The sequence below is a fragment of the Oryctolagus cuniculus genome, chromosome 19, assembly GCF_051225735.1.
Source record: "Oryctolagus cuniculus isolate XC-2025 breed Fujian yellow rabbit chromosome 19, ASM5122573v1, whole genome shotgun sequence".
NCBI lineage: Eukaryota > Metazoa > Chordata > Mammalia > Lagomorpha > Leporidae > Oryctolagus > Oryctolagus cuniculus.
The window spans coordinates 7522040-7591222 of NC_142885.1; the positions used below are offsets into that span (position 1 = coordinate 7522040).

At 53.4% G+C, this 69183-nt stretch overlaps 1 protein-coding gene and 4 long non-coding RNA genes across 6 annotated transcripts in view; 1 reads left to right on the forward strand and 4 right to left on the reverse strand.

Moving 5' to 3' along the window:
- Positions 1-8557: 8557 nt before the first annotated feature.
- On the reverse strand, positions 8558-12868 carry OCM (oncomodulin). Its single transcript, XM_002723077.6, has 5 exons — positions 12727-12868; positions 12060-12154; positions 11337-11469; positions 10788-10897; positions 8558-8876 (listed from the first exon to the last, which is right to left on the reverse strand). Exons 2-5 carry the CDS (start codon positions 12118-12120, stop codon positions 8851-8853), a joined length of 330 nt encoding a protein of 109 aa, XP_002723123.1. The 5' UTR covers positions 12121-12154; positions 12727-12868; the 3' UTR covers positions 8558-8850.
- A 5030-nt stretch (positions 12869-17898) lies between these two features.
- Positions 17899-36639, reverse strand: LOC149120325 (uncharacterized). The gene is made up of 3 exons (XR_016225793.1): positions 36388-36639; positions 18913-18965; positions 17899-18134 (listed from the first exon to the last, which is right to left on the reverse strand). It is a non-coding gene; the product is annotated as an uncharacterized LOC149120325 (long non-coding RNA).
- An 8136-nt stretch (positions 36640-44775) lies between these two features.
- On the reverse strand, positions 44776-46276 carry LOC149120326 (uncharacterized). 2 transcript variants are annotated; one of them, XR_016225791.1, is made up of 3 exons: positions 46174-46276; positions 45161-45392; positions 44776-44910 (listed from the first exon to the last, which is right to left on the reverse strand). It is a non-coding gene; the product is annotated as an uncharacterized LOC149120326 (long non-coding RNA). The 2 variants fall into 2 exon arrangements; XR_016225790.1 differs by having other exon boundaries at positions 46103-46222.
- On the forward strand, positions 45246-47861 carry LOC149120327 (uncharacterized). The gene is made up of 3 exons (XR_016225792.1): positions 45246-45385; positions 46199-46378; positions 47421-47861. It is a non-coding gene; the product is annotated as an uncharacterized LOC149120327 (long non-coding RNA).
- A 21270-nt stretch (positions 47862-69131) lies between these two features.
- The window catches only part of LOC127488709 (uncharacterized), a 2897-nt gene continuing 2845 nt past the window's right edge, over positions 69132-69183 (reverse strand). Inside the window, exon 3 of the long non-coding RNA XR_007916491.3 lies at positions 69132-69183. This exon is cut by the window's right edge and continues 87 nt beyond it. This is a non-coding gene — a long non-coding RNA (uncharacterized LOC127488709).

Sequence of the window (69183 nt, forward strand, 5' to 3'; positions counted from 1 at the left end):
CCGAACAAGAGAAACGGGCAGCTTGATGCTAGGCCTCTGGGAGTCCCTTTGTCTAACACAGTGCTTGGGCCAAAGGACATGGTCAGTGTGTGTCTTGAATGAATGAATCATGTGGGCAGGGAGCAGTGGATGTCAGAGGTGGATTTTCTTTCCGCATGTCGTGCACACTGAGCTCGGGTCAAGCACAGGCTAATCTGGCATTCTGGTGCATTCTCAGCTGTAAGCTCCAAGAGGAAGCTGCTTGGGTGTGCCACACACCTCTAAGGCCATTGCTCACTCAGAGTTCAATTGAAGAAGAACCCCGAGAAACAAAGATACGCTTGTTATGTATAATAATAAAACTTATAGATGTTAGTTCCAAGTATATGAGAAAATTACAGATGTCGTGCACCTGTGAGAGCTGACTAAGCAGCCTCTTGTTGCCTTTGCATCTGACGCCGAGGCTTGACATCAGAAGAAGTCAGGAAGGGGAGATGGATGGAAAGTCGGGGAGAGTGAGGGCCAAGTGGGACTGGAACCCAGCTTGGTCTCTCATTGCATCCAGCTCCAACAGTGAAGGGTGAGCTACGGGAACAGCCAACGCCCTGTGACACAAAGAAAAACACACGGACCTGAAGTTGGGGTGTGGACAGAGGACCCCACACTGAGCAGGTGACCCAGTAGCTGAGAACCCACCCAGACCAACCTCCAAGTGTAAAATGCTGTGGCTACTGCTTCACACCAACTCCAAATCCCAGGCAAAATGTCTTGGGGCCCACCCTGGTTGGAGACTACAGCCTAAGCAGCTACACCGCACCAGCAGTGCCAAGATTTGATGGGGGCCGGCGCCGCGGCTCACTAGGCTAATCCTCCGCCTGCAGCGCCGGCACACCGGGTTCTAGTCCCGGTCGGGGCGCCGGATTCTGTCCTGGTTGCCCCTCTTCCAGGCCAGCTCTCTGCTGTGGCCAGGGAGTGCAGTGGAGGATGGCCCAGGTGCTTGGGCCCTGCACCCCATGGGAGACCAGGAGAAGCACCTGGCTCCTGCCTTCAGATCAGCGCGGTGCACCGGCCGCAGGGGGCCGGCCGCGGCGGCCATTGGAGGGTGAACCAACAGCAAAGGGAAGACCTTTTTCTCTGTTTCTCACTGTCCACTCTGCCTGTCAAAAAAAAGAAAAAAGAATAGTCACTTTTAAAGTTAGTGATGTGTGGCCGGCGCCGCAGCTCAATAGGCCAATCCTCCACTTAGCAGCGCCGGCACACCGGGTTCTAGTTCCGGTCGGGGCACGGGATTCTGTCCTGGTTGCCCCACTTCCAGGCCAGCTCTCTGCTATGGCCCAGGAGTGCAGTGGAGGATGGCCCAAGTGCTTGGGCCCTGCACCCCATGGGAGACCAGGATAAGTACCTGGCTCCTGCCTTTGGATCAGCGCGGTGCGCCAGCCGCAGCGCACCTGCCACGGCGGCCATTGGAGGGTGAACCAATGGCAAAAGAAGACCTTTCTCTCTGTCTCTCTCTCTCACTGTCCACTCTGCCTGTAAAAAACAACAACAAAGTGAATGGGTTCCAGCTGCTCAAGGGTGAGACCCCAATCTAATGCCTGACTCCAGGCTTTGGCCTGGCCCAGTCCCAGCTGTTGTAGGCATTTGGGGAGTGAACCAGCACATGAGCGATCGCTCTCCATCTGTCTATTTGTCACTCTCTCAAACATATTTCATATATATGTATATTTTACTCTCCTACCAAAATGTTGACTTTTGGAACCAGTGAAAACATTATGTAAATGTATAGTTTTCCCGTGAATAAATTAACAGGCCAGGTGGACACCACCCTGGTGATTCCAATTTCATCTGTCTCCGTAAGTGTTAGCAGTGTAACACCACACCTTAGCGTTAGCAGACGAGACAACAGGATCGGTTTTTGCTTGAAATGGGATTCCTGTGTGCTCATTACACAAAATTAAACCGGAGTCGTCACACAGAATTAACTACTCGAACAAACAGACAAGGAGTTCCCATCCTCGCTGTTTTGCTACACTGCTGTTTTTGAGCCGACAAGAACTTTTAGGATAACATATGCCTTTAAAATCTTGTAAATATTTCATAATGTGCAGACGGTGGAGCGAAACTGCTGGGTGATGTTTGACATGTTTAAAAAACTCTCATTAGGCACATTCACAACCCACTAACAGGGATCATGCCACCAAACTGTAGACCAAAATTATAATCAAGTAGAATTAGTCAACATCAAAGCCACTGTCGCGGCCCTAATTTATAAGCAACTAGGAAAATTAACCGGACACCTGACGTTCAAGCTCCTTAACCTAAGTTGGAATCTTTGTGGGGCCAAGGATTTTAACAGGAAACTGTGGTTTTTAGTGTTTATTATTTATTTTCAACTTATTTCAGAAGCAATGAGAGAGAGAGAGAGAGAGAGAGAGACTGCTGGTTCGCTTCACTCCCCAGAGAACAGCAGTCAGAGCTGGGCCAGGCCAAAGCTGGAGGCTGGCCACTCCATCTGGATCTCCCACCTAAGTGGCAGGGGCTGAAGCACCGCGCCATCGTCATCGTTCCTGTGGGTGCAGTAGCAGGAAGCTGAATCAGAAGTGGAGAATCGCAGCCTTCATTTCACAGTCACAATGTATTCTTCTCAGGACTCTGGTTGTGGGGCAGCAGGCTAACTCCTGCTTGCAATACCGGCATCCCATAATAAAGGCCGATTCGAGTCCCAGCTGCTCTGCTTCCGATCCAGCTCCGTGCTAATGTGCCTGGGGAAGCAGCAGAAGGTGGCCCAATACTTGGACCCCTGCCTCCTATGTGGGAGACCCAGATGGAGTGCCTGGCTCCAGGCTTTGGCAGTCATGTGGGGAGTGAACCAGCAGATGGCAGATCTCTCTCTCTTTTAAAATTAAAAACAAAAAACAAAACACACACCCACACATACATTAATCCAGTACAGAGAAAATGCTCTTTTGAGAGGGGTCAGTGGTTATCTGCAAATCAGGTAAAAACACAGAAGGCAAACATAAAAGTATAGTCATTAATATGTCAGTTAGGGGCCAGCACCGTGGCTCACTTGGTTAATCCTCTGCCTGCGGTGCTGGCATCCCATATGGGAGCCAGTTCTAGTCCCGGTTGCTCCTCTTCCACTCCAGCTCTCTGCTGTGGCCTGGGAAGGTAGTGGAGGATGGCCTAAGTGCTTGGGCCCCTGCACCCGCATGGGAGACCAGGAGGAAGCACCTGGCTCCTGGCTTCGGATCGGCATAGCTCCAGCCGTTGCGGCCATTTCGGGGGTGAACCAACAGGAAGGAAGATCTTTCTCTCTGTCTCTGGCATGACCCCTAGTCCTGATTGACTTCACAAGGGCTCTAATATTCTAGAAGGTTCTCTCAGGTGACCTCACTCCAAATGTCATTATATACTATTTTTTTTTTTTTTTGACAGGCAGAGTGGACAGTGAGAGAGAGAGAGACAGAGAGAAAGGTCTTCCTTTGCCGTTGGTTTACCCTCCAATGGCCAATGCGACAGGCGTGCTGCGGCCGGCGCACCGCGCTGATCCGATGGCAAGAGCCAGGTACTTCTCCTGGTCTCCCATGGGGTGCAGGGCCTAAGCACTTGGGCCATCCTCCACTGCACTCCCTGGCCACAGCAGAGAGCTGGCCTGGAAGAGGGGCAACCGGGACAGAATCCGGCGGCCCGACCGGGACTAGAACCCGGTGTGCCGGCACCGCAAGGCGGAGGATTAGCCTAGTGAGCCACGGCGCCGGCACATTATATACTATCTTAAAAATCATATATGTCCCGTGACACTAGGGGAACTGCTCCTCTCCTCTCCTCTCCTCTCCTCTCCTCTCCTCTCCTCTCCTCTCCTCTCCTCTCCTCTCCTCTCCTCTCCTCTCCTGGCCAGCACTGTGGCATAGCAGATAAAGCTGCCGCCTGCAGTGCCAGCATCCCGTATGGGTGCCAGTTCGAGACCTGGCTTTCCCACTTCTGATCCAGCTCTCTGCTGTGGCCTGGGAAAGCAGTAGAAGTTGACCCAAATTGTTGGGCCCCTGTACCCACATGGGAGACCTGGAAGAAGCTCCTGGCTCCTGGCTTCAGATCTGTGCAGCTCTGGCTGTTGCAGCCAATTCGGGAGTGCACCAGCATATGAAAGACCTCTCTCTCTCTCTCTCTCTCTCTCTCTCTCTCTCTGCCTCTCCTCCTCTCTCTGTGTAACTCTTTCAAATAAATAAATAAATCGTTTTCAAATATTTATTTATTTATTTGATAGGCAGAGCTACAGACAGACAGAGGGAGAGACAGAGAGAGGTCTTCTGTCCACTGGTTCACTCCCCAAATGGCTGCAACTCTGAAGCCAGGAGCCAGGAGCTTCTTCCAGGTCTCCCACATGGGTGCAGGGGCCCAAGCACTTGGACCACCTTCTGCTGAGGGACTTAGAAAAGCAGCTGGAGGTTGGCTTGGCACAGCAGGAACCCAAGTGTGGAGAGGGACGGCCCGGTGCCTCCTGGGAAGGTGGTGCAGTGCAGGGGGTGAGAGGTCAGAGGATCACAGTGCAGGTGTGTGCAGGGCCAGCGGGGTACCCAAGGCTGCCAAGAAACTAGACTGTTCTGGGGGCCTGCATTGTGGCGTAGTGGGTCAAGTCACTGCTAGTGACGCTGGCAGTCCGTACTGGAGCACCGGCAGAGTCCTGGCTGCTCTGCTTCTGATCCAGCTCCCTGCTAATGCTCCTGGGAAAGCAGTGGAAGAGGGCCCGAGTGCTTGGGCCCCTGCACCCACATGGGAGACCTTGGTGGAGCTCCCGGCTTCAGCCTGTCCTAGCCCCAGCCACTGTGGCTTCTTAGGGAGTGAATCAGTGGGTGCAAGATCTCTCTGTTTCTCCCTCTCTCTGACTCTGCTTTTCAAATATAAAATAAAAAGTAAAAAAAAAAATTAGTTTCATTCTTTTCCCTATCTCAAAGAGTTCATGTTAAGGCTAAATTTCCCAATTTTGGCTCCTTTGAAAATTGTTTTTTTTTTATTTCAGATTCCATCTCCATTATTACTTGATATGCTTCAAAATGCTACTTTCTTTTTAAAAATGTTTTATTAATATAAATAGTCAGATTTCATGTATTTCATAGTTACAGTTCTAAAATAATCATATATCCCTCCTCTAAAACCCTCTCATTCCCTCATTTTTTTTTTTTTTTTTTTTTTTTTTGACAGGCAGAGTGGACAGTGAGAGAGAGACAGAGAGAGAAAGGTCTTCCTTTGCCGCTGGTTCACCCTCCAATGGCCGCCGCTGCAGCCGGCGCACCGCGCTGATCCTGGCAGGAGCCAGGATCCAGGTGCTTTTCCTGGTCTCCCATGGGGTGCAGGGCCCAAGCACCTGGGCCATCCTCCACTGCACTCCCTGGCCATAGCAGAGAGCTGGCCTGGAAGAGGGGCAACCGGGACAGAATCCGGCGCCCCAACCGGGACTAGAACCCGGTGTGCCGGCGCCGCAAGGTGGAGGATTAGCCTATTGAGCCACGGCGCCGGCTTTTTTTTTTTTTCTTAAGATTTGAGGGGACGGCGATGTGACACAGTGGGTTAACACCCTGGCCTGAACTACCAGCATCCCATATGGGCGCCAGTTCTAGTCCCGGCTGCTCTTCTTCCGATCCAGCTCTCTGCTGTGGCCTGGGAAAGCAGTAGAGGATGGCCCAGACCCTTGGGCCCCTGCACCCACGTGAAAGACTGGGAGGAAGCTCCTGGCTCCTGGCTTTAGATTGGCACAGCTCTGGCCATTGCGGCCAATTGGGGAGTGAACCTTCGGATGGAAGACCTCTCTCTCTCTCTCTCTCTCTCTCTCTCCCCCTCTCCCTCTCCCTCCCTCCCTCCCTCCTCTCTCTCTCTGTAACTCTGACTTGCAAATAAATAAATAAATCTTTCAAAAAAATTTTAAAGTTAAAAAAAAGATTTGAGAGGCAGAGAGAGAGAGAGAGAGAGAAAGAGAGACAGGTCTTCCATCCCTGGTTCTCTCCCCAAATGGCCACAACAGCCAGGGCTGGGCCAGACTGAAGCCAGGAGCCAGGAGCTTCTTCCGGGTCTCCTATGGGGGGTACAGGGGCCCAAGGACTTGGGCCATCTTCTACTGCTTTCCCAGGCCACAGCAGAGAGCTGGATCGGAAGTGGAGCAGCTGGGACTTGAACCAGCACCCATATAGGATGCCAGCACTGCAGGCAGCAGCTTTATCCGCTACGCCACAGCGCCGGCCCCTTGATACTTTAAAAAACCTAACATTCCCTTTAGCTTTGTTCTAACGACTGATACTGAAACCACATGTTTGTGCTAGCTTTATTTTTTCAAATATGCATTAAAATAAATGCACAGCTATTAAAAATGGAAATGCTGATCTCTGTCCCCTCCTAAAGCACCTCAAAATTTCTTATCATATGTGCCTCGTCCTTGAAAATCTATTTTTTAACCTCAATCTCCGAACGACAGAGGGTCAAAGGTCACTAGGCTGTATGGGGTACATGGGGTACATGAAACAACCGGGGAGAGCCCCAGGGCACCGCAGGCCTGGGTTTTGGGTGAAAAGCGTGAGCTTTGAATCCAGCTCCTAGGAAAATGCCTCAGTTTCTCCCAGGAGTCCTCAGCTCACAGGGTCAGCCAGAGGCACGCTTTACGTGTCCTGTGGAAACCAGCCCAGTAAGAATTTCCTGGCTTGAGGCTGCCCAGGAGGTAACAGGACCCCTGGCCTCAAATGTGATGGCCGTTCCAGGTGTAAGTGGCTCAGGTGGTGTCGTGTGCCAGCCATGAAAACAGTAGCCGAGAAAGGGCAGGGGGAGGCAGCCGAGGGTGGGTGAGGGCGGGCCGGCCTCTCTCGCTGCTTGTCCTGCAAGGCTAGGGAACTTTATCTGCCAAGGGCCCTTTGGATCTTCATAGCATCATTTGTGGGCCACACAAAATTATCTACTTAAAAATCAGCCTGCTGCGGGACCGGTGCCGTGGCCCACTGGGTTAATCCTGCGTCTGCGGCACCAGCATCCCATGTGGACACTGGTTCGAGTCCCGGCTGCTCCTTTTCCAATCCAGCTCCCGGCTATGGCCTGGCATAGCAGTAGAAGATGGCCTAAGTGCTTAGGCCCCTGCACCCGCATAGGAGACCAGGAGGAAGCACCTGGTTCCTGGCTTTGGATCAGCACAGCTCTGGCCATTGCGGCCATTTTGGAGGGTGAACCAACGGAAGGAAGACCTTTCTCTCTGTCTGTCTCTCTCACTATCTGTAACTCTACCTCTCAAATAAATAAATAAAATATTTTAAAAAAAATTAGCCTGCTGCAAATCTATTCAATTTCGAGTCCCGCCTGCTGTTGTCTTGACACGGCCAGACCACATGATTCGCTGGAACTTATACGGCCCAAGGGCTGGACATCTGCATCCCCTGACCCGGTCCAGCCCACAGGCTGTTTAAAAGCAACTTTAAGGGGCCGGTGCTGTGGCTATGCCACCATCTGCAGCACCGGCATCACATATGGATGCTGGTTTGAGCCCCAGCTGCTCCACTTCTGACCCCGCTCCCTGCCTGGGAAAGCAGCAGCAGATGTCCCAAGTGCTTGGGCCCCTGCACCCACGTGGGAGACCCAGAAGAAGCTCCTGGCTCTTGGCTTTGGCCTGGCCCGGACTTGGCTGTTGCGGTCATCTGGGGAGTGAACCAGCAGATGAAAGATCTCTCTCTCTCTTTATCTTTCTCTCTCTCTCTTTCTCTTTCTCTCTCTCCCTCTCTCCCTCCCTCTGTAACTCTGAGTTTCAAATAAATAAATAAATCTTTAAAAAGCAACTTTAAAATAAATCTGCTAAATCAGCATAGCAGCTCCCCTTAGCTCCTGGCTTGCTCTAGCTCCCTCCTGTGTTCTGTCTTGTCTTCTTGGATTTTTACCAAAATCTCTCTTAGGACAATTAAGAATCCCAGAGCAGAAAAACCCATCAAGGCCGGCGCCGCGGCTCACTAGGCTAATCCTCCGCCTAGCGGCGCCGGCACACCAGGTTCTAGTCCCAGTCGGGGCGCCGGATTCTGTCCCGGTTGCCCCTCTTCCAGGCCAGCTCTCTGCTGTGGCCAGGGAGTGCAGTGGAGGATGACCCAAGTGCTTGGGCCCTGCACCCCATGGGAGACCAGGAGAAGCACCTGGCTCCTGCCATCGGATCAGCGCGGTGCACCGGGTGCGGCGGCCATTAGAGGGTGAACCAACGAACCAATGGCAAAGGAAGACCTTTCTCTCTGTCTCTCCCTCTCTCACTGTCCACTCTGCCTGTCCAAAAAAAAAAAAAAATCAAGAAGAGTGATGTTGTGCTGCTATGACTTCTTCCTATCAATGTCAGGGTCAGATGAACTTGATGAGACAAAATGTTAGTATAACAATGCTGTTTATTTGTGATTTAAAAAAAAAAAAAAACAAAACAAAAAAAAAACCAGCCACTTTCCTTGTTCCCTTATGCACAGCTCCTGTGTGGCTCGCTCAGCCCTTGGTGGGACCAGAAGTGTTCTCGCAAGCCCTCGGTCCCCAGCTCGCCTTTGTCCCTCTACCTTGCTAAGAAAAAAAACACACCCAGACATCAGCCAGTGATGAGAAACGCGTCTTTATTGGGTGATTCTCATAGCCAGTGCTGCAGAGGGCCTCACAGAAGTCACGAGGGCGCTCCCCGCCACCGAGAGAGGCGTGGACGGCCGTCTTCTTACCTCGCTAGAACGGGGGGCACGCTGTAGAAGCTTGTCAGGGGGAGTCAATCACTCAGCGAGTTCGGGGCAGGATGTGGGGGTTCCCGTTGCCCGGGGCTGTGGAGGCCTTGCAGCTGCACATCCCCTCTCCTTTTTTTCTCCATAGAGCAGGCCAAAGCCTGCCTGGCTTCTAAGAGTGCACCATTTCCTGGAATTCTAGAACGCAAGGGTGAGAGCGGGGTTAGCGGAGACAAGGAGAGAGAAGGCAGTAAATTTCCAGGTGACCGGCGTGGCCTCCTTGCAGGGACACAAGGAGGAAGCAGGTGGAGGGGGGTGTGCCACATTCATTCCTGCATCATTTTCTGTGATTGACATCCACTTGGCAACACCGCCCATCAGCCAGCACTGATCAGCCCCGGCATTTCTCCCTGGCAATGGGTGCATCCGGCGTAACCGAGGGCACAGTCAGCAGGCACTGAACTGACTTAAGACAGCAACGGGAGATTTTCTTCCTCATTCTGTAGCAGTGTGTGCATTCTTGGGAACATTTTTGGAGGGGTGGGGGTGGGGTTTTGAACTAACTTTCCTTTATTGAATCCTATCCCTGTCCCCAAAACCTTATAAAAGAGGGATAATAAAAACAAGAGGAAGAATCAAGTGCTACAGATTGAAACTGAAAATGGGGGATTTGCTATATATTGATAAGCTTTTTTTTATAAGCTTTACCTACTTGGAAGTCTTTTGTCGTTATGTTTAAATAAACCAATCCTCCTTGCCTAAACTATTTTCCCAAGCTATCCCTAGAAGCTGCATTAACTCATGTGTAGTAAAGCAGCCTAGTTTTGAATAGTTTTTTTTTTTTGTTTTTGTTTTTTGTTTTTTTTTTTTTGTTTGACAGGCAGAGTGGACAGTGAGAGAGAGAGACAGAGAGAAAGGTCTTCCTTTTGCCGTTGGTTCACCCTCCAATGGCTGCTGCGGCCGGCGCACTGCGCTGATCCAATGGCAGGAGCCAGGTGCTTCTCCTGGTCTCCCATGGGGTGCAGGGCCCAAGCACTTGGGTCATCCTCCACTGCACTCCCTGGCCACAGCAGAGAGCTGGCCTGGAAGAGGGGCAACCAGGACAGAATCCGGTGCCCCGACCGGGACTAGAACCCGGTGTGCCGGCGCTGCAAGGCAGAGGATTAGCCTAGTGAGCCGCGGCGCCGGCCTTGAATAGGTTTTTAAAAGAATCTATGCTAGTTTTTTTTTTTTTTTTTAAGATTTATATATTTATTTGAGACAGAGGCAGGGAGAGACAGAGGCCAGGAGCTTCTTCCTGGTCCCACGTGGGTCCAAGGGCCCAAGCACTTGGGCCACCTTCCACTGCATTCCCAGGCCATTAGCAGACAGCTGGATCATAAGTGGAGCTGCTGGGACTTGAACCAATGCCCATATGGGATGCTGGCACCACAGAGGAGGCGTAAGCTCCTACGCCACAGCACTGGCCCCTATGCTAGCATTTTTAAAGTTCAGATTAGCACAATCATGCATTCTCCTGAGCTGGCAGGCAAAAATCAGCTAAATATCGTGTGAGCAAGGTGCCAAGATCGAGTGCAAACAAGCCTGTAGCCGCGCGATCCCGGTGAAGTTTGGGTGTCGGCTCTGTACACAGAACATTCTGGAAATGCCGGTTGACTCATCTGCTCTCTGGTTGGTATTGGCCACGTGGTGGGCCTAAGGTCAGCAGAACGTTTCCGTTTAAACCCTGGAAAGCTAAGAGACCCTGCGACGCGAGCCAATAGACTCCTGGGATAAGACACACTTGAGAATGCCAATCCCCGCCTTATTTTCAAGATTCATTAGGACATTTTGCGCATAACTGGCCAGGTATTGAGCCAGCCCCTTCGTCAGGCGAGGGATGTGTTCTAGGTCACAGCCAACGATCAGCGCGACCATGTGCTGTGGTACACCTCCAGGCACCACGCAACATTCACATCCTCACTTCAGCCCCATTTTACAGATGAGAAGACTGATGCTCGGCCATTTAAGGAAAGGGCGATGTTAATCCTTGTCTGATCCCACAGCCCAAGCCCTCCCGGGTGCTCCTTGGGCTACACTGTTTCGTGTGATGAACAAGCGTGAACGTACCGTCAGCCCCAATTTTTCCATCTCCATCATTGTCTGCAGCGGCCATCAGGGACTTGGTCTCTGACTCGGTCAGTTCTCTAGCACCACTCTCGAACTTCTGGAGGAAAAACCTACGGGATAATAAAGATGGAGGGGAATTTTCCAAAAGGCTCTCTATCCCCCCCCCCCTTCCTGTCTTATTTCCTTTAAGCCAATCCTCTGTCTCCTGCAGGTGCAGTAATCAGACAAGCTCTCAGCCAGCAAACGATTCCTTGGCTGTAGAAAGCAAAGGGAGTGTTTCACTTCTCAAGGTTTCTAAAGGGCTGTGTTTAGTCCATTTGCCAAGGGAAACCCCTTCAACGCGTGAGTCTTTGCACTGACCCTCTTCAGTGCCCATGTGTAGTGCTTTGCACGGGTAGATGTGAGGCCAAATGCCTCGTGTTCTGTGCCTAACGAGGCCCAGCCCAACGACCAATGCGGAGGGTGTCCACTGAAGAAATAACCCAGAAAACTGCTCAGCCCCCTGCCATGGGCAATGCTGGGGAGGGGGGTGTCCAGGGCAAAGCTTACTTAAGCTCGTCTTCATCCAGGTATCCGCTCTGGTCGTTGTCTAAGAACCGGAAGACGTCCTTCACCTGACTGGCCGACATCTTGGAGAGGCCTGATGTCTGGAAGAATTTTTGGGGTTCAAAAGTATCTGGGTCTGTGGAATAGAGAACGGGTTGTCTGAGGCTCACCGGGTCACAGTCGGAAGGACTGGGGCCATGGTGCTGAAAACACAGGGCACTCATAGCGCTTTGGGGATACCCCCGGGCTACAGGGATGCTCCACGGGCCCAGGACACGTCAGCCAAGCGAGGTGGGCTCTGCAACGTCCCCTCTTGTCCCCTCGTGTACACCTGCCCCTCTCTGTTGGACGTTGTCCATCTCCCCGTCTCTCTCCTCCTCAGTGCCTCCCCAGCCACACACACTCTGCCCCACTCCCTCTGTGCCCAGTTTCCAATCCCCAGTCCCCTGGTCTCATTGGTGGTGGTCAGTGCAGGGGAGGGGGTTTAGGGTGTCGCAATCACTGTCCACCGATTTCCTGTTTTCCTGCTTACGAAGTCTCCGTCTTGCAGAAATGCAAGCGCCCGTGGCATCCTGTATACCTATCCTTTTAGAGTTAGCCAACTCTCATCCTCTGATTCCACATGTTTCTCAGTAAAGGTCCCGTTCTGCTGCTGCTGGCTTGGCTGGAGGAGGTGCTGGGAGTGGGGGTGGGGGGAACCCACGCCTGCCCCGCTCGTCTCCCTACCTTGGCATTCCTGCAGGGCGGCTGCGATGTCGTCAGCGCTGAGCACGTCTGTGATGCTCATTGTACCCCCTGGCCGCACGGAAGAGAGGAGAGGCCTCAAAGACAAGAGGAACACGCATGTCGGAGGTGGGGGGAGGGGCACGCAGGCACCTGGGCCCACTGCAACTGCAGAGTTGTCCCCAACTTTCAAAACCTGACCATCAGGATGTGGGATTTAAGCGATGCAACCAAGAATCCCCCCCAAAAAAACAGATGCTAAGGAGACCCCTGTGTCTCAGTGTCCTCTCCCTAATGGACTCCAGAAATTAAATAAAACGATGACCTAAAGTATGATTTGATTCAGTTTTTTTTAGGATAAGAATGTTTCCATCCTTGATCCATCACTTACACTGGCTACCCTGAGCTACATCACAAAGATAACATTTTCCCGGAGCAGCCAATGAAATACAATGTTGCAAATTCCACCTGGGATAGAGCAGCTTGTCCGGAAGACAGGCTACCTGTGCTGAGCAGTGCCAGTCGGAAGTATGAAAAGCCCAGCGATCCCACAGCAAAATCCCTGCAGGTGTCACAGCCGTGGGAAAAGAAAAATCTGAGCATGGCACACACAAGCCAAATGCTAGTGCCCGCAGGGAAGAAGAGCCCGGGACGTCCACCAGCTACTTACGGTTGCAGATTTGCCTCCGAGATGAACCAGGAAAAGGGCACAGAGGAACGACACCCAGGTATGCTTCCGCTGCCTCAGGGACCTGGCTTATAAAGGGTTGAAAAGGGGATGGTTTCCACCTCTTGGATTCCCTCGTCAAGGATCAAGTACAGGTAGCTCAAATGTCCTGCCTTCCTAATGAAGCCTTTTTTTTTTTTTCTATTTATATCTAGAGAGAATGTGGGTGGGAACAGCCAATTGTAAGAAAAAAAAAAAAGGCAAACAAACCTCAACAAACCTTAACTAAGGTTTCAATTCTGCAAATGAACCCCTTGGTGAAATGTGGAGAAGGTTCTAGAAGCCTGGTTAGGTGAAGGTTGAAACGAGATAAACACAAGAGGTGGGGGCGGGGGCGGCTGAGACAACTGACCGGGAGGGCCGTGGCTGCCTTTGCAGACCTGTGGGGCTGACCTCACTCTAAGGGGACAAACCCAAAGCCAGCGTCACCACGTGGACTCTCAGGACCGGTGCACCAAAGGAGATGGGACTGGGTAGACCACTTCCCCTTCAGAAGCCTGGACTACAACTTTTAACTTGCACACACTCAGAAAGCAAAAAAAAATAAAAAATAAAAGGGAAGAAAGAAACCCATCCCCACAATCCCAAAACTCACATTTTGCACAGAAACAATGAGACCACAAATTTGTTTTGTTTTTCACTTCCAGCAAACACAGAGCCCCTCAACAAGTTATTATTGGGGTGCAAACCACATAAGGTAAAATGTACCATCTTACCACCTGGAAGGGCCCACACAGGACAGCGGCATTAACTGTGGCCACCTCCTCGTGCAGATCTGCCGAATGTTTGCATCACACGAAACTCATGGAGCACACTCCCTCGCGCCTCCTCGCCCCAGCTCCTGTGGAGCCTGTCTGTCCTGGGGACCTCATATCATAGACTTGTGCACCATTTTTTTTTAATATTTATTTATTTAATTGAAAGACAGTTACAGAGAGATGTAGAGGCAGAGAGAGAGGTCTTCCATCTGCTGGTTCACTCCCCAGATGGCCGCAACGGCCGGAGCAACGCTAATCCGAAGCCAGGAGCCAGGAGCTTCTTCCGGGTCTCCCACGCAGGTGCAGGGGCCCAAAGGCTTGGGTCATCCTCCACTGCTTTCCCAGGCCATGGCAGAGAGCTGGACGGGAAGTGGAGCAGCCAGGACTCGAACCGGCACCCCCATGGCATTCCAGCACTTCAGGCCAGGGCATTAACCCGCTGCGCCACAGCACCAGCCCCACCATTTGTCGCTTTGCGACTGGTTGAGTTCACTCGGCACAGGGTCCTCAAGGTTGATCCGCGTTACAGCCTACGACAGGGCTGCCTTCTCTTTTAAGTCTGGATTAAAGGTTGTCTGTTGTTGTTTGTTTTTAAGTGCAAAAATAGACCCCATGTTGCTATCAGAAGCAGGCTGTGCACTAAAGGGAAATAACTCAGGGGCCGGCGTTGTGGTGCGGCGGGTTAAGCCGCAGCCTGTGATGCCAGCATCCCATAGGAGCACCAGTTCGAATCCTTGGTGCCCCTATTCTGATCCAGCTCCCTGCCGATGCACCTGGGAAACCAGAGGAAGATGGCCCAAGTGCTTGGGCCACTGCCACCCAATGGGAGATCCAGATGGGGTTCCAGGCTGCTGGCTTCAGCCTGACCCCAGTCCTGGCTGTTGCAGCCTTTGGGGAGTGAACCAGCAGATGGAAGCGCCCTCTCCCCCTCCTTCTCCTTCTCTCTTTGTAATTCCGAGTTTCAAATAAATCCATAAATAAATGTTTTTAAAAGCAGACAACTCGGCTCTCTGAGGGCGCCCTCAGAGTCTTCCCCGGGTGACGGTCTGGGTGGTCACCTTCCGTCGGCTCCCTGCCTCTACCCCAGTGCCACCAGCGATCGGTTTCTCTTGGTCCCTTCTGTGTTGCTGTAACCAAAGAGCTGAGGCTGGGGAGTTTTTCGAGTAAAGAGGTTCATTTAGCTCACTATATTGGCGACTGCAAGGTCCCAACAGTGTGGCCCAGTGCAGAAGGGCCTACGGGCGTCCTGACCCACTCCCGAGAGGCAGCCTCAGCCCCTTCCAAGATGGCGCTCCCACGACCCAACAACCCTCCACCTCGTGAAAGTTCTGCCACTCCAACCCTATTACGCCAGGGACCAAACTAACAGCACATGCACCTTTGGGCAACAAACCCTATCAGACACCTACAGCATTTCTTTTTCTAAAAAAAAAAAAAAAAAAAAAAAAATCAAAAAACAAAGACAGAACTTTTTAATTGCGAAAGAGCAAGCACACTCTCATCCGTGGGTTCATTCCCCAAAATAAACCAATTTCATTCCCTCAACAGTTGGGACGGGGTCAGGACTGAAGCCACCAGCCAGGAACTCCATCCAGGTCTCTCCTGTGGGGCAGGAAACCAAGTACCTGAGCCTCTCCGGGTCTGCATTAGCAGGAAGCTGGAGTCAGGAGCCAGAGCCAGAGCCAGGAGGCCAAACCCCGAACCTCCAACGAGGGCGTCTTAATCACTACACCATCCACCCCACCTATAGCATTTCATGAATCACCAAACCCGAGGCCAGCCTGTGTCTGTCTTGCCCAGCTCAGGCCTGGACGGTAGTTAGGTGTTCTGTAGTTACTTGACGAATGAATACATAAAAACAGCAAGAATAACTTGCAAACACTGTCACCAGCCAGCATCAACTTGTCCAGTCCTTGAATAGTCCTGGAAAATAAGCCTCAAGAATTCTGAATTTGGGGCCAGCATTGTGGCACAGCAGGTTAAGCTGCCACCTGCAATGCTGGCATCCTATATGGGCACTGGTTCGAGTCTCAGTTGCCTCACTTCCGATCCAGCTCCCTGCTGATGTGCCTGGGAAAGCAGGAGGAAGATGGCCCAAGAAGCTCCTGGCTCCTGGCTTTGGCCTGGCCCAGTCCTGGTCAGTGTGGCCTTTTGGGGAATAAAACAGCAGATGGAAGATCTCTCTGTGTCTCTCCTTTTCTGTAACTCTGCCTTTCAAATTAAGAAATAAGTCTTTTTTTTAAAAAAAAAAAGGAGAATTCTGAATTAGGTTTCTGACATTAAGTTGCCATAGAAACTAGCTGAGCTCTTTCTTTTCATGGACATGTTTACAACAATCTGTAGAGATTCAAAAAAAATTTTTTTTTTAATTTGCCCAACTAAATAAAAATGGCATATGGGTTAAACCAAGATACTGTCAATGAGCATGCTGTTTTTCTGATAGAAAATAAAGATAACAGAGATCCAGGAAATATGTTTGGATCAACGAGGCACCCAAAATTATACCTTGGAGTCTGCAATGCACAAACTGGGGGTCAAAATGTTGATTCACACAAAAGGACAGATGCTGTGTGATTCCACTAATGTGATGGACATAGAATATTGAAATCAACAGAAACAGGAAGGAGGAGGATGGGTAGCAGGGGCTGGAGGAGGCAGTCTGCGTGCAGAGCCATGGTTTAAGAGACAGAGTTTCAGTCTGGGAAGACCCAATGGCCTGGAGTTGGATGGTGGTGATGGCTGTAAACGTGTTTAATGCCACTGAGCTGTCCCCTTCACAGTGGCGAAGGCTGGGGCCAGCGCTGTGGTCTAGCTGGTTAACCCATCACCTGTGACACTTGCATCCTGTATGCAGCACCAGTTCAAGTCCCGGTTGCATTGCTCCCCATCCAGCTCCCTGCTAATGCACCTGGGAAGGCAGTGGAAGATGGCCCAGGTACCTTAGCTCCTGCCACATGTGTGGGAGAACCGGACAGAGCTCCTGCCTCCTAGGTTTGCCATTGCAGCTGTTTGGGTAGTAAAGCAGCAGATGGGAGATTCTCTCTCTCTCTCTCTTCCAAATAAATAAATAAATCTTTTAAAAGATGGTTACGTTCACCTAAAAATGGTACAGTCTGTGTTATGTAATAGACATACACATTGCGTACATGTTATACATATAGACACAAGATGCTGATTTAATCATCAGGCCTCATTCTTTTGGCCTCTGATGCAGGACTGTTCCCAGCAAAGAGGCAGAGGAAGAGGAAGAAGTAGAAGGTCGAAATCTGAAGCTCAACTACGTCCATCCGTACCTGTGTGCCGCAGGTCTCATTTTCTCTTGCAGGAGACAGCAATATTGCAACCGGCTGCTCACTCACCTTCCCAGGGTTCCCAGGGCCAAGGGATCACCTGCAGATCTGCAAACATTCCAAGGTGTCCCAGAAGCCCTGTGGCATCTCAGCCCTGGCCTGAGATGGGAGAGGTCTTCATCTGGGGCATCCACCCCACACTGCTGGTATAGGCTCCCTGGGGTAGGAACAGTAGATGCTGGGATCGACTAGCAATGTCTGCAGGGTGGGAGAGTGGCAGCCAGGACGCGAGGACCCTGACTGAGCTGTATATTTGGGTTTTGCTTTCTGCCAGTGGCCCCAGATCCTCCAGTGTCTGAGTATGTTTACTTTATGAAAATAGAACAAGCACATTTCTGTGTGTTTTACGTTTATGCAAACTTGACTTTAATTAAAAAAAAAAAGTAGTTTCCTCCAAAGATTGAGCAGTCCCACCTTGTGACTTAGGCCCTGAGGATGGAGGTGGAGGCTCAGGCACCGGCCAGCCACAGCCTCTCTCTGTCCCCTGGCTTCCTTAGGCAGGGCCCAGCCTGTCCTGACAGCAGGGCTGCAAGCCCTTAGGCGGCTGTGCTCGGTGGCAGGAAGGCAGTGGGCTGGGAGTCCAGACAGAGGATGTCCCCGGGGCCTCGTCCTCACCGCCATCTGCAGCCACCTGGTTCAACTCCTTGCTTGTGGGCCATCTCCTCTCCCGAACAGAAGCTCCCAGAAGGTGGGACAGTGTGTGCCGTTCACCCCCAGCCCTCCAGCACCCCGGGTTGCATAGCTCCAGGGGCTCCAGCAGTGGGCACGAGAGAGCCTGGCCCCACAAGGGGCATCCGACAGCTCCTTTAAACGACAGCCTGTATGATGAGAACATCCCCTGTGCTTTGAGTCCCTTCCAATCAGCTCCGAATCGGGCAACTTCCTAACACTGACCACAAGTGTAGGTGGTTCCGGAACACTGACCGTGAGTGGGGGTGGTTCCTCAAAGTGCAACCGGAACAGCAAATGCGGGGGGGGGGGGGGGCTGATCTGCATCCTGGTCTCCCTTGTGGGCAGCAGGGGTGTGGCAGGGGCTGCTTTCCCAGGCGCGTTAGCAGGGAGCTGGATTGGAAGCTGAGCAGCCGGGACTTGAACCGGCGGTCATTTGGGATGCAGGCATCACAGGCCATAGCTTAACCTGCTGTGCCACAACACCAAAGGCAGCTTCCAGGAGGATGTTAAGAGCTGAGGTTTTTAAATGCTGGTGACAAGATGGCCAGGCCCACAGGACGACGACTCCTGCCTAAAAAGCAAACAGAATCCAAATTGCAGCCTCTGTCCAGCGTTGTGGGGAGGCGGGGGCTAGAGTCGTGGGAGCAGCTCGTTTACAAACGAGACTCTAACAGGGGATTTCCTTTCCCACTCAGACTCAGTGACAATTGGCTGAATGCGTCTACACGTCGGGGCTCAGGACGAGCCCCTTGGCCAGGTGAAGTGACCGCTGTTTGCCAGCAAGATAGTGAAGGGGCCGGCACTGTGGCGTAGCAGGTTAAGCTGCCTCCTGCAATGCCAGCATCCCACATGGGCACAGATTTGAGTCCTGGCTGCTCCACTTCCCGACCAGCTCCCTGCTAATGCACCCGGGAAAGCAGTGGAGGATGGCCCAAGTGTTTGGGTCCCTGTCACTCACACAGGAGATCAGGATGGAGTTCCTGACTCCTGGCTTTGGCCTGGCCCAGCTCTGGCCATTGCAGCCATTTGGGGAGCGAACCGGAAGATGGAAGATCTGTCTTTCTCTCTCTCGTCACTCTACCTTTCAAATAAATAAATAAATCTTTCAAAGATAATAGTCATAAAAATGCAAAGATGGTACAATGTCTCAGGGCTGATTGACAAGGACAGCTGTGTGCTTGGTGCTGAGTGGGAACAAAGTGAAGGTAGATGCAGAAAGCACAGAGCCCCTCTCTGAGGGCTGACCCCCCCACGCTGTGGTTGGATGCGGTAGGTGCATGTTTGTCCCCCAAGGGTTCCTGTGTTGAAGTTTAACCCCAGTGGGAGGGAGTCAGAGAGTGGAGACTTACTCCAACTGTGATGTGCAGAGATGGGGCCTTAGGTCGTGTGGATCCTGGTGGCTCTGTAAGAAGAGGGAGAGACAAACATAGACACCTACACAGGTACCTGGCTCCTGCTCTGTGACTTCCTCACTGCCGTGGGGCTTCCTCCACCAGATGTGGAGCCGACATCCAGCCTCAGAGACAGAGAGAGATTTCTATCCACTGGTTCACTCTGCAAACAGCTGCGACGGCTGGGGCTGGGCCAGGTCAAATCCAGGAGTCAGGATCTCCTTCTGGGTCTCCCCCAGGGGTGGCAGGGACCCAAGGACTTGAGCCGCCTTCTGCTGCTTTTCCAGGTACATGAGCAGGGAGCTGGATTGCAAGTGGAGTACCTGGGACTCGAACCAGCAGCACTCGTGTGGGATGCTGGCATCGCAGGCAGTGGCTTAACCTGCTGTCCCACAGCACTGGCTCCATTCTTAATTTATTCATGTCTGCAGCTCCATATATCCCAAGGAGAGCATGAAATGAGTGGTTTCCCTAGGTACAAAGCCTCCATGCTTAATCATGCATGGTAAGCCTCCATGCTTATTACATAGTTACAACATGTGTCCATTACCAGCATCATAGCACACACTTCACACAAAACATTTCCCAGCTCAGAGCATTCCGGAAAGACGGGCAGTTCTTGGTGCTCCCGATTCACAGATGAGGATTGGCTAGATGTCAAAGACTGCACGGCCAGAGTCACCAGCCCTTAGATTCATACGGAAATACTTCTGGTTCCCTGCTCTTCCTACACTGCCTGGGCTAACTGCTTATTTTGCAAGACAAAGAGTGCAGAGTCCCTGCCCATCTGGGCAGGCTGTTCCAAGACTGCAGAAGGACTTCTGCAAGCGTCAGCTACACCTCTGCCCCAAATAGAAAACCAAAGAAAAGAAAGCAAGAGACACAGTGATGGTTTGGTCGCTAGGAGAATCCTCTCATCCAGGCAGGAGGTTAGCACGGATGCGCTTCACTTACAATTCATGCGTCCGGCACCCGGACCTCTGTGCCGTCCCCCGGGCACAGCCGATGATGGAGGCAGGAGGGGGGACAACAGTGCTTTGAGAAGACAGGCTGGATGGAGCATGCTCCCAAGAGGCTAGAAGAAGGCCTGAGGTTGCCCACGAGGTGTAGCAAGTGGTGGTGACTGGGGTAGGGGGTGAGCCAGCAGTCTCCAGCTGGAGCAGCAGCAGCTGTTTTGGGGCAGTGCAGGTGGGAGTAGGTGTGGCCAAGGCAGGTGGTACAGGTGGGAGTAGGTGTGGCCAAGACAGGTGGTTCAGGTGGGAGTAGGTGTGGTACAGGGGGGAGTAGGTGTGGCCAAGACAGGCAGTACAGGTGGGAATAGGTGTGGGGCAGGGGGGAGTAGGTGTGGGCAGTACAGGTGGGATTAGGTGTGGTACAGGGGGAGTAGGTGTGGCCAAGGCAGGTGGTACAGGTGAGAGTAGGTGTGGGCAGTGCAGGTGGTGCAGGTGAGAGTAGGTGTGGGCAGTGCAGGTGGTGCAGGTGGGAGTAGGTGTGGGCAGTGCAGGTGGTGCAGGTGGGAGTAGGTGTGGCACAGGGAGAATAGGTGTGGCCAAGGCAGGTGGTACAGGTGAGAGTAGGTGTGGGCAGTGCAGGTGGTGCAGGTGAGAGTAGGTATGGGCAGTACAGGTGGTGCAGGTGAGAGTAGGTGTGGGCAGTGCAGGTGGTGCAGGTGGGAGTAGGTGTGGGCAGTGCAGGTGGTGCAGGGAGGAGTAGGTGTGGTACAGGGGGGAGTAGGTATGGCCAAGACAGGCGGTACAGGTGGGGATAGGTGTGGGGCAGGGGGGAGTAGGTGTGGGCAGTGCAGGTGGGATTAGGTGTGGTACAGGGGGAGTAGGTGTGGCCAAAGCAGGTGGTACAGGGGGAGTAGGTGTGGGCAGTGCAGGTGGGATTAGGTGTGGTACAGGGGGAGTAGGTGTGGGCGGTGCAGGTGGTGCAGGGAGGAGTAGGTGTGGGCAGTGCAGGTGGGATTAGGTGTGGTACAGGGGGAGTAGGTGTGGGCGGTGCAGGTGGGATTAGGTGTGGTACAGGGGGAGTAGGTGTGGGCAGTGCAGGTGGGATTAGGTGTGGTATAGGTGGGAGTAGGTGTGGGTAGTGCAGGTGGTGCAGGGAGGAGTAGGTGTGGCCAAGACAGGCAGTACAGGTGGGGATAGGTGTGGGGCAGGGGGGAGTAGGTGTGGGCAGTGCAGGTGGGATTAGGTGTGGTACAGGGGGAGTAGGTGTGGCCAAAGCAGGTGGTACAGGGGGGAGTAGGTGTGGGCAGTGCAGGTGGTACAGGTGGGAGTAGGTGTGGGGCAGGTGGGCGGGAAGGCCCAGTGAGTAGCGGGAGGAGCCGCAGAGCTGCAGGAAGACGTCTTCAACACAAGCCGCCAAGGCCTAGCAGGAAGCGTGGGTTCACAGCAGGGTCTACAGGGCCTCACACCCCACTAGGGAACACTAATGCCTCCGAGTTTTCATTTCTTTTCTTTCTCTGTTCCCCCTCCAGTTTCTGTCAGGATCATATTTAGAGGTCAGCCCCGCTGCTTGGGGCTTGGGACTCGGTAGCTGTTGGCTTGAGTAAAGGCCCAGTCAAGTCTGGTGACCCCAGGAGCCTTCTGAGTGGCAGGTGGGACTTGCTCCATTTCTTTACTTTTTCTTTTAAATATTTATCTATTTATTTATTTATTTGAAAGGCAGAGTTACAGAGAGGCAGAGGCAGGGGTAGGAGAGAGAGAGAGAGATCTTCCATCTGCTGGTTCACTCCCCAAATGGCTGCAACAGCTGGAGCTGTGCTGATCCGAAGACAGGATCCAGGACATTCTTCCTGGTCTCCCACATGGGTGCAGGGGCCCAAGCACATGGGCCATCTTCTACTGCTTTCCCAGGCCATAGCAGAGAGCTGGATTGGAAGTGGAGCAGCTGGGACTTGAACTGCTGCCCACTTGGGATGCCGGCGCCGCAGGCAGAGACTTTACCCACTACTCCACAGCACTAGAAGCCCAGCTGCTCCACTGTGAAGATGGTTGCCATTAAATCAGTTTCCCAGCCTTGGCATGGCTAATGTTTGGGGCTTAGTACCTCTTCGGTACGGGGAGCTATCCTTTGCCTGGGGGCATGTAGAGAAATATCCACCTGTTAGGCGCAAGTAGACCCCTCCTTCCTAGGCTGGGAATCACACCTCTGGTCCAGCACACATCACACTGTGTCATGACTCTGAGCCTTTGTTTATGCTGTGCCAAGACACTTGTACAAGAAAGACAACGACCTTGGACAGACCTGTCATAAGAGACGGTGTCCCGACAGCTAACACTCATGGGTACTCCACCTCGTTAGTCATCAGGAAAATGTAGACCTGAGGTATGAATACACACACACACACCACAGCAGAATGGCTAAAATTCAACATACTGAGAATTCCAGGAGCTGGCAAGAATGTAAAGCAAATAGGACTCTCAGATTCTGCCAGAGATGGTGCAAATCAGTACAACCACTTTGGAAAACCACCTGATGCTGTCCACTGAGGCTGAACATATAATTCCATTCCTACTCGTATGCTTGAAACATACAGGCACATACATGCAACAAAAGGCAGGTAGGAATCTGCACAGAGCTTTATTGGCAATAGCCCTGTCCTAGTCCAGTTTGTGTCGCCATCACAGAATACCAGAAATTGGGTTATTTATGTTTGTTTTTTATTTGACAAGCAGAGTTAGACAGTGAGAGAGACAGAGAGAAAGGTCTTCCTTCCGTTGGTTCACCCTCCAAGTGGCCACTGCACCGATCCGAAGCCAGGAGCTTCCTCCTGGTCTCCCATGCGGGTGCAGGGCCTAAGTACCTGGGCCATCCTCCACTGCCTTCCCCGGGCCACAGCAGAGAGCTGGACTGGAAGAGGGGCAACCGGGACTAGAACCTGGCACCCTTTTGGGATGCTGGCACCGCAGGCAGAGGATTAAGCAAGTGAGCCACAGTGCCGGCCCGAAACTGGGTTATTTATGAAGAACAGACTTATTCTTTGTGGTTCTGTGGGCAGGGGCACCCAAGGCCCTGGGGCCTGTACATGGTAAGGGTTTTCTCATCCATGCCATTGTTACAAGGGGTCGAATTCACAGCCACAGCCCATTTATAATTGCATCAACCCACTCATGACCTAAACACCTCCCATCAGGGCCCATCCCCCAACACGACTGCTGCATTGGGGATTATGGCTCCAACACAGGCCTTTTGGAGAACACATTCAAACCCGGTGTGCCAGAGGATTAGCCTAGTGAGCCGCAGCGCTGGCCTCTGAAAGTTAAATATTTTGAACAAGAGCCTATATTTCAAAAATAGAAAGCTGTCATTCACTCTACTAATCAAATAGAATAACTTGATTTTGTCTTGACCTTGGTTTTGCTTTGTCAGGAGTTTTAAAAACCTGGGGTCAGAGAAACAGGAAAGTTAGAAAATGTTAATTTCAGTTCAGAAAGCATTTTATTCTCAGTTTCATTGGGAATTATAATTCTAACCTCAGTGTGGAGGGACAGGCATTTGGCACAAGGCTTGAGTCACCACCTGGGACATCTTCATCCCCATATCAGAGCACCTTGAGTTCTGGCTACTGCACTTCTGACCCAGCCCCCTGCTAATGCACACCCCGGAAGGCAGCAGGCAATGGTCCAAGTACTTGGGTGCCCGCCACCCACGTGGGAGACCTGGATGGAGTTCCTGACTCCTGGCTTCATCCTGGCCCAGACTCAGCTCCTGCAAGCATTTGGTAGAGTGAACCAGAGGATGGAAGATGAAAATAAATAAAAATTTATTAGAAGAGGATCTTATGATGTGTTTTAAAACCTTATTTTGTAGAACTGCAAAATTCCAGACATATATAAAAGTAGAGAGAATAAAAGACTTCCCTTGGGGTGCCAGAGCTGTGGCGTAGCGGGTAGAGCCGCTGCCTGCAGTGCTGACATCCCATATGGGCACCCGTTTGAGTCCCGGCTGCTCCACTTCTGATCCAGCTCCTTGCCTGATGCGCCTGGGAAAGCAGTAGAAGATGGTCCAAGTCCTTGGGCCCCTGCACCCGTGTGGCAGACCTGGAGGAGGCTCCTGGTTCCTGGCTTTGGATCAGCCCAGCTCCGGCTGCTGTGGCCATTTGGGGAGTGAACCAGTGAATGGAAGACCTTTCTGTCTCTGCCTCTCTGGCACTCTACCCACCTCCCCCCACGGATACCAAAATTCATGGATGCTCGAGTCCCTTCTATAAAATGGCATGGCATCTGCACCTGACCTGCGCACAGGAAACCATTCTCAATGACTTAGCACACCTAATACAACGTAACTGTGATGCGAAGTTGTTATCTTGTGTTGTTCTTTATTCGTGCTATTTCTTATTTATTTAATTTTTTAGAAATTCACCCTCCAGCTAATTGAGGCCACAGACATGGGGCCCACAGGTACGGAGCGCTGACCACATAACCAACTGCTGTGCCTCTGTCAGACATGGATGCTTTTCTGGGGCTGGCACTGTGGTGCAGCAGGTTAAGCCACCACCTACAACGCCAGGGTATCCCATATGGGTGCAAAATTGAATTCCATCTGGCCTATTTCCAATCCAGCTCCCTGCTAAAATGCCTGGGAAAAGCAGCAAAAGATGGCCCAAGTGCTTGGTCCCCTGCCACCCACGTGGGAGACCCAGAAGAAGCTCCTGGCTCCTGGCTTTGGCTTAGCCCAGCTCCAGTCATTGCAATCATGTGGGAAGTGAACCAGCAGATGGAAGCACTCTCTCTGTCTCTCCATCCCCCTCTCTCTCTCCTCTGCCCTCTCTGTAACTCTTTCAAATAAAATTAAATATTTTTTAAATGTTTTCTGGTCAAGTTTCATCTATTCTTAGCACTCCTGCTTTTTGCTGGATAATGAGGCAAAAGGTTATGGCACCTGGCCATGCTGGAGTGTGACTACAATGCACTCTCAATAACGCCCAACATGTTTAGAAATTCTTGAATGTGAATTAGGAAAGCCTAGCATTGTGTATACAAAAAAAAAAAAAAAAAAAAAAAAAAAAAAAATTAGCCCTGGACTTACAGGCAACCACGTCTTCATAAATAGCCTTACACTGCCCTGCAAATGTGATTAAAATCCGTACGCAGCTGGAGAAAACAGACAGACAATTCCATCTTTGTTAAAAAGACTGGCATATGGGCCGGCGCCGCGGCTCACTAGGCTAATCCTCCGCCTTGCGGCGCCAGCACACCAGGTTCTAGTCCCGGTCGGGGCGCCGGATTCTGTCCCGGTTGCCCCTCTTCCAGGCCAGCTCTCTGCTGTGGCCAGGGAGTGCAGTGGAGGATGGCGCAAGTACTTGGGCCCTGCACCCTATGGGAGACCAGGAGAAGCACCTGGCTCCTGCCATCGGATCAGTGCGGTGCGCCGGCTGCAGTGTGCCAGCCGCGGTGGCCATTGGAGGGTGAACCAACGGCAAAGGAAGACCTTTCTCTCTGTCTCTCTCTCTCACTGTCCACTCTGCCTGTCAAAAAAAAAAAAAAAAAAAAAAAAAAAAAAAAAAAAAGACTGGCATATGGACTTCCCATAGAGCCTTGCATTTTCATTTTGTTTTCTAAGAATGAATAAAAGGACTAGACATTCTAACATCATTTTCACCCATTTGTTAGACACATAAACTCATTTTTCCTGGATGCACAGGATGTGTGTTGGATGAGAGTAGACTTCTCTCGGGGCGTCTACACCACTGTTGAGCATATTTCATGTCCTGGATTTAATTATCTTCCATTGCTACCAGTGATTAATGTTTGGTTTGCCTGATCAGCCAAGGGAATGGTGAGGCCACCATCAACCTTCAAAGTTCAGCAGGCTCCAGCGTAGGTCGATGGTTTCTCTCTCCCCCTCTTCCTCTCTCCCCCCTTCCTCTCTCCCTCCCTCCCTCTCTCTCCTTTCCTCCCTCTCCCTCTCTCCCTCTCCCTCCCTCTTCCTCTCCCTCTCTCCCTCTCTCCCTCTCTCCCCCTCTCCCTCCCTCTTCCTCTCCCCCTCTCCCTCCCTCTTCCTCTCCCTCTCTCCCTCTCTCCCCCTCTTCCTCCCTCTTCCTCTCCCTCTCTCCCCCTCTTCCTCCCTCTTCCTCTCCCCCTCTTCCTCCCTCTTCCTCTCCCTCTCCCTCTCTCCCTCTCTCTCCCTCTTCCTCCCTCTCCCTCTCTCCCTCTCTCTCCCATTCTCCCTCTCCCTCTCTCCCTCTCTCTCTCCCTCTCTCTCTCTCTCCGTCTCACTAGTCAGGGTCTCACTTCTCTGTGGTCCACAGCCCACTTGGCATCACCACCTCTCTCCTCTGAGCAGTTCGGATGGTTACTAAAAGCCTCAACCCCTTGAAGAGGCAGAACCAGCAAGAAAATTCAGTGTCCTGGTTTTCTAAAAAAGCATCCTCGAGAGCTCACACCCGGGTGCTTAATAATTCAGCCTTCTGGGCCGAGTTCTCGCTAGAATGGGTCAAAACTGTGAATAATTCAGGCGTGGGCGAATCCTGCGACTCAGTTGAGCTGACCCGGGCCAAGAAACACCTTAAGTGCTTCACAGAGAGGCTCACAGGGGCTGGATCGGGTGCCGCCAAATTTGGTTAATGGGAATCCCAGGTCAAGTTCAGTGGTGTCGGCGCACAGCCACTACCGGTTACATTCTGCAGAACCTCTGAAGCCTAGAAAAGCCCCACACAGGTCAAAAAGCCCCCTGCCAGCAAGTCAGACCCTGCGCCCCTATTCCTTTCTCTAGGTCGCTTTCACTCCTGTCCTCTGTCCTCCAGCCCCAACACATCGCCAGCCTTGCAGGACGAGCGCCTTGCTCCCCCTCAACTGAGACAACAGACGCCATCCCCCTGAGAGCCTCACCATTTCCTGCCACCCCACGTGTCCCCCCCCCCAACCCTGCGCCCACCTGCGCTCCTTCCTGCCTCCTCTAGCGAGTGGACAACTGCAGCCCTATCCTCGATGCCCCGAAAGCCAGCTCCACCTCGTCTCTTCCTCCTCACCCACAAAACTGCACGACTCTCCCCTTCTCTCCCATATCATCAATTTTTTTTTTACTACAAATCTTTCTCATCGGTCTACAAACATGCTGGTGCTGGTCATGTCTTTACATTTTTAAAAAGATTTATTTGAAAGAGTTACAGAGAGAGGGGGAGAGACAATAGTGGTTAAGCCACTGCCTGCAACTACAGCATCCCATGTGGGTGCTGATTCGAATCCTGGCTGCTGTTTCCAATCACAGTTCCTGCTTATGCACCCAGGAAAGAGAAGATGATGGCCCAAGAGCCCGGGCCTCTGCCACTCACATCTCCAGGTTTCTGGCTTCAGCCTGGACTAGCCTTGGCCACTGCAGCCTTTTGGGGAGTGAAGCAGCAAATGGAAGATCTTTCTCTCCTCTCTTTCTCTCTCTCTCTGTAACTCTGCCTTTCAAATAAATAAATAAATCTCAAAAAAAAAAAAAAAAGCAGGGAGTGGGTATGTGTGCTTACATGTCTATATTCTCTCTCTCTCTCTCTTTTTTTTTTTTTTTTTTTGACAGGCAGAGTGGACAGTGAGAAAGAGAGACAGAGAGAAAGGTCTTCCTTTGCCGTTGGTTCACCCTCCAATGGCCGCCGTGGCCAGCATGCTGCAGCCGGCACACCGCGCTGATCCGATGGCAGGAGCCAGGTACTTATCCTGGTCTCCCATGGGGTGCAGGGCCCAAGCACTTGGGCCATCCTCCACTGCACTCCCTGGCCACAGCAGAGAGCTGGCCTGGAAGAGGGGCAACCGGGACAGAATCCGGCGCCCCGACCGGGACTAGAACCCGGTGTGCCGGCACTGCTAGGTGGAGGATTAGCCTAGTGAGCCACGGCGCCAGCCTTATTTTTCTCTTTCTAAAGCCACAAAGATTCAATCACGGGGTCTCCCGCCTGATGACTTCATCCAGCCTAATCCGTCCATAAACACCCTCTCTCTAAACACCATAATTGGATTAAGCCTCCACCCTCTTAGTACATAAGACTTTGGGATTTAGATTCCTGAGCTGGGGAGGCAGGGAGGAGAAGGATCGATACATAGTCAAACCACAGCCCTTCCTGAATAAAAATGTTCTCTGACAAATAGGTTGGCAGTATCTTCAGATCCATTCCACTCCAGTGTCTCCCAAAGAACAGGCATCTCCAAGGTGTGTCATCCTCCCACCCAGCTAAGACGGCAACCACTACACCACCATCACCACCTGCTACGGATGCATGTGGGGTCTGCAGTGTTCTCAGCACGAAGTTCCCCTTGAGTAGTTTTTGCTAAAAACCTGCCCTTGCAGGATTTACTATAGGGCTGATTCTGCAGCCTCCAGCCTGTGTTATCCAATTTTGATCAAAGGCAATAATAATAATAATAAAAATTAATAGGAGAGCTCAAAAGTGCTCCAGCAGGTATGAAGCATTACAGGAGAACAGAAACAAAATGTTGGTGCCGGCACTGTGGTATAGCAGGTAAAGCCGCTGCCTGCAGCGCCAGCATCCCATATGGGCACTGGTTCAAGTCCCAGCCACTCGACTTCCTATCCAGCTCTCTGCTACGGCCTGGGAAAGCAGTAGAAGATGGCCCAAGAGCTTGGGCCCCTGTGCCCACATGGGAAAACCTGGAGGAAGCTCCTTGCTTCTGGCTTCAGATCGGCCAATTGAGGAGTGAGCCAGTAGATGGAAGACCTCTCTCTCTCTCTGCCTCTCCTCTTTTGTGTAACTCTGACTTTCAAATAAATAAATAAATTTAAAAAAAAAAAAAAAGAAAGAAACACAATGCTTCAGGAGGCTGATTTTTTCATGAACGAGAAACGTGAGCATCTCCGGCTCCACTTACAGCTGGGCTGGAGGCAGCATCGCGGCCTCGCTGAGTCTTCAGTGAGTTAATTAAGGAGAAATCGCAACTGAACCCAACACGAGAAGAGAGGCTGCCTCTCCCGCTCCAGGCCCCTGTTCTTATCTGTCTGTAAGGCACACACGGACGGAGCAGCTATGCCCTGGAGAATCAGACCCCTGGATAAAACAGCCGTTAAGACAAAGTTCAAGGAAGCAGCGATGCCACTGCAGAGTTCCAGGGACCAGGGATGAAGTCTTAGGAAGCCGGTGCAATCCTATCTACGCGTGGCCTTGACAGGACAGAGGCTGGGGGCCAGAGGATCCCATCTTCGCTCTGACTTTCCAGCTGTCTGGGCTTGGGAATCTCATATAATTTCTTAGACCATCAGTTTTCTTCTTCATGTAGTGAGTCATGTTTTTAAAGATTTATTTATTTATTTGAAAGTCACAGTGAGTGAGTGAGTAAGAGAGAGAGAGATTGAGTGTCAGAGTTCTCCCATCCACTGCTTTACTCCCCCACATGGCTGTAAGGGCCAGAGCTGGGCCAAGTCAAAGCCAGGAGCCAGGAGCTTCCTCCAGGTCTCCCACGTGGGTGCAGGGGCCCAAGCACTTGAGCCATCTTCCCCTGCTTTCCCAGGCCACAGCAGAGAGCTGTATTGGAACTGGAGCCCATTTGGAATGCTGGCTTCACAGATGGCAGCTTTACCCACTATGCCACAACACTGGGCCCATGAGCCTAAATTTTGCAGCTGCCTCCTGAGGTGGACAAGTCAGAGGGAACAAAAATCCTAGGGTCAACCCACTGCAGAGCAGCCGAGAGCAGGAGAAGGGATCGGAAGCCCAGGGTAGACACAGAAGAACGTTTCGTTTCCGATCAAGACATTTAGCAGAGAATCAAACACTGCAACAAGGGGCAAGCTGAACCCTTGTTAAAGCAAATGCAATCCTAGTGACCAAATCTGGAGTTGCCTAAGGCGGGAGGGAGGGAGTCCAGCCAGCTGAACTGAGGTCAAAAATTTTTTTTCAAATTCTTCTCAAAAGCCGGGCTGTTAGCTGGAGCTCACGTGCGTTTCTCACAAACGGTCCTGTGTGTGTCCGCATTGGTGGGTGGAAATCATTTTTCTCTTTTTGTGGTTGTCACAGAATTTTAACACCGTACATAGTAACCATACATATTTCAGGGGTGCAGTGGGAGGTGTACAATGCGTAATGATCAAATCACTGTAATTAGCATCTCCCTCACCTCAGTCGCCATTTCTCTCAGGAAAAACATTAATTGAACACAACTGGGGCTGGTGTTGTGGCACAGCTGGTGAAGCCACTGCCCATGATGCCAACTTCCCAAATGGGCTCCGGTTCGAGTCCTGGCTGTTCCACTTCCAACCCAGCTCTCTGCTATGACCTGAGAAAGCAGTAGAAGATGGCCCAAGTGCTTGGGACCCTGCACCCATACGGGAGACCTGGAAGAAGCTCCTGGCTGCTGGCTTCTTTCTGGTCCAGCCTTGGCTATTGTGGTCGTTTGGGGAGTGAACTGATGGGTGGAAGATCTCGCTCTTTCCTTCTCTTCCTCTCTAACTCTGCCTTTCAAATAAAGAAACAAGCAAGCCACAGGCCCCTCTCGGAGCTGACCTTGGACTTTTGAGAGGAGAGCAACAGTTGAGCAGGTAACCACGACACAGAGGCGGCGGTGCCGGGAGGACACCTGGCGGTGGGAGGGAGGGAGGGAGGCCCCTGTGGCTCTGTTCTCAGCCCGCCCCTTGCTGGGAGAGCCCTGTGAAGATTTCCCGTGTCTCTTTTTGGCAAAGCGGCTCGACATGTTTCTTGTTTCAGAGAACGACTTCATTCTCGGCCCCGAATCAACCAACGTCCCATGGGGCAACGGCTGCATCTGAGTGTCTGTGTGTCTTGAAAGCAGCCCTGGGGGGTGGAGTTTGCCTGTGCCCCCACCATGGGAGTCCTTGGGTTGGGACTCCTGGCTCTGGATCCCGCCTCCAGCTGCCTGTGAGTGCACACTCTGGGAGGTAGCAGAGGACAGCTCCAACAATTGGGTTCCCACCACCCACAGGGGGGACCTGGATGGATTTCCTGGGTCCTGGCTTCATGCTGCTCCCTTCTCCCATTGCAGGCATTTGGGGAGCAAACAGGCAGATAGGATTGATATCTCTCTCTCTCTCTCCCCTTCCTCCCTCTCCAAGTAGAATAAAATAAACAAAAAGCAAGAAACAACAGCTCTGCACCCAGAACTGTGGCTCCAGCCTCTCGCTCTGTAATTTCGTCTGGAGCAGGTGCACCTGCCCTGCACAGCCACAAGAGACCTGGGCTCTCGCCCCTGCTCACCTGTGCAACCCCAAAGGTGCCCCAGTGTCCCTCTGACCCCAGGTGACCTCAGTTATCCTGGTCACAACACAGGCTGAGTATTCCTAGCTTGAAAATCCAAAATCTGTTCAAGGTCTGAAGCACCACAGAGAAACACAACCAGTGGTGTCTGCCTGTGTGTGCAGCCCCCAGCCCCTCCTGGTCCCCAGTGGAGATTCCTCTTCTCTCCTGGCTTTGGCAGGGAGACTGTGGACCCCACCACCACTCCCTGCTGCCCCCACCCCCTGCCCCTGTGGCTCCTGCTGTTCCTAAGTCATGGCCTCCTTTGCAAATTAACTCTACAAAGAGAGGAAGGCATTTGCTTCCCTTATTCATTTTCTAAAAATTAATTACTTAGGGGTGGCGCTGCGGCGCAGTGGGTTAAAGCCCCAGTCTACAGCGCCGGCATCCCATATGGGTACCAGTTCAAGTCCTAGCTGCTCCTCTTCCGATCCAGCTCCCTGCCAATGCTAGAGCAGGATGGCCCAAGTCTATGAGCTCCTGTACCCACGTGGGAGACATGGAAGAAGTTCCTGGCTCTTGGCTTCAGACCAGCCCAGCTCTGGCTGTTGCAGCCATTTGGGGAGTATATCAGCAAATCAAAGACCCTCTCTCTCTCTTTCTGTAACTGTCTTTCAAATAAATAAATAAATCTTTTTTAAAAAATTATTTAATTAAATTTATTTGAAAAAGAGAGCGAGACAGAGTGAGCAATATCACCCATCTACTGGTTCATTCTCCAAATCTCTATGACAGCCAGGGCTGGTGGAGACTGAAGCCAGCAGCCAGGAACTCCACCGGGGTCTCCCATGTGGGTGGCAAGAATCCAACTAGTTGAGCCATCACCTGCTGCCTCCCAGGGTGTGCCCTAGCAGGAAGCTGGAATCACAGCACAGCCAGGCACTCTGATGGGTGTGTGTGGGGGGGGGGGGTTCCAAGTGGCAGGAGGCTTAACCATGGCGCCAAATGCCCGTCTCCCTTATTCATTTTCATATGCACTGCACGAATGCTCAAATGTCTCAGAATCATCCAAATTACCTCAAAATCAGTCATTTCAGAGACCAGCAAAGACAGCCAACTTTTTTTTGAAAGGCAAAATTACAGAGAGGCAGGGAGAGAGAGAGAGGTCATCCATCCCCTGGTTCACTTCCTAGATGGCCGCAACAGCTGGAGCTGTGCCAATATGAAGGCAGGAGCCAGAAGCTTCTTCCAAGTCTCCCACATGGGTGCAGGGGCCCAAGGACTTGAGCCATCTTCTACTGCTTTCCCAGGCCACAGCAGGGAGCTGGGTGGGAAGTGGAGCAGCTGGGACTCAAACCTGTGCCCCTATGAGATGCCGGCACTGGAGGCAGCGGCTTTAACCGCTATACCACAGTGCCAGCCCAAAGACAGCCAACTTCTGCATGGGATGTTTGGCTAGGGCATGTCTACACCGCATATTTCAAGTTACACGCAGTGTAGGCAGTAAGCACTGCAGGGGTGCACACCATCTGTGAGTTGTAAAACATTCGTACAATGCTACGTCTGGTTGCAAATGCGAGTAAGTCACGGATGTGGGTGGGGACGCTTTATCATGCACGCTGGGCTCAGCTGATTCCAACAAGAGAACCCTAGTCACAGTCCCCCTGCATCTCACAGCCACCCCCAGAAGGACTCCTGGGGAGCCAGGTGATGAGAGGGGGCTTCAGGACTTGCTGTGTGCCACGGAGGGTCCCACATGTCACTTCTGTCGTGGGAACCCCAAGGCCTAGAAGATACGGCTCCTGCCTTCCCACTGCTTTAGACACAATGAAAGGGTGGGGCCAGGGCTGCAGTGCGGCAGGTGATGTTGGCATCCCATAATGCAGTTCCCAGGTTTGAGCCCCAGCTCTGCTTCTAACCCAGCTTCCTGCTAAGGCACACCCTGGGAGGAAGTGGTGACGGCTCAAGTATTTGGATTCCTGCCACTCACGTGGGACACCCTGGATCCCGGCTTCAGGCTGAACAAGACCTGGCTGTTGTGGGCATTTAGGGAATGAACCAGTGGATAAAAGATCGGTCTCTCTCAAATATATAAATAAATCTTTTTATAAAAAGCAAAGTAACTCACCAACTCTTGCAGACTAGCTCCGTGATGTCTGTGGAGTCTGAGAAAAGTGTCCATAGCTTATTCTGTTCATGCATGTTTAAAAATAAATTAAGGGCCGGCGCCGCGGCTCACTGGGCTAATCCTCCACCTTGCGGCACCGGCACACCGGGTTCTAGTCCCGGTCGGGGCGCCGGATTCTGTCCCGGTTGCCCCTCTTCCAGGCCAGCTCTCTGCTGTGGCCAGGGAGTGCAGTGGAGGATGGCCCAAGTGCTTGGGCCCTGCACCCGATGGGAGACCAGGAGAAGCACCTGGCTCCTGCCATCAGATCAGTGCGGTGCGCCAGCCGCAGCGCACCGGCTGCGGCGGCCATTGGAGGGTAAACCAACAGCAAAGGAAGACCTTTCTCTCTGTCTCTCTCACTGTCCACTCTGCCTGTAAAAAATAAAAAATAAATAAAATAAATAAATCAAAAGATGTATTTGAAAGTTAGAGTTACACACAGAGAAAGTCAGAGACAGAGACACAGAGAGAGGGGGTCTTCCATTTGCTGGTTCACTCTCCAAATGTCTGCAATGGCCAGGGCCGGGCCAGGCCAAAGCCAGGAGCCTGGAGCTTCTTCTGGGTCTCCCATGTGGGTGCAGGGGTCCAGACCTCCGCCCCCCTTTATGTAAGGACGTCTGCCATGTTTGATTCCTGCCAACTCTGATGACCTTTTAGTGAGAATCTTGATCTACGGGGCCGGCACTGCGGGTAGAGCTGCCACCTGCAATGCTGACAGCCCATACAGGGGCTGGTTCACGTCCCTGCTGCTCCACTTCTGATCCAGCTCCCTGTAAAGCAGCAGAAGATGGCCCCAAGTGTTTGGGCCCCTGCCCACCCATGTGGGAGACCAAGATAAAGTTCCTGGCTCCTGGCTTTGGCTTGGCTCAGAACTGGGCGTTGTGGCCATCTGGGGAGTGAAATAGCAGAAGAAAGATCTCTCTCCCTCTTTCCCTCTCCCTCTTTCCCTCTCCCTCTCTCCCTCCCTCCCTCTCTCTCTGACTTTCTAAATAAATAAATATTCAAAAGAAAGAAAGAAGGAAGGAAGGAAAGAAAGAAAGAAAGAAAGAAAGAAAGAAAGAAGGAAGGAAGGAAGGAAGGAAAGAAAGAAGGAAAGAAAGAGGGAAAGAAAGAGAGAAAGAGAGAAAGAAAAGGAAGGAAAGAAGGAAGGAAGGAAGGAAGGAAGGAAGGAAGGAAGGTCGGTCAATCTCCAAAGGAGCACACGTGGACCGGGGGTTGGAACCAAAGCATACTCACTTCAGCCTGTAAAATCCTGGTGAGGACTCTGCGTGTTTGCTGGGGTGGGGATGGAAGGAGAGGGAAGTTAAATGTGAACCACAGGAGCCAGAGCTGCGGGTCAGTGGGTAGAGCCGCCACGTAGGACGCCAACATCCCTGCATCACTGCTTCTAGTCCTGGCTGCTCTGCCTCCAACCCAGCTCCCTGCTCATGTGCCCAGGAAAGCAGCAGACAATGGCCCTGGTGCTTGGGTCCCTCCACTCATGTGGGAGACCTGGGTGGAGATTCCAGGCTCTTGGCTTCTGCCTGGTCCAGCCCCAGCTGTGGTGGGCATTTGGGGAGCGAACCAGTGGATGGAAGACCTCTGTGTGTGTGTGTCTCTGAATTCAATAATTAATAATGTGGTCACCCCTCAGTATGCCAGGGAGCCAGAATCCATGGCGGCTGAAAGCTTTTCTATGAAATGATACAGTATTTGCACACACTCTGCACACAATGCAATATTTGCACGTACCCTATACACGAGGCACTATTTGCATATACCCTGCATGCAATGCCGTATTTTGCATGTACCCTGTCTGCACTGTCCTGTTTAGGAAATGAGGACAAGAAGCAAAAAGTCTGTGCCTGCTCAGTGCTCAGCTCAGACCCAACCTTGCTTTCCTATCTCCATCTGTGGTTCGCTGACCCCACAGACACAGAGCCCAGGAGTATTGAGCACCCACCACGTCAATCACCTACGACATTTATCCTTTCTCTGTTGGGCACCTTCAAAATCCTCTCTCCTACATATTTTGAAATACTCTATTTTATTTTTTTTTAATTTATTTTATTTGAAAGGCAGAGTTACAGAGAAAGAGGTAGAGATGAAGAGATCCATCTTCCATCCGCTGGTTCATTCCCCCAATGGCCACAAGGGCTGGACCTGGGCTGCTCCAAAGCCAGGAGCTTCTTCCTGGTCCCCCACGTAGGTGCAGGAGCCCAAGTACTTGGACCATCTTCCACTGCTTTCCCAGGTGTATTAGCAGGGAGCTGGATCAGAAGTGGAGCAGCTGGGCCGGCACCGTGGCTCACTTGGTTAATCCTCCGCCTGTGGCGCCGGCATCCCATATGGGCACCAGGTTCTAGTTCTGGTTTCTCCTCTTCCAGTCCAGCTCTCTGCTGTGGCCCGGGAAGGCAGTGGAGGATGGCCCAAGTGCTTGGGCCCTGCGCCTGCATGGGAGACCAGGAAGAAGCGCCTGGCTCCTGGGTTCGGATTGGCGCAGTGCCGGCTGTAGCGGCCATTTTGGGGGTGAACCAACAGAAACTCGAACCCTAGTCCATAGGGGATGCTGGTGTCTCAGGGGGAGACCTAGCCTAATACAACACAGTGCTGGCCTCTCAGTTAATTTTCGTCTGCCACAGTTACCCTATGTGCCACAGAAAAGCAGCCATTATCCCTCCCGGCGTGGGCATTTGGCCTAGCACTTCTGCGGTCAGTGGGGACACCCACATCCTTTATCAGAGTGCCTGGGTTTAAGTCCCGGCTCTGCTCCCCATCCCAGCTTCCTGCTAACGTGCACCCTGGGAGGCAGCTGGTGACAGCCGAAGGAGCTGGGGCCCTGCCACCCATGTGGGAGACCTGGGTTGAGTTCCCAGCTCCTGGGTCAGGCCTGTGTCAGCCCTGGCCATGCTCTCTCTTTTTGTCTCCCAAATAAAACAAGACACAAATTACTTCTCCCTCCCAGCTGCACCCCTGTAACTTTCCAACCTGCACCCCTGCACATCTCTTCCCTGCTCTCCTTGTGCAGGATAGGCAACGCTCCCCGGGGTGCCCCCCCCCCCCCAGCTCGCTCACCCACCGGCTGTCAGCAGACACGGGGCAGCTCCCAGCCTCTGGCTGCTGCGAGCTGCCGTGAACACGAGCGCGCACGCACCTGTGTCAGTCCCCGCTTTCTGTTCTTTGCAGGACATTTCTGGATCTACTCACGCCTTGGAAGTGGATCCGGGATGGGTCTGGGAAGTTGGGGCTGCCTCAGCCTCCATCCCAGCGCAGCACTGGGACGCCATGAAATCACTTTAATTCCCAGGACCGGAGCCTCCTGCGCGGTGGAAAGGACGGGATCGCAGCAATCGCAACCACGATCATTGCTGCCTGGGATCCTTGCCTGACCCAGCTGGAATCATTTTGTCTTGATGGCTCAGCGGGGCGCAGGCTTCCTCATGTCCACCAGGGGTCGCCACAGCCCACGGCTCTGACACCTCCCCGCTATTCAGGAGCCGGCCTCCAGCTCGATCCTTGAACCCGACATTCCCATCCTTCCTTCCCCTTCCTTCCGTGGGTCGCTGCATTTGCACGGGTGCATAAAGCCCTCCCTCTACGATCCTGCCCGGGTCTGCTCGCCTGATTCCCTGGGCTTGCCTCCCTCCCAGGCGGTTCAGCCTGCAGGAATTTCAGCGCATGGGGTTGGCATGGTTACCCCACCCCAGTGATCTGCTGCCAGGTGATGAACTGGTCCTGCGGCCCCAAAGCGAGGCCAGGTGTGGACAGATGTAAGCACTGCCCCTGCACGGAGGGCCTGGGACTCGGGGCCACGGTCGTGGAGTCCTTCCTGCTCAGGGTAAGGCTTTGGGCACAGTGGGTTTCCAGCAGTTGTGGCTTTGAGGAGAGAGGCCCGTGGCCACCCCTTCAGCTCAGCCCACATCCTGGCCAGCAGGGCTGGGCGTGGTTGGAGATTGTGATTTTTCCAGGAGAATCTGAAAAAATATATATATATTTTGCATGAAATCTCCACATGGTTCAATACTGCTAGAACTTTGCAAACCTGTCACGGGCTCGTCCTGTGAGTGCCATTGTGCAGCTCGGATAAGCGGCTGATGGCAAGCCCCGTGGGACGCTGACCATGGCCGTGACTTGTGCTTCAAGCTGGCCAGGCTCTTGGGAAAGAGCCAGGACCCACCCCTGACTCTTGCTTCCCCCTCTTGGGCAGCTCCCCTGGGACCTGGGCAGATCCAGGAACCTAGAGCTGGGGGGGGTGGGTAGCCCAGCCTGGGCTGGGGCCTGTTTACCGGAGCTGCCCAGCTTCACTCCCTCTCCTGGGAAACCCTGGATGGCCCCCATGCCCGGCCTCAGCGCTCCGCTCTAGGGACAGGAGCATCACCTTGTCTGCTCTCTGTCTCCAGGTGGTGTTTCCAACTGCTCATGGGACACGGGTGGCTCAGCCCTCCTAGTCCCCGGGGCCAGCCGGCATCAGGGTCCTCCCGCGGGGTGGGGAGGAGGGGCCTTGCCCCCTCCAGAGGCAGCGACTACATCTGGGGTGGGATGGAAAGTCCCGGATGCTCAGCTCTCCACACCCACGCAGCGAACGCAATGGTGGCTGCGGGATCTAAAATAGCCGTGCTTGGCACGGGGCCACCGAAGGTGTGGAAATGGGCTTCACACGCCCGGCTGAGATCCGAATGTCTGCAAGAGGCCAGCCATCGCCCCTGCCCCTCCTGCCGGCTGCTGTGGGTATGCAGGGAGGGAGGTGGGGGCTTCTTTGGAGGCCCCAGTTGGCTCTGCTGCTGACCCCCAAGCAGGCGTGTGTGGCACAGCCCCAGCAGAGCGGGAAAAGCCACATACGACTCTCCTGGCTTCGTGTCCATGGACAAACAAGAGTGACCGCAGCCAAGGGGAGCATAATTCTTTGCGGCTGCCTGAGAGCTGACCCCGCCCCCCCATGCACACCTGCGTGAGCCCACGCACACAGACACCCCAGCCCGGTGCCCGCGACCATGTTCCTTGTTCAGTCACTGCTGGTGAGTTTTGGAAATGAAAATTGCTGAAGTGATGAGACTCACTGTGGGACTATTCCTCACCGTTTAGAAGTTCGACTTCCCAGCGTGGATGGGCTGCTCCTCTGGCCCATTCCCGGCCCAGGGCGACAGGAAGCAGGTTGCCGGCTGCCTGGGCGGCCACGGCTGACCTCTCCAGGGCCGGCAGCCCCTGTCTCTGGAGCGGGAAAAAGACGGCACTTGCTGCTCACGTCTCTTCCGGCTGTTCTGGTGGGAGGCCGATGTTGTGGCGTCTCCACTGTCGTCTTCTCATCGCAAAAGGCCCCAGTGTTGTCTTAACTGGCTCAGCAGTTAAGATGCATCTGGGGCTGCTTGCATCCCATATCAGAGCCTGGATTTGAGTCCCCGGCTCTGCTCCTGATTCCCTGTTATTATGGAGGTAGCAAGTGAAGGCTCAAATGCTTGGGTTCTGTGGCCCATGTGGGAGACCCAGACGGAGTTCTGTGCTCCTTGGCTTTTAGCCTAGCCCAGCCCTGGTTGTTGCGGGTAGTTGAAGAGTGAACCAGCAGGCAGAAGCTCTCTCTTTCTGTCAAATAAGTAACTCTCTGAGAGGCAGACATTCAGAGACAGAGGGAGAGAGCGCGAGCTTTTATCCATCTTCTGATTCATTCCCCAAATTCATTCCGCAATGGCTGAGGGCTGGGCAGGGCCAAAGCTGGGAGCCAGGAGCTCGACCCAGATCTCCCATGTGGGTAGTAGGGACCCGATTACTTGAGCTGCTGCTTTTGTAGGGTCTGCATTAGCAGGTGGCTGGAGACAGGAGCCAGAGACAGGGACTGAACCAAGGTACTCCAGTACGGGACATGCGGCACTAACTGGTGTCTCAGCTGCCAGGCTAAACGCTACCCCATAGCAATACGTTTATCTGGTTGTTGAGGAAGTGCAGGTGCATTGGGGGCAATGCTGGGGAAGTGTGCAAAGGAGAATCGTCACCCACAATCCCTCTGGTGAGATGCAACCTCTCCTAACGTTGCCTCTCCCCTTCCTGTGTTTCTCTGTGCACACACCTGCACTCATAGACATGGAAAAAGGAAAGAAAATGCACCTGTTATTTAAAGCTCAGGTCAGAAAACTAGAAAACTTTGCACTGATTTGCACTCTGTGTGTGAGCGTTTTCTTCCTGCACTTTTCATCCTTTTTTGCTAAATTATTCCTGTTATCTCCCTAGTGCAGGTTCCGTGGCAGCCCCCTGCCTTCTCAGCATTAAGCCCAGGCAGTGTCAAAATCACTGCTGGATCCCACAGGTGGTCGCGAGGGTCCCCTCGGACACAGACCGAGAAAGCGCTCTTTAACTTCTTTAACTGCTGCTTCTTGGTGCCATTGTCACTCACCTTTTTTTTTTTTTTTTTTTTTTTTTTTTTTTTTTTGACAGGCAGAGTGGACAGTGAGAGAGAGAGAGAGAGAAAGGTCTTCCTTTGCCGTTGGTTCACCCTCCAATGGCCGCCGCGGACGGCGTGCTGCGGCCGGCGCACTGTGCTGATCCGACAGCAGGAGCCAGGTGCTTCTCCTGGTCTCCCATGGGGTGCAGGGCCCAAGCACTTGGGCCATCCTCCACTGCACTCCCTGGCCACAGCAGAGAGCTGGCCTGGAAGAGGGGCAACCGGGACAGAATCCGGCGCCCCGACCGGGACTAGAACCCGGTGTGCTGGCGCCGCAAGGCGGAGGATTAGCCTAGTGAGCCGCGGCGCCGGCCATTGTCACTCACCTTTAGGCTCTGGCCCTGTTGGGGACACCCAAGATGTCTACTTCTCAAACAGTACTGATTGTGCAGTTGGCCATGCAGGGTCGATTGACGGGTGTCACGTGACGAGGAGACAGGGCACAGGGACGGGCCCAGCTCTCTGTCGACATCGGAGATGAAACACGGACATCCACACTCACGTATGCTTGGGTCTGACCCCCTCACCCTTCACTGGGGGCTGCAAAGCTGGGGAGGAAAGAGACAGAGAGGGAAGCTGACCCAGCCCAGCCAACTGTGGGTAGTGTCACGAGCCTCTAGGGGACATCCAGGGACCAGGAAGGGAGGGCCGTGCTCTGGTCACATCATGCCATCATGTTGATGACAAGGTGTGCCGTGCCCGGAGGGAGGGCCGTGCTCTGGTCAGGACAGGGACATGCCGCCTCCTGCAGAGCCGAGCTGCCAGGTGGTCGTCCTTGCTCGTGGTCCTGGAGGCTGGTGGGCGCTTCCTGCCTCCTTAGCAGGCTGTCCTCTCTGCAGTGTCTGGGGACGTCCCAGGTAGACACACGGGTAGCTGGAGGGTCTTTTTGTGGTGTCAAAAATCACGATACCGGCCGGCGCTGCGGCTCACTAGGCTAATCCTCCACCTGCAGTGCTGGCACCCTGGGTTCTATCCCGGTTGGGGCGCCGGATTCTGTCCCGGTTGCCCCTCTTCCAGGCCAGCTCTCTGCTGTGGCCCAGGAGTGCAGTGGAGGATGGCCCAAGTGCTTGGGCCCTGCACCCCATGAGAGACCAGGAGAAGCACCTGGCTCCTGCCATCGGATCAGCGTGGTGCGCTGGCCACGGCGGCCATTGGAGGGTGAACCAACGGCAAAGGAAGACCTTTCTCTCTGTCTCTCTCTCTCTCTGTCCACTCTGCCTGTCAAAAAAAAAAAAAAAAAAAAAAAAAAAAAGCACTTATTCTGGTGGGTTCCCTCTCTGCTCTCCCAATTTCATCATTTTTTTCTTTTGTTTAACCGAGCTGCACATGTTGTGATGAGTTTTCTCCTTACAGGGTTTCTCCAGACCGAGGTATACGATGTTTCCATCATCTCCCTCTGCCACCTTCCAGCCTTGCATACAATCATTTCAGCAGCTTAGGCACTCAGCTTTTATTCTATGGATACCTTGCAATGGATGGTTGATCACTGAATAAGAGTTCAAGTTCTGAGTGACGGCTTCTCAAACAGGGTTCCTCCTAGAAGTCCATGGGAAAACAGAGTAAAAATACAAGCTCATTTTGGTACAAACGATTTTGGGGGGCATAGTAGGTTAAGCCTCCACCTGTAGTACTGGCATCCCATTTGGGCGCTGGTTCGAGTCCCAGTTACTCCACTTCTGATCCAGTCCCTGCTAACGTGCCTGGGAAAGCAGTAGAAGATGACCCAAGTGCTTGGGCCCCTGTACCTGCATGGGAGACCTGGCGCCTGGCTTCAGAGCTGCCCAACCCAGGAAATTGTGACCATTTTGGGAATGAACCAGTGGATGAAAGACCTCTCTCTGTCTCCCCTCTGTCTCTCTTTCTTCCTCCCTCAATAACTCTTTCAAATAAATAAAAAATAATTTTTCATCACCCTGAAAGGAAACCCCACACCTCCCACTCCCCACTTGCTGACCGTGTCTCCTCGCCTGGCCACCACTAACCTGCTGCCCCGGGATTTGCCTATTCTGGACACACCCTACCAGTATTTGTCCTTTGGTGTCCGGCTTCTTCCCCTTGGCATGATGTTTCCAAAGTTTATCCTTTTGTGGCTTCACGGTCATCCACCGCACACACAGACCACGTTTCGTCCGTTCATCCACGATGGACAACTGTGTGGAGTTATTGTGAATCAGGCTGCCAGGAACATGGGTGGACCAGTATTTGTTTCAGTCCTTGCTTTCAATTCCTTGGAGTCCATAGGTAGGATCAGAATTGCTAAGTCCTGTAGTCATTCTACCTTTAGTTTTAGTTTTTGTTTCTTAAGATTTTATTTATTTATTTGAGAAGTAGAGTTACAGACAGAGGAGAGACAAAGTGAAAGGATACTGGCTCACTCCCCTAATGGCTGCAAAGGCCAGAGCTGGGCTGATCTGAAGCCGGGAGCCAGGAGCTTTTTCTGGGTCTCTCATGTGATAGAGAGGGAAGGAGGGAGAGAGATGGAATCTTTCAGCCCCTGATTCACTCCCTAAATGGTCAAAATAGCCAGGGCTGGGCCAGGCAGAAGGCAGGAGCCAGGAACTCCATCCTGATCTCCCAGTGGGTGGCAGGGGCCCCGAGGACTCGGGCCACTCTCCACTTCTTTCCTGGGTTCATCAGCAGGGAGCTGGAGAGGAAACGGAGCAGCCAGGACTTGAACCAGCGCTCCAACTTGGGAGGCGGGTGCTGCAAGTGTGGCTTAGCCCTCTGGGCCCCCACACCAGCCCCTACACTAACCCTTCTGAAAAATCACCAAGTGGCTTCCCAGAGCAGTTGCACTGCTTTACGCCCCAGGGGTCCAATTTCTCTACATCCTCACCAACACTTATTATTTTCTTAAAAGAGTTTTTTAAAAAGCACAGCTGGGGCCAGCACTGTGGCATAAAGTGTCAAGTCGCTACATGCAACTCCAGCGTCCCATATGGGCACCAGTTCGAGTCCTGGCTGCTCCACTTCTAATCCAGCTCTCTGCTAATGTGCCTGGGAAAGCAGTGGAGGACGGCTCAAGGTGCTTGGGCCCCTGCACCCACGTGGGAGACCCGGATGAAGCTCCTGGCTTTGGTCTGGCCCAGCCTGGGCCATGTAATCGGCATAGATTCACAAAGGAGGAAATGGTGTGAAATCCCCCCTCCAGAGACATCAGACGGCCTGTGTCTAGAAGCGATGTTTGCACGGATACCTTAGCTCCGTACACGCAGCAACCCTCAGGTCTGCAGACCTGGCCCCGGAGAGTAGAGATGCTCTCACTTCCTTCCCCAGTGTATCGACTCGCTGTGACTCACAAGCAGAGCCCAGGGAAAGATGTCAAGGTTAATAACAATAGTCTCTGGAATTTATGGAGTGTTTAGCCGCATGTCAGATACTGGGCATGCACTGTATGAAACAGCTTCGATTCTTATCTCTGCTGTACAAATGGACTCTACGCAGCTAAACAGCTATTAAATAGGAATCAAACGGCTGTTGGAAGTCCTAGGGCTGGTGAGCGGCCAAGCGCTATCTCCTGGGGCAATCCCCTCTCTTACACCCTGGACGCTGCAGGCTAAGACCAGGACCTGGGAATCTCAAAGTGCACCAGCCATGCTCCCAGCCTCAGTTTCCTCGCGGGAAAGCATGAGAGCTGGGCTGAGGGACCTTGGGAAGGGAGTGGACCCCCTCCCCTTTGCAGCTGGCCAGATGCAACACCCTTGAGTGAAGACAGCGTTGAGTCAGGGCTGTGGCTCAGCTCAACAGTCCCAGGCGAGAGGGGGCCTCCTTGCTGGATGGCACCCAGTCTGCTCTGCTGAAATGTAACCCCCAAGCCAAGCTGGAGGGGCGGGGGATCTAGGATGAGGAGTGGGGTGGCTCGGAAACAGGCAAGGGGCAGGGGGGAAGGAGAGCTCCCTCCCTACAATTGGGTGGGTTCCTGGGCTGGCCCCTCTGTCCCCGAGGACAGTCTGGGGCCAGGGCATGCCTGTAGGCGCTAACTCGCACAGTCCCCCGCCCAGGCTCCCCTTCCCCCCACCCCCGACTCTCAATCCAGCCCAACATCTAGTGTGGTATCTGGAACTTCCGGAAGGCAAATGCATCCCGTGTCTAATCAAGGAAAGTGGATTCCTGGACCTCGCCATGGCTGCCGCCATTACCACCACAGCGCGGAGCCAGTGCTTTGGAAATAGGGCTTCGATTCACAGCCCGACGTGCAGGGGCGTGGGGACAAAGCTCTCCAGTCTTGTCACCACTGTGGTCCAAAGAAGCCAGAGCTGTCCATGCTGCAAAGGGGGGCCCGCCTGGGAAGGGCAGGGCTGGTCTTGGGGTCAGCACGCCTTTCTGTAAGAGCTTAGTTGAAGGCATCTAATGAGCAAGTTGGAGAACTTGGGAACCTTCTTGTGCTTCCCGCCATGGGTGGACTAACCCCCAGCTCTGGAAGGCGGGCAGTGCGAGGAAAACGGAGTGGGGTCCTGGTTCCACGTGCCAGAGTCTGGCTGCACCCAGGGGAGGCTCACCCCCTCCCTAGGGCTGCTCTGGAGACCCCCACCTGTGGGTTTTTAAACTTTGACATGGAAGAGAGATCAGGAGTAACAGGTGTTACCTGCGCAAGCACACTTCTTAAGAGGCCACCCAGCTGGGGAACGCGGGTTTCCCTCCTAGAATTTTTTTTTTTTATTTTTTTTTATTTATTTATTTATTTTTTTTTGACAGGCAGAGTGGACAGTGAGAGAGAGAGAGACAGAGAGAAAGGTCTTCCTTTGCCGTTGGTTCACCCTCTAATGGCCGCCGCAGACCGCGCTGATCCGATGGCAGGAGCCAGGAGCCAGGTGCTTTTCCTGGTCTCCCATGGGGTGCAGGGCCCAAGCACCTGGGCCATCCTCCACTGCACTCCCTGGCCACAGCAGAGGGCTGGCCTGGAAGAGGGGCAACCGGGATAGAATCCGGCGCCCCGACCGGGACTAGAACCCGGTGTGCCGGCGCCGCAAGGCGGAGGATTAGCCTAGTGAGCCGCGGCGCCGGCCCTCCCTCCTAGAATTTTGAGATCCGGTATTCTGCATCTGCTCCGTGCTGGAATCTTCCATTTTGTTTTCTTCTCCAAAATTATCCTACGTATCGGTTTATTTCTGGCAGACGGCGGGACATCGGTGTTCATCTGTGAGAAGTGTGGCAGTGGATGGAGCGAACGCGGGGCCACCAACCAGTGTAAGAGCTTGGTCTGTTCATTAATTCACGGGTGCGTCACAGCGAGCCACTGACCTGACTCTGTGGAGAGAGGGGCTTTGTTACAGAAGCAAAGTCTCCTAGCCTGGGGTTTAGGGTGCCTGCCCCCATGTCAGGGTGCTGAGTTTGAGTCCTGCCGCCAGCTCCTGACTCCAGCTTCCTACTAACGCGTGATGGCTCTAGTACTTGGCTCCCTTCTCTGCACTGAGTTCCTGGTTCCCAGCTTCGGGCCCATCCCGGCTGCAACTCCTCACCCTTCACCTTCCCGGGAATTAACTTTCCTTTAATTCACCTGCTTTGTGGCATGCGGCTCCGGCAACAAGAAATGGATCTCATTAATACTCCCATCCGATGAGGACGCTGTGATGATTGGCCCGTGGTTTCGTGGCCAGGAGTTAAACTCGGCCCAGACTCTGGGCTCTCAGCCTCGCGTGATGCTGTCCCTGGGACCAGCTGCTCACTGTGTGGCAGCGCCTGGTGTTGGCGATGCCACAGGATTGGTGTTGGCAGTCCCGAGGTGGGTGCTATGAGGGAGAGACGGGAGCGGCTTCAGCTGAGGGTTCGTGTGTTTGTTCTCAGTCATCACGAGGAGCTGGCCTGAAAGAGGTCCTGAGCCCCCAAGAAATGACCCCCTATGCAGGTGCCAGGGTCACCCCGGCCTCCTGTCCTTGGATGGAGTCCTGACACTCTCAAACTTCACATCAGAAATCACTGATTCCCGGACCGGCACTGCGGCTCACTAGGCTAATCCTCCGCCTTGCGGCACCGGCACACCAGGTTCTAGTCCCGGTCGGGGCGCTGGATTCTGTCCCGGTTGCCCCTCTTCCAGGCCAGCTCTCTGCTGTGGCCAGGGAGTGCAGTGGAGGATGGCCCAAGTGCTTGGGCCCTGCACCCCATGGGAGACCAGGAGAAGCACCTGGCTCCTGCCTTCGGATCAGCGCGGTGCGCCGGCCACAGCACACCTGCCTTGGCGGCCATTGGAGGGTGAACCAACGGCAAAGGAAGACCTCTCTCTGTCTCTCTCTCTCTCACTGTCCACTCTGCCTGTCAAAAAATAAATAAATAAAAGGAAAAAGAAATCATTGACTCCCTCACCCCCATCTCGTTTCAACACACATTTGGGCCCATGAGTCCCCTTGAGATAAGCAGTGGGCTCCCAGACTGAGCTCTGGGGGCTGGGTGGGCCCCTGGGTGTGGCCGGGAAGCAGGTGCTGCCTCTGCGGGACTCACCCACCTTCACACCCTCTGCAGACCCCAGGCTCAGCAGCTGGATGGGGCTGGCGTCAGGGGATGGCAAATAATCACCTCGTGCGATCTTTTGTCTTGAAAGGCTACACCCGGCTCTTTGCAGAGGAACCGAGATGATCGGCTAGATCTGGTGAAAGTGCTCACCCTGATGAAATTTCTCAGGATCGAAGCAGAAGGCATCAGCTTCTTCCTCAGCCCAGAGCCACAGCCAGGGGCAAGACTGGGGCTGAGCTCCAGGACCCAGGAGGAGCCAAACTGACAGGTGAGGGCAGTGCAGAGGCATCCCCGTGCCTGCCCAGTGCCGCCAGCATCCTGAGGGTTGCTGGCACGTGCCCTGAGCAGGCTCATGTTGTGTTTGTTGGAAAAAAAGGGAAGACGGTGAGAGACAGCATCAGAGAGACAGACAAGAGGAGACAGGCATGCAGACCATTAAAAAATTCTTTTGAAACTTATTTGGAAAGTGGACAGAGATCTTTCACACACTGGTTCACTCCCTAAATGCCTGCAACAGCAGAGCTGGGCCAAGTCCAAGCCAGCAGCCTGGAGCTCAGTCCTGGACTGTCAGGTGGGTGGTGGGGGACCCAACTCCCTGAACTGTCACCTGCTGCCACCCAGGGTAACCATTAGCAGGAAGCTGGAAGAGAGTAGAGGCAGGACTTGAACCCAGGTACCGTGATGGAGGGGACGCAGGTGGCCCAAGTGGTGTCTTCATTGCTGTGCCCAATGCCTGCTGCTGATGGACGGTTTCCTATGGGAACTGACCCAAGGGACTCCAGGGGGTGTAAAGTGAGTGAGTGAGAGGGGGAGAGGGAGAGAGGGGGAGAGGGGGAGAGAGAGAGGGCACCCTGCAACAATGTTGGGCCAGCTGCCTGGGAATGCCTTAACCCAGGCAAACAGACGCCTAAAAGTTAACCAGTGACCGTGCAGGCTGTGAGTCTTGAAAGTAGAGAAGGGGTCGGATTCTGCTTCTTGGTTTCCTCCTTGTGAGCCGGCGGGGGCAGGGGGTGGGGTGCTGTTTCCCACGTAGTTGGGGGCAGCTTGCCAGGGTCCAAACCCAGAGCTGCCCGCTGACCCTTGGGTTGGTAGACGCCTAGATTTCCTCCAGGGTTATGGAAGAGGATTTTGGCATTTTGGGTTTTATAGTTCATTTTTTTTAATTAAAAAAAAAAGTGGTAAAATGCACCCAACCAAGTTGGCCATCTTGCCCCTCTTGAAGTCCATGGTTTGGTGGCATTCGGTACAGTGACGTGGCTGTGCAGCCATCACCACGGTCGAATCCAGTACTCTGCCACCTTCCCGAACAGGAACTCGGCACCCACTCAGCACTGATGCCCTCTGCAGCCCAGGCCCTGTAGCCACATCCCCGCCTCCGTGAGCCTGCCCACTCCATGCCTCGTGGACACGGATTCCTACAGGATTTATTCTCTGTGGCTCGTCTGCTTCTCCCAAAGTCCTCAGGGTTCTTTGATGTCATAGCGTGGGACGGGATTTCTCCCCTTGTGAAGGCAGAATGGTGTCCCGTGGTTTGGCGAGAACACCTTTTACATAATTACTCCCACACCGATGGAGTGTGGGGTTGCCGGCTCCTCTTAGCGCTGCTGCGCACGTGGGTACGCAAGTATTTCTTTGGGGTCCTGCTCTCATTTCCTTCGTGTGGACTTCCAGAGGTCGGATTGCTGGATCAGAAGGGCCTCTTAATTCCTCAGGGATTTGCCAGACAGTGGTGGTCCACGGTAGCTCTGCTATTTTACCTTCGTACAGCCGTGCTCAGGAGTTCCAGGCTCTCCACATCATCACCAACACTAGCTACTTCCGTGTGTGTGTGTGTGTGTGTGTGTGTGGTGGCAGTCAGCCTCCTGGGAATGAGGCGCTATCTCATTGCAGCTTTGATTTGTATTTCTTTAGTGATCAGCGATGCGCATCTTGGCCCTTTGACTTCTCTGGAAAAATGTTCTAGTTCTCTGCCTGTTCTTATCAAGATTTTTTTGAGCTGTAGGAGTTCTTTGAGTATAATATAGATATTAATGCCTGATCAGATTTGCAAATACTTTCTCCTAGTCTATGGGTCGCCCTTTCGCACAAAAGGTTTTTTTACATTAATTATTTGAAAGGCAAAGAGAAAGGGGACCAGCGTTGTGGTGCAGAGGGTTTTTTTTTTTTTTTTTTTTTTTTTTGACAGGCAGAGTGGACAGTGAGAGAGAGACAGAGAGAAAGGTCTTCCTTTGCCGTTGGTTCACCCTCCAATGGCCGCCGCGGCCAGCGCACCGCGCTGATCCGAAGCCAGGAGCCAGGTACTTATCCTGGTCTCCCATGGGGTGCAGGGCCCAAGCACTTGGGCCATCCTCCACTGTACTCCTGGGCCACAGCAGAGAGCTGGCCTGGAAGAGGAGCAACCGGGACAGAATCCGGCACCCCGACCGGGACTAGAACCCGGTGTGCCGGCGCCGCTAGGCGGAGGATTAGCCTAGTGAGCCGCGGCGCCGGCCGGTGCAGAGGGTTAAAGCATCCCATATGGGTGCTGGTTCGAGTCCTGGCTGCTCCTCTTCCAATCCAGCTCTCTGCTATGGCCTGGGAAAGCAGTAGAAGATGGCCCAAGTCCTTGGGCCCCTGCACCCGCGTGGGAGACCCAGAAGAAGCTCCTGGCTCCTGGCTTCAGATCAGCTCAGGCCATTGTGGCTCTTTGTGGAGTGAACCAGTGGATGGAAGACCTCTCTCTCTGTCTTTACCTTTCTCTGTAACTCTTTCAAATAAATAAATCTTAAAAAAAAAAAAAAAAGGCAGAGAAAAGAGAGCTCCCGTTTGCTGGTTCACTCTCCACATGCCACAACAGCTGGGGCTGGGCCAGGTCAAAGCTGGACGTCAGGAGCCCAATGCAGGTCTCCCATGTGGGCAGCTTGGTCCCAAGTACTTGAGCCATCACCGCTCCTCCCAGTGAGTGCATAAGCAGGAAGCTGGACCTCACACTAGGCACTCAGATACGGGTCTGAGGGACCCACGTGGTACCTTAACTGCTCTGCCGAATGCCTGCCCCCAAAGCCCTGAAGGTTTTAATTTCACTGTAGGCCAGTGTTTTTTTTTCTCCTTGTTGTCTATGGCAATGCTTAATTTTGTGAAAAACTGTTTGCATATGAAAGGTAGAGAGGAACAGAGAGACAGACACCCCAGACTGCAACAAGTGAGGCTGGATTGACGCCGGAGCTGGGATCTCCATCCAGGTCTCCCGTGCAGGTGGCAGAGACCCAGCCATCACCACTGCTGTCTCCCAGGGTGCGCATCTGCAGGAAGTAGAGCAGGAGCCTGGTACCTAATCCAGCTACTCTGATGTGGGATGCAGGTGTCTTAGCTATAGGCTCCACACCTGCCCTGGCGCTTAGTCTTTAAAAAGCCTTTACTTGAGGGCTGGCACTGTGGCTTTTCTTATGCAGTCCTTAAAAATGCTTTGATAGGGACCAGCACGGTGGCACAGTGAAAGAACTTGCCACCTACGACCCACATGAGCACCAGTTCAAGTCCCAGCTGCTGCACTTCCAATCCAACTTCCTGCTAATGCACCTGGGAAAGCAATAGAAGATGGCTCGAGTGCTTGGGCTCCTGCACTCACATGGGAGACCCAGATGGAATTCTTGGCACCAGGCCCAGGCCTACCCATTGCGGCCGATTGGCGGTGAACCGCTGGCTAGATCTCTCTCTCCCCCTCTCTGTCTCTCTGTAATTTTGCCTTTCAAATAAATCGAAAGAAAGAAATGCCCTCATGTGCATATCATCTTATTCTCCTGATAAGATCTCTCTTCCAAATGATCACCAAAGATTCAGGAGCCAGCGCTGTGGCATAATGGGTAAAGCTGCTGCCTTTAGTGCTGGCATCCCTCGTGGGTGCTGCTTCAAGTCCCGGCTGCTCCACTTCCAATCCAACTCTGCTACGGCCTGGGGAAGCAGTGGAAGATGGCCCAAGTCCTTGGGCTCCTGCACCCGCATGGGAGACCTGGAAGAAGCTCCTGGCTCCTGGCTTCAGATCAGCTCAGCTCTGGCTGTTGCAGTCATTTGGGACGTGAACCAGTGGAATGGAAGACCTCTCTCTGTCTTTCTCTCTGCTTCTACCTCTGCCTCTCTGTAACTCTACGTTTCAAATAAATAAATGAATCATTAAAAAAAAATATCCTGCCTGCCTTCAGTTCCCCTCCAGATAAGCATTTCTAGAAAGCTAGGCCATAGAGGTCAGCTTCTCCATCAGGGTCAGCTTCTCCACGCAGGCAGCAGTTCCCCTGCATACCAGGTGGGCCCCCTGGGGCTGGAAATCCCCAGGTCCCCACTGCTGAGGACTTAACCTTTGTGTGTTCCCAGGAGGCCTTGAAAATGGCCCACGCGGGCACCGAGTCACTCTTTGCTGCAGACACAGCTATTTTGAGCCGCCTTTTTTTGTCTCCTGCTTCATACGCGTGGGTCTCCCGTGGGCACCACATCTGAGAGCCTCCCTCCCCTCGCCGGAGCTCAGAAACAGAGCCAGCCAAGTTGGGAGAGCTGTGCTGAGCCGCAGATGGTCCCTGTGGGGTGGGGGAGAGGGGCCGGCAGACTGGGAAGCCAGCTTTTCCGCCATCCTTTGAAAGACAAAGAGCCGACCACTGAGTTCCTCTGAGAGCCGGGCCCTGGGCCTTGTAAAGATGTCGCAGGTTTGCTCTCTGCTCCCTGGGCCGAGATTCTGGATGGTTCTTTACATTCTGATTTCTGCGTGCGCATGTGCAGCGTAGCGGGCACTACCACGCAGTCTGCTCTGTGCTGCTGTAACCAAGTGCCCGAGTCCACGGCTGGCAGGTCTGAGTAGCTGGGCACTGGCTTTCTGGCGTGGGCCCCCTTGGCTGCCACTGGAAAGGGAACTGGCCATGCGTGGAAGGGGCCAGGCCAGGCACGCTAGTGACCCGTTGTTTTGTCACAACCCACGTGGGAGCACTCACGCCAAGAGACCAGCCTGAGGATGGACTCCCCCTGCCCCCCATGGCCTAATCCCCTCCCTCCAGGCCCTGCCTCTTGAAGCTGCTGTCACCTCCACATGTCACCCTGGGAACCTCACTTCCAGCACAGGGGTCTTTAGGGGACAAACCCCAGCACTCAGTGATGCCAGTCATGGTCAGTGGATTTGGGGGTGTGGTTTCAGGAGCAAATGTCATTGGCTGTCGGGGGCAGAGTAGGGGAGGGAGGGAGCCACCAGCAACACTGGCATCCCATGTGGGTGCTAGTTTGTGTCCTGGCTGCTCTGCTTCCAATCCAGCTCCTTGCTAATGCACCTGGAAAAACAGCAGAGGCTGGCCCAAGTGCTTGGGCCCCTCCACTCACATGGGAGATCCAGATGAAGCTCCTGGCTTTGGATCAGCCCAGCTCTAGCTGTTGCGACCATCTGGGGCGTGAACCAGTGGATAGAAGACTCTCTCTCACTCTGCCTTTCAAATAAATACATACATTTATACATCTTTTTTAAAGAAAGATTTATTTATTTACTTGAGAAGGTATGAGGACCTAGTGTGCCAGGCCCCGGGCTCTAAGCACAGAGATTGACCGAGCACAGACCTGCATCCGGTCCCGGGTGGTGAAGGAAAGGGAGTCGCAGGAGAGGCAGGGCTCCTGGCCATGCAGGGGCAGGGGAGCTGTGCCAGGGCTGGCCTCCCATTGTCACTGTGACACTGCTTGTCGGGCAACACTGTCAGCCCCTCCACCAGAAGATGACCAGGACTTCTTTAATAACTCTGTTCTCTCACTCTACACCCAATCCTGCCTGCTCCATCTGCAAAACCCACCCAGCATCCTCCACTGCTCCTCCAACCACTCCGTAGCCAGGCGAGGGCATGAACCTTTGCTTCCGCCCTCTGCCAATGCCTACTCACATGCTCTGTCCCCTGCAGCCAGGTGACATTTTAAACAACCGAAGGCCTCCAGTGAGGTCCCAATTCTGGCTGCTCGGTGCGTGACCCCGAAAAGGTCACGCTGAGTGAGAACAGCCCGAGACAGAAGCACAAACCTCCCAAGGTTCTGCTTACAGGAACCTTCTAGAACAAGCCAACTCACAGAGACGGAGGAATGCTGAGGGGGACAGGAATGGGGAGTTATTGCTTAATGGTACGGAGGTTCTGTTTGGAGTGCTTTAAAAAATGCGGAAATAAATAGTGGTGCTGGTTGTGCTGTGTGATCTATGCAATGGATGCTCTGATCTTGTGGGGGCTGGTGTTGTGGCACAGTGGCTCAAGTCACTGCCTGTGACACTGGCATTCTGTATTTGAATGCCAGCTCCAGTCCTGGTGCTCCATTTCAGTCCAGCTTGTTGCTGCTGTGCCTGGGAAAACAGCAGAAGATGGCCCAAGTGGTTGGCCCCTGCACCCATGTGGGACACCCGGATGGCGCACTAGGCTCCTGGCTTCAGAATGGCCCAGCCCTGGGTTGTGAAATAGTGGAAGGAAGATTTTTCTCTCCCCCTCTGTCTCTTCCTCTTCCTTTTTGTCACTCTACCTTCCCAATAAATAAAAATCTTTTTTTTAAAGGCATTATATTTTTCTTGTTGGCATGCTTTTTTAAGATTCATTTTATTTATTTGAAAGGCAATTACAGAGAGGCAGAGGCAGAGAGAGGGAGGTCTTCCATCTACTGGTTCACTCCCTAAATGGCTGCAACGGCTGCAGCTGGGCTGATCTGAAGCCAGGAGCCAGGAGCTTCTTCTGGGTCTCCCACATGTGTGCAGGTGCCCACAGATGTGGGCCATCTTCCACTGCTTTCCCAGGCCATGGCAGAGAGCTGGATTGGAAGTGGAGCAGCCAGGACACAACTCGAACTGGCACCCAAATGCAAGCGGCAGTTCCAAATAAAAAAAATTTTTTTAAAGATTTATTTACTTATTTGAAAGTCAGAGTTACACAGAGAAGAGAGGCAGAGAGAGAGAGAGAGAGAGAGAGAGGTCTTCCATCCAATGGTTCACTCCCAAATTGGCCGCAGTGGCTGGAGCTGTGCCTATCCAAAGCCAGGATCCAGGAGCTTCTTCCAGGTCTCAAGGATTTGGGCCATCTTCTACTGGTTTCCCAGGCCATAGCAGAGAGCTGGATCGGAAGTGGAGCAGCCGGGTCTCAAACCAGTGCCCATATGGGATGCTGGCGCTTCAGGCCAGGGTGTTAACCCACTCCACCACAGTGCTGGCCCCAAAAATCTTTTCAAAAAGTGGCAAAAGTGGAAAATTTTATGTTATGTCTATTTTATGACCATTTTTATAAATGACTAACATGATATACCAAAACCATGGGCAAACTATGCTAGTTGCATTTTATCAGTAAAGTCAATCTTTAAAAAAAAAAAAATGGGAGTTTTGCCTCAGTTCAGCTCCCCCTAAAGGTGAAACTTGCGTCTGACCAGGACCTCGGTGGTCTGCCGCCATCCTCCAGCCTCCAACACCTGTGTGATCTCCCTCCCCTGCTCCTCAGACCCCTTGGGCCACTGTGCTCTCCCTCACTGTATGACAAACACCCAGCCTTGGGGCCTTTGTTGGAGAGCCGTTCCCGCTGCCCGGAGGCTACCCCGAGGCTACCCCAGAGACCCCGCCCTTGGCCACTGCCCCAGCACCTGTTGAACCCCCATACTTTCTCCTCCTTACCTTGTTTGACATTTTCCCTAAGCACGTTTCAACACTTGACTGTTAAAAACTTTCAGAATAATGTTCTTGTCTCCTGTTAGAATGTTAGCAATGGGCCGGCACCGCAGCTCACTAAGCTAATCCTCTGCCTGTGGCGCCGGCACTCCGGGTTCTAGTCCCGGTTGGGGCGCCGGATTCTGTCCCGGTTGCCCCTCTTCCAGGCCAGCTCTCTGCTGTGGCCAGGGAGTGCAGTGGAGGATGGCCCAAGTACTTGGGCCCTGCACCCGCATGGGAGACCAGGAGGAAGCTCCTAGCTCCTGGCTTCAGATTGGCACAGCGCACCAGCTGTAGTGGCCATTTGGGGAGTGAACCAGCAGAAGGAAGACCTTTCTCTCTGTCTCTCTATCTCTCACTGTCTAACTCTGCCTGCCAAAAAAAAAAAAAAAAAAAAATGTTAGCATTGGGAGAGCAAAGGCTTTCTCTGAGTCCCTGAAATGTCCTTGGTGATGAGCCTTGAGTCATGTTTGTTGAGAGGAAGAGCTACGTAGTATTCCACCTGCAGTGTCAGGTGGGGGATCTAACCACGGACACACTGTATCCAGCCAGCCTCTGTCACCTGCTGGATTTAACCACGGACACTCTGTATCCAGCCAGCCTTCCTCACCTGATGGATTTAACCACGGACACACTGTATCCAGCCAGCCTCTGTCACCTGCTGGATTTAACCACGGACACTCTGTATCCAGCCAGCCTTCCTCACCTGATGGATTTAACCATGGACACACTGTATCCAGCCAGCCTTCATCACCTGATGGATTTAACCACAGACACACTGCATCCAGCCAGCCTTCACCACTACTGACAATGCTGCAACTAATACCCTTGGATTTTGGTCCCAGAGTTTATGGTAGAGCAGGCCTGTGGCATGAATTCCTTGAGACCACCAGGTCAAAGGTCATATTTAGGCAGATGCTTAGCAGTTAAGAGATCACATTCCACTTCAGAACACCTGAGTTTGATACCTGGCTCTGGCTTCTGACTCCAGCATTTTTTTTTTAACATTTGACAGGCAGAGTTACAGCGAGAGAGAGAGGGAGAAATATCTTCCATCCACTGGTTCACTCCCCAAATGGCCGTAATGCCCGAGGCTGGGCTGAGTTGAAACCAGGGACCTGGAATATTCCATCTGGAACTCCCACTTGGGTGGCCGTGGCCCAAGTATTTGGCCCATCTTCTGCTGCCTCCCCAGGCTCAATAGCAGGGAGCTGGATTGGAAGCAGGACAGCCAGAATACAAACCCATGTTTAAATGGGATACTGGGGTCCCGGGTGGTGGACTCCCTGACCCCAGCTTCTTGCTAATGCCAACCCTGGGAGACAGCACCCATGGCTTCAGCAGCTGGGTTCCTGCTACCCACACGGGAGCCCAGGATTGACTTCCTGGCTCTGGCTGTGACCCAGCCCTGGCTGTTGTGGGCATTTGGGGAGTGAGCTAACAAATAGGAGTTCTCTGCCTAAAATGAATAAGAATAAAAACAGAGCGCATATGCACTTCTTGGTTTGATAAATGTTGCCAAGTTGTTCTCCAAACACGGCATCAATCACTTCATGGTTGACCGTCCTGTCAATCACACAGACTCCCCCACACCCTAAGCAATAAGGTACCACCTGGGAGATGAAAAACATCTCGGCACAAGACAGTGGCGAAATAAATTATGGCCCATCTCCCAGATGGAAAGTTACGCAGCTCTTAAAAATAACAACCACGAAGGCTGCAGCAAGACAGAAAAAATGTCCATGACACAGCTCTAAGTAAAAACAAGCAGAATCCAAAATTGTGTCGGTGCTGACTGGCAGGCATGTGAAAATACACCTGCAGGCAGACAGCGACTGGACGGAGTGTGCACAAATGCAGGGTGTGGTCTGCATGGGTTTTCTTGGTTTTGCTCTTTGTCGGCAATGGTGGGGCAATTAGAGTCCCCCAAGGGGAGTCGTGGGTTGGGTAAGTCGTGCATCTGTGTTGAAGGTTGTTGGGAGAAATGCAGCCTTCTGCAGGCCAGAGGTGCTGGGCTCTTTGGAGGGGGCGTTACCAAGATGCTCATGGCCGCCATCTGGACCTGCACATCCTGGTATGAGAGGGGGCCCATGGATCCCAAGTCCACTGGGCTTTTTGTGTTTCTTGTTGCATTGATTTTTGGACTTCTAGCCAGCAGCGCTGTGTGCCAACACAGCTCTGTTCTAAGCAGCCGGGTTTGTGGTCGTTCATTGCAGCATTCGCCTTGTTAGGAGGCGAATTCCTATGTGGGAGCCCTAACCCCCAGTACCCCAGGGTGTGGCTGTGTTCAGAGACAGGGCTTTTAAAGGGATCCTTAGGAGCTGGCTTTGTGGCACAGTGGGTTAAGCTGCTGCCTGTGACACTAGCATCCCATACGAGTGCCAGTTTGAGTTCCAGCTGCTACACTACTGATCCAGCTCTCTGCTGACGGATGCGCCTGGGAAACCAGCGGAAGATGGCCCAAGTGCTTGGGCCCTGCCACCCATGTAGGAGACCTGAATGAAGCTCCTGGCTCTTGGCTTCAGCCTGGCCCAGTCCTGGCTACTGCTGGCATTTGGAGAGAGAACCAGCAAAAGGAAGATCTCGCTCTGTCTCTGCTTCTTCTCTCTGTGTAACTCTGACTTTCAAATAAATAGATAAATATTTTTTAAAAAAAGAAAACAACGATCATATCCGTGAAATCTCTGAACATAGGAGTTGTCTTGGCTTCAGGTGATGCTGGATCAAGCCTTCCCACACCTTCAACAGGATCCACGCCTCAGCTCTGCATCCTGGGGTTGGGGCCAGAAAGGATTTCACTTTGTGATCACCGGGTGCCATCCAGCTCACTCTTTGGGGCTTCCTGCTAGCAGGAGGGAGATCACTTTTGCCCACCAAAAGAATCCCAGGCTTTGCTCTGATTGGACCATCACTGTTGGCAGGTCCAATGAGCTTAGGCCTCTGTCACAGGCTCCTCCTCTGAGCTCAGGTCTCTGTCACAGGGGCTTTGCTCTGATTGGACCACCTGAGGATACTGGCCCATCTCTGAACCAATCACTGTCACCAGGGGATGTGATTGTCCCAATGAGCTTATGCCTGTGTCACATGCTCCTCCTATGATTTGAGGGGTCGTGGGAATAAGCTTGAAGTTGCTCTTTGGACTGTGTTAAATCCTTGGGCCTAATACCTGCTCGGGGAGTCTCAGCCCATCTTCTGCTGCTGTAACCAAATAGCTGAGACTGGGTCATTTATGCACGCACCCCCCCATGATAAAGGACATCCCATGGAGAAGACAGAGCAGGGCTGCCAGCCAGAGTCCAAGTGTGTAACAGAGCCACTGCTGGGGTAACCTGAGAACCCATGAACACACGGGTGGATGAACCCCGTGACCCGATCACCCTCCTGCATAAAGTCCACCTCCAAACCCCATCGAGACATGAACTTGGACTCACGTTGCCAACACATGAATTTTTTTTAATCTTTGTTTATTGGATGGAGACAGACAAATCTCCCACTCACTGGTGCATTTTCCCAATGCCTGCAACAGCCAGTGCTGGGCCAAAGCTGAAGCTGGGAGCCAGGAACTCCCTCTAGATCTTGGATCTGAGAGGCAGGAATTTAAGCTCTTGAGCTGTCGCCACTGCCTCCCAGGGTCTGCGTTGGCAGTAAGCTGCAGTCGGGAGCTGGAACCGGGACTCCAACCCACATGCTCTGATGTGCTAAGCTGCATTTTCACAGCCTCACTTCCTCCGCTGGCGGCTGTCTTAAAGAATGTTGGGGTGCCAATTGACCACTGCCCCAGGTTCTACCCTCACAGTGGCCCAAACACGCAGGAGCTGTGCCTGTCCCTAGGGAGAGTCTGGGAGTGAACATCTATCTCTTGTTCTTTCCTCAAAGGCTTCTCCCACCACACTTGCCCTCTTCCCTGCAGCTGCTGACAGCCCCTCTGCATCCACTTGCAACTGATGCTTTTACCGTGGAAGTTGGCAAATACTACAAAGCAGAGGGCATCCCCCCCAAACAACCCCAGAGCCTCAATAAAGGCTGGCCGTCCTTAGTTCTGCTGGTGTCCACTGCTTGGAGCGCCGGCCTCTGACCTCACAAATGGATCCCTGTGGTTTTAATTTGGTCTGAAGGGAGAGAAACATAGTGCGAGGTCGGGGACAGCACGCAAGTGTTGGAGAGCCAAAGACAGCGTGGAAACAACAGCGATTCCTGGGAGCGAGAGGGCTTTGGGCACCTCTCAGCCGCTGAGCACCAAGGAGACCTGCATTCCCAGCCAGTTCGTCACTCGTGGGCCTGGGCAGGTGCTAACAGGGCTCTGCCTCTCCCAGCCAGGCAGGGGCTGCCCTGGCCTGTCGGTTCCCACCCTTGGCAAGTCATCTGTTTGGTAGGTTTTCCTGGGGTTCTTCCACAAGCAACCTGCATGCAGGCTGATGTGCTGAGCCACACCTGGGTTTGGGCAGGAGCTGAGGGTTAAACCTGCTCAGAGACACACCCTGGCCCTGGGGGGGGGGGGTCCCTGCAGTCATGGAATGTTCTAGACTTATACTGCTGCATGGTTAATGCTGGCTGGCTGTGGCTATGGAGCATCAGAAATGTGGTAGTGAGACTGAGGACGTGAATATGTGGCTTTTGGCTGGAATCTTGGACCATGCAGGGCTAGAGACACTGCTGGACACACTGTCACCCCCAGGGTCCTCGGGGATGGATTCCAGAGACTCCCAGCCAAGACCCACACAAGGGATGTTCAAGTCCCATATAGAAAATGCCAGAAAAGGGGTGGGTGTTTGGCCTAGCAGGTAAGATGCCCGTATCCTATACCGGGCACCTGGATTGGATGCCCAGCTCTGGCTCCTGACTGCACTTCCTGTTCATGTAGATTCTGGAAGCCAGTGTGGGAGACCTGGGCTGTGTTCCCAGTCAGGGGCCACTGCAGGCATTTGGGGAGTGAACCAGTAGATGGCTCTTTAGCGCTCTCTCTCTCTGCCTCTCAATTAAAAAGAAAAAGCATTTAAGAAAATGGTGTAATATTTGCATAGAGCCTACGTACAACCTCCCATATACTTTTGAATATCTGGATTGTTTACAACAGCTGACACAATATAAATGCTATCTCAGTAGTGGTTTCCTGTTTAGGGAGCAATGAGAGGAAAACCCTTCTGTGTGTGTTTAGCACAGTCTCAACTGTTCTTCCAAATAGTTCTGTTAGGTAGGAAGTCAGATATGAGCTTATGTGTGTGTGACAAAGGCCTAGTCTATGTCCAGCATATGTATCTGCATCTCAAAATCATCCCCAGGGGCAGCCCAGTGTTCACATCCTGCCCTGCCCCCTCCTACCCGATAACCTGCCAGGTGGGGGTCCCCACCCCTTCTGCCTGATAACCTTCCAGGTGCAGCCCTGTATCTGCACTTCAAATGCCCTTCCTGCCTTTCTTTTAATGGGCCTGGTGCCAGCCAGACTTCCCCCCTGTCTGATAACTTCAGGGAGAAAACTCAGATAGAAGTTTTTCTATTTACACCCAAAAAGCCCTTTGTTCCAAGAGGAGCAGAGGTGGGGAAGCAAGACCCATCTCCTTAAAAACCCCCAGCCTCAATGGGAAGGCGGTGTGCTCAGCCCTCTGCCTCTCTGTTGAGCCGCCCACCTGACCTGGTCAGGTGTAATCTCTCTACTCAGCCATGTAACCTCGATCCTCTCCCCCCCACCCCCCCAGTCCAAGCGACTGGGCACTCTCTCAGTCTCAGGCTCTGTCTGGAGAGGTGACCATCCGTCCTTACAGATGTCCCTTCACTAATAAACCTTGCTATTTTACCTCCCACTACTCTCTGTCTCACGCCTGAATTCTTTCTTGCGGGAAGACAAGAACGCTGTGATTCTCCGGTAACAGTTCTGATGTGGAGGTGGCTGGAGCGGTGGACGTGGGACGGGCAGATGTGGAGCACATAGTTGCTGGTTGGAGGTTCGCTGAGCCGCTATTTAAAGCAGGGGACAAGTGGAAACCCGCTAACTGTCCATCAGTAGAAGGGATAGATTGAAGACTGGTGACCCATGGTGATGCAGGGTGGCCGCTGTTACTTGCAGGTGCCTGGGACGTACAGCCAGTCCCTTTGATGGGCAGAAACCTGAGTGCAACCCCCAGAGGCTGCGCTTGTCCCTGGGGAGATGAGTGACTGGTCTGTCCAAACCCAGAGGCCCCTGGGAACTCCGGCAGTGCCCTGTGCAGTGACCGTCATGGGGTTTACTGCCTGGGCACTTCGTGGGCAAACTGCTTCCACACCAGGTCGCAGGCTGTTGAGTGCAGCTCTGTTCCCCTGCGCCGAGCTCTTTCTCCAGCAAACACCCACACCGCATGTATCTGCTTCCCCGGGGCAGTGCCCTGTTCTCCTGTGACATAAATCTTGGTGGCCATCTCCAATCCAGTGGATTGGATTTTTTTTCTTAAGATTGATTTATTTTTAAAAAAGGCACAGTTACAGAGATAGGAGGTGAGAGAGGGAGAGAGACAGACAGACAGACACATCTTCTATCTGCTGGTTCACCCCCCAGTTGGTTGCATCAGTCAGGGCTGGGCCAAGCCAAAGCCAGGAGCCAGGAGCTTCTTCCAGGCCTCCCATGTGAGTGCAAGGACCCAAGGACTTGGGCCATCCTCTGCTGCTTCCCTAGGTACAATAGGGGGTTGCATCAGAAGTGGAAGAGCTGGGACTCGAACCTACGCTCATGTGGGTTGCCAGAGGAGTCATAGGTGTTGGCTTACAAGCTGGCCCTGATTGAATTTGTTTAAAGGAAGAAACAAACAAGTTACATTTGCATATGTACATGACTTGAGAGCTTGCATCCTGACCCTAGAGGACTTTTGTAAGAAATCACCAAACGGTCCTCCAACATGGCTGTACCATTTCAGATTCGGACCAGTGAAGACCGGCAGTTTCCACGGCTGCGCCCTCTCGCCTGCGTCTGGGGCTCTCCACGCGCGGGATCTGAGCCACTCTGATTCAGGCGTGGTGGCGTCGCACGGTTCCTCTGATACGCAGTTCCCTAGTGACGGATGACGTCAGCATATTTTCACATGCTCCTTTGCCCTCTGTATGTCTTCCGTGATGAGCTGTCTGACCAGATCTCTGGCCCACCTAACTGGATTGTTCGTTTTCTTCTTGTTGAGTTTTAAGAGTTCTTTGGGGGCTAGTGTAGCAGGTAAAACGACCACATCCAGCACCGGCACTCCTATACGGGTACTGGTTCTGTTCGTGTCCTGGCTGCTCCACTTCCAATCCAGCTCCCTGATAGTGGCCGGGGAAAAACAGTGGAAAACGGACCAAGAGCTTGCACCCCTGCACCCACGTAGGAAACCCGGAGGAAGCTCCTGGGCAGGTCCTGGCTTTGGCCTGGCCCAGCACTGGCTGTTGTGTCCATCTAGGGAGTGAACCAGCAGATGGAAGAAATCTCTGTCTCACTCTGCCTGTCAAATAAATAAATATTAAAAGTTCTTTGTCTGTTGAGGATACAAGTTCTTTATGTGTTTTGCAAATATTTTCTCCCAGTGCATGGTTTGTGTTTGTATTTTATTAACCCTGAGTTATTTTAGAGAATTGGAGTGTAGACAGTCAGGGCCAATGAGTTAGGGGAGGAAACCCACAGCCAGAGTGAAGGAGCATCCCCACCCGACAGGCCCTGCCTCTCCCCGCACAGGAAGCCCCCGGCAAGTGGGACCTGCTGCTGGCAGTGTAAATGGCCCCATTCATAAGAGCGATTGGCAGTGAGGCTGCCCACACCATCCAGTCCAGAAATCAAGTTTCTGGCTGTATTCCAGGGAGGGTGTTTTACATGGTGCATGGACTGCAAGACTGGAAGATGCTGATCACTGCAAAAAAAAAAAAAAAAAAATCAATGACCTTATTTTTTAAAGGAAAATGGAGATATTAACACAGAGGACTTCTGTAAGGCAAATTAAGCTAACCCGATCAAGAGTAAGTCTCAAAAGCGTGATAGCAGCGAAAGACGTTGGAGACGGAACACACACACAAAAAAGAATGCCCCGGAGCAGCTGTGGGGGACGGGAGAATGTGGTCCGAGAGGGAAGCAAGGGGCTTTCTTAGGACGAGATCGGAGACAGGTAAAGCAGGAAAAATGGACATAGACTCATTCCAGGTGGAGGGTACACCAGCCCCTACGGCTTTCCGTTTGGATGATTTTACCAAAAGCTCTCTTTGTTTTCCAACTCACTCCCCTCACCCCAGTCTCGTGCTTTTTTTAAAGATGAGGCAAGCAGAAGCCCTTGGGGTGTGGGGGTGGGGCGACAGCGTTGGCGCGCACAGGGATGTGGGGATGAGACCAGGCAGGTGCAGGGAGCTGGGGTGTCAGACACCCACCTCCGGGATCCGGCTTGGCCCCGCCCCCCCGCCCGGCTGTATCCATGGCAACCAAGTCCCATGGGGCTCGGATAAAGCAGTGTCCCAGTATGCGGGGCAGGTCCCCGGGTGTGAGACTGAGACATGCTACTTAAATATAAGAGACAGCGTCTCATTCTGCTGGTACTATGTCCTTCTTCCAGAAGCTGTTTGTGTTAAACCTCAGCCATAGCCTTGACCACAACCAGCGAGGTGGCACCTCCTGCGGTCCCAGGACTGCCCTGGGTGTGTGTGACAGGTGTGTGTCTTTATGGGGACCCTGGGAGCTGAGGAGGGCTTTGTCACCTGCCAGTTTGTGTTGCCATATGCTGGCTCTCTTATAAAATGTTTCTCCAGTTTGTTTTCCTCTATGGCCTGGGAAAGCAGCAGAAGATGCTTGGGCCCCTGCACCCACATGGGAGACCTGGAAGAAGCTCCTGGTTCCTAGCTTTGGCCCGCCCAATCCTTGGCCGATGAGGCCATCTGGGGAGTGAACCAGCAGATAGAAGATCTGTCTCTGTCTCTGTCTCTCCCTCTCTCTCTCTCTGTAACTCTTTCACACAAATAAATAAAAACAATAAATAAATAGGTTTATGTAGCTCACAACTGTGGGGCTGAAGTCCAGGACTGGGGAGCCCCTTCTGTTCAGCCTCTGCTGAGGGTCCCAGGGCTGCGCCACAGCAGGACAGCTGGAGGCCAGAGGTCAGGGAGGGGCAGTCTTTGTGTGACAGCCCCTCCACTGGGGCACCACAAGGACTGCATTAACCCTGGTGGAGGGCAACAAACTCCATGACCCACCCATCTCTGCTCTACCACCTGGGACCCAGCACCGCCACGCTGGGCACCACGCTTCCAGCTCACGAGCCCTTGGGGACCCACTCCAGCTGTGTCCGAACCCCAGCAAAGGTGGACCTTGGGAACACTGGGTCACCCGCCCACCCATGAGGCACCACGTGGGGTCCCTGAGTGAGTCTGCCCCAGCTGCCTTAACCCAGCCTCAGCCGGGGCGGCACAAACAGCAGAGTCTAAGATGAGGACGTGGGCAGGGCTGGCCCCTCCCGGGCCTCTCCTTGGCTTGCAGAGAGCGGTCCCTTCCCTGTGTCCCCACATGGTCCCCACTCTCTCACAGCCTGTGTCTTGGTTACCTCTTAGGGGGACATCAGACATATTGGGTTAAGGTCCATCCTAATGGCCTCAACTTTTTTAAAAAGATTTATTTTATTTATGTATTAGAGTTATGTGGCTGGTGCTGTGGCATAAGTGGGTTAAGCCGCAGCCTGCAGTGCTGGCATCCCATATGGGTACCGTTTTGAGTTCCGGCTGCTCCACTTCTGATCCAGCTCCCTGCTAATGGTCTGAGAAAAGCAGAGGAAGATGGCCCACGTGCTTGAGCCCCTGCACCCTCATGCGAAACACGGAGGAAGCTCCTGGCTCATGGCTTCGGCCTGACTCAGCACTGGCCATTGTGGCCATTGGTGGAGTGAACCAGTGGATGGAAGACCTCGCTCTCACGCTCTCTCTCTCTGCCTCTGTGGCAACCTCTCTGTAACTCTGCCTTTCAAATAAATAAAGAAATCTTTGGGAAAAATAGAAAGAAAGAAAGAAAGAAAAGGAAGGAAGGAAGGAAGGAAGGAAGGAAGGAAGGAAGGAAGGAAGGAAGGAAGGAAACGTGGAGTTATGCAGAGACAGGAGGAGACAGGAGAGAGGGAGAGAGAGGTCCTTCATCTGCTGGTTCACAACACAAATGCTGCCACAGTCAAGGCTGGGCAGGGTAGCTCTTTGTGTGTGGTGGTGGTGGTGGTAGGGCATCCCATGCACTGTGAGACAACAGTCGGCACCCCTGGCCTCAGGCAGCCTCCCTCCCTGCTCCCTGAACCCCAGTGCCCCCCAGACATTGCTGCGTGCCCACCCCCTGCCAGGGGGCTAAACTTGGGACCCGGTGATCCAGAGAAAGTGCGTCCAGGGAGAGGGATCAATTACTCTGGCACGAGGCTAGAACAAGCTTGGCAGGTGCTCCTGGAACAGAAGTTTCTGGAAATAAAAGCTTCAAAGAAATGATGGTGGATGGAGTCCAGCATGAGGGGGAAGGAGAGGCGGGTGGGGGCTGGGCCCCAGGGAGCAGATTCTGTGGAGGGGAGTTTGGGGGGGACAGTGTGGGCTTCCTGTGGCTGCTGTGGTCACAAGGTGGTGTGCAGAACATCGGCAAGGCGCCCTGTCATTCAGCAGGCCTCCAGGGTCCTGCTCCCTCCCAAGGATCCAGGGGAGGAGCCTTCCGGCCTCTTGCAGCCCCCCGGGGGCTCCCAGCATCACTGCCATCTCCGTGTGGACTTCCCCCTTGGGTCTCTGTGTCCTCTCTTCTTTTTGCAAGGACACCAGCTATTGGCTGCAGGGTGACAACCACGGAGGACTCCAGGCAAGGACTGGGGGGCCCAGGAGATGAAGGAGGGCTGTGGCCAGGCCCAGGCTCGGAACTGGGACTCAGGCTGCCCTCGCACCCCATTACCTACCACGGGGTGTTGGGGAGCCTCTCAGAATTGACTAGGACTTGGTTCTCGGCTCCTGCCCCCCAGCAAGGATCTCACCTGAGCTTTCTTCAAGACCTGAGTCCAGGAGCCGTTATCTGCGGGCCAAGGGCAAAAGAGGAGAATGTTCCCAGCATTCCACTCCCCTAAGTAAGGGGCTTGGCCTGTCTGATGGGTTTCGCTTCCACGGAGGACTTTTGGGCTCTGCAGGAGTCAAATCAAGGGCCCTGGGTTTCTGGTCCTATTAAGGGACATTGGCATCGCTTACCTGGCAGACACAGGGTCAGCCCATCTTGCAGCCCTCCCTGGGGGGGACACAGGAATTCTTAGAGCCCCTTCCCCTGCCCCCACACACCTCCATCCCCACCCCCGCCAGAACTCCCAGGCGACTGCTTCCCAAGCAATGTTCCTGATGCAGGAAGCCAAGCACCAGCCCCAGGCCACCTAGTGGGGACAATTATGGAGACCGAGGGACCTGCAGCAGGCTGGTGCTGGGGGAGGGGGTGGGGGGGAGGGAAGATATAGAAAAGGCACTGGGAGTAAAGGGAGCAGGGAAGAAGGAAGGGGCAGGCAGAGGGGGAGGCACAGAGCCGCAGGCACTCAGGAAGGGCTGTGCTGTGCTGTGCAGTGCCGCCGGCTATAGGTCACGGGCGTCTGCCGGGACTGGCAGGTGATAAGCATAGGGCTGTGGGGTTGGCGCTCAGAACCCACGCTCCCAGGCACAGGGGAGCCACTCCTGTGTGCCACCTGCCTTCGTGGTGCACACAGCACTGGCTGGGGACAGGTGTGTTTACTGCCCCAACCTCCCTTTGTGACACTGTGCAGACAAAGGGACAATGGCCAGAGCATTCCCCGGGACTTCAAAGAGTTCGCGGAAGCATGGGATTAACAGTGCAAAGCATTTGAAATCCGTGCTATTTTACTTCCACGATACATATTTTCCATGACAAATTTCTGCCCCATAGGACAGTAGAATCCTGGCCTACGCCTGCAGCAACCAGCTAGGGAGCCTGACACCCACCTCCACAGCCACTGGCCCTATGTGGCCAGGGTGCAGTCAGTGACGGCCAGCTTCTCTCCTTCGGCCGCCCGCTTCCAACTGGCTTCCAAGAGGGAAAAGTCAGTTATGCTCCCCCAACCAATCACGTGGGAGCCCCGGCTTCCAGTGAGCTGCCTCAGTTTCCCCAAGCCACAGAGTGCAATCAGGACACGTCTGGCCTTGCCTCTCGTCCACGGTCAGCACTGGAGGTGTGTCTCTCTCTGCTCTCGCTCACAGCAGCCCAGGTGGGTTTGTTCTTGTTGGTTACTGAGGTGAAATCCACAAGCCAGGAAACCCGCCATTTATCACTCCAAAATGTCTCTGGGTTCCCTCTCCCCACATCCCCTCCCTTCTCCCCAGTGTGCACCCATCAGCTCATGGTTTTCTTCCCTAGTGGCTTGCACTGAACGGCATGGTCCCAGCCCAAAATAAATTTATCTTAGTTCCATTTTCCCATCAACTTTTTTTTTTTTTTTTTTTTTTTTTGAGAGAGAGAGAGACAGGAAGGGAAGAGACAGGGTAGGGGACTCCTAACCACTGGTTCACTCCTCAAATGCCCTTCATAGCCAGGGCTGGACCTGGGCTGAAGCTGGGAGCCAGGAACACAATCCGGGAACCCCCACACGCGTGGCAGGAACTCATTCACTTCCATCGACGCTGCCGCCCAGGGGCTGCATTAGTAGGAGTGGGAAGTGGGGATCAAGCAAACTCAGGCACTCTGATACACAGGGGTCCTAACTGCTAGGCTAAACACCCACTCTCCACCACCATTTTTTAAAAAGATTTATTTATGTATTTGAAAGTCAGAGTTACACAGAGAAGGAGAGGCAGAGAGAGAGAGAGAGAGTCTTCCATCTGCTTGTTCACTCCCCAACTGGCCTCAACAGCCGAAGCTGTGCTGATCCGAAGCCAGGAGCCAGGAGCTTCCTTCAGGTCTCCCACGTGGGTGCAGGAGCCCAAGGACTTGGGCCATCTTCTTCTGCTTTCCCAGGCCACAGCAGAGAGCTGGATCGGAAGTGGAGCAGCCAGGACTTGAACTGGTGCCCATATGGGACGCCAGCACTGCAGGCAGTGGATTTACCTGCTACGCCACAGTGCCAGGCCCCACCCCCCCCCGGCTTTTTCAAGTACCCTCATATGACACCAGATGAATTTTTTTTTTCAGACCTCTTCTCTGTAAGACAAAACAGTTTTCAGTAATACTGATGTAAACATTAGGCGTGTCCTTCGATTTAAAAATACTAATTCGGCAGACATCTCTATCAGCAAAACATTTCACATATGAGCTGAAAATGACACTGGACTGGAACTCTGAGGATGGTTAGCATCAAGCTGTCCTTGGAGACCTGGAGGCTGCTCTAGGCCCTAAGGAGAAGGGGAACAGGAAACACGCAAGGGGCGACACTGAGTGCCCCAGAAACATCTGGGGGTCTGGTGGCAGCCGCACGCAGGGTGTTCCCATTGCCCTGGCATCCATGGGCTCATGGGGTGTCTTAGCCAGGGGAGCTTCCCAGATGAGAGTCTGTGTGTGGTAATTAGAGAACCAAAGGAAGACAGTTGGGGGAGAAGAGGGGAAACCATCTTCAGCCCCAGGAGCTGGACAGAGTGATGGATGCAGACTCGCTGGCACCCTCTCTGGTTCACTCCATTTTTTTTAAGATTTATTTATTTATTTATTTGAGAGGTAGAGTTACAGACAGTGAGAGGGAGAGACAGAGAGAGAGGTCTTCCATCCGCTGGTTCACTCGCCAGATAGCTGCAACAGCCGGAGCTGTGCTGATCCAAAGCCAGGAGTCAGGTGCTTCTTCCTGGTCTCCCGCATGGGTGTGGGAGCCCAAGCACTTGGGCCATCTTCCACTGCTTTCCCAGGTGCATTAGCAGGAAGCTGGATTGGAAGAGGAGCAGCCAGGACTAGAACTGGTGCCCATATGGGATGCCGGTGCCACAGATGGAGGACCCACGGCGCCGGCCCCTTACTCCGTTTTTAGTTCTAGCTCAATTTGCTGTAAGTAGGGGTCCTTGGCAGCAACCGTGTTAGTGACAGCTCTGCTCACCCCAAAAGGCAGAGCTGGGTGGCCAGCCCTGGGGAGCTCAAGATGGTGACAGCGCCAGCTTCCCCAGCCAGGAATCCACAGTCTTCTCCAAGCTCAGGCCTTGGGGCTCAGGCTGGTGTCTCTAAGAGACCGATGACACCTGGGTGTTGAAACGCCAGCAACCAGAGCTCCCGCACCTGTGGTTTCTCCACTTACTGAACGTGAACTGGTGGAAGCATTCACTCATGATCGCATTCAGCCCACTCTGTGATCCGAAGAGATGGCTCCCAACCATCCCGGATCACTGGTGAAGAAGCGGAGTCCTAGAGAAGTCAAGGGACCTGCCCAAGTTGCCCGGCGTGAGGGGGCGGAGCTGGGGTTCACACGGGAAGAAGGCGGTGGTCATTGCAACTCCACGTCCGAATCGCCAGCATTTCTCTCGTTATGGGCACAGAATGGTCTCCCTCCCACCCACTTCCAGGCAAGGCGCTGCACCTGCGCGGAGGAGGGTTTTGCCAGCCACCCCAAAACGAGTTCCAAAAACAGGTGAACCGCCAGCGCCCAGTACACGCTCCAGCTCAAAAGCCCTGTGCTGGCAAACACAGCGGAGCTGCAGTGGTGGTGAGATGTGGGAGGCCAGCTGAGCAGGAGAGGCGCCCCCGAAAACACAGCTGAGGAAAACGGGTGAGGCGGGGTAGGCAGGTGTGGCTTGGCTCTGGGCGCTGTCTCTATTGTCTGGTACCCGGCTCGGGGCTGTGTAGGGCAGGTGGACGGTGGCCAGCATGTGACAGCTGCATCCGGAACATGGCTGGGGTGTGGGCTCTGGACTGGGGCATTTGCTCCAATGGGCAGGCTGTTTAGGACCCCCTAGGAATTGGCCACACCTGGGAGGAGCTGTCCCTCACAGAGCCCCCGGAAGTCAGAGCCTCAGAGAACAGAACAGATCCGGGTCATATGCCGCTTTCGGGTTTTCCCAGCCCTTCGATCACAATTAAACCCTGGACCAGGAGAGAGGAGGGGGCTTCCCCCCCGGGGGGAGGGGGGCGGGTAGGAAGGCATTGCCAAGCAGAGGAACTCTGAGCCAGGGTTGGGGGCAGGAGGGTGCAGGTGCACCAGCCTTGGCACTCTGGAAAAGTCTGGAACTTTAGAGAAGCCTGGGCATCCTGGGATTTCTAGCTCACTGTGAGTGCTGTTGAGGTTGGTTGATTGGGGCCCACTTCATGGCACAGCAGGTTTAGCCACGCCGTAGGATGCTGGCATCCCATGTGGGCATGTGTTTGAGTCCCGGTGGCTCTACTTCCGATCCAGCTCCCTGCTAATGTGCCTTTCTGTGCCGAGACCTCTGCCATCCTATTTCCACTGCCTGGGACGGGACTGGGCCTCTCACTGCCTCTCCCACCTGCCCCTCCCACCGTGCCCTCTGGGGGGACACCCCCGCCTCCTCCCCAGCCTCCT

What these genes read in the sequence shown, in the direction of transcription:
- OCM (XM_002723077.6), bottom strand. Translation starts at nt 12,120, where the DNA reads ATGAGCATCACAGACGTGCTCAGCGCTGACGACATCGCAGCCGCCCTG. An exon ending in CTGGATGAAGACGAGCTTAA is followed by an intron (nt 10,898 to 11,336) that starts GTAAGCTTTGCC and finishes ATTATCCCGTAG; the next exon opens with GTTTTTCCTCCAGAAGTTCG. An exon ending in TGGAAAAATTGGGGCTGACG is followed by an intron (nt 8,877 to 10,787) that starts GTACGTTCACGC and finishes CTTGCGTTCTAG; the next exon opens with AATTCCAGGAAATGGTGCAC.